The 72,089-nt window shown below is 45.8% G+C and overlaps 1 protein-coding gene across 4 annotated transcripts; it reads right to left on the bottom strand.

Moving 5' to 3' along the window:
• Positions 1–32,684: 32,684 nt before the first annotated feature.
• On the bottom strand, positions 32,685–56,302 carry LOC142589051 (uncharacterized). 4 transcript variants are annotated; one of them, XM_075700839.1, is made up of 5 exons: positions 56,069–56,158; positions 55,880–55,926; positions 53,954–54,047; positions 39,023–39,372; positions 32,685–33,078 (listed from the first exon to the last, which is right to left on the bottom strand). In XM_075700839.1, exons 3-5 carry the CDS (start codon positions 54,033–54,035, stop codon positions 32,833–32,835), a joined length of 678 nt encoding a protein of 225 aa, XP_075556954.1. In that variant the 5' UTR covers positions 54,036–54,047; positions 55,880–55,926; positions 56,069–56,158; the 3' UTR covers positions 32,685–32,832. The 4 variants fall into 4 exon arrangements, with proteins under 4 accessions (XP_075556954.1, XP_075556955.1, XP_075556952.1 ...); XM_075700840.1 differs by having other exon boundaries at positions 55,880–55,923; XM_075700837.1 differs by lacking the exon at positions 55,880–55,926 and having other exon boundaries at positions 56,069–56,302.
• Between the last annotated feature and the right edge of the window lie 15,787 nt (positions 56,303–72,089).

Here is a 72,089-nt window from a genome sequence, read left to right as displayed (position 1 = left end):
GATGTACATGGTGAGGATGGAGAGGGCGCTATATAGAAGTAATATCGGGTTTAATCTCTCATACAACCAGGCAGGTACAGTAATAGAGCAGCAACTTCCAGGTTTATTTGATGCGGACGACATTGTGTTGCTCGCTAAGAAGCAAAGTGATTTGCAACGTCTGGCTAATATCTGTGGACAGGAAGGCAACAATTTAGGTTTGAAATTTAGTGTTAGAAAATCAGGTGTTATGATATTCAATGAACACAGTGCACAGACAGTGGAGATACAGGGCCAAGAAATACCTCGGGTAACAGAATATAAATACCTTGGTATATGGATAAACGAAGGAAATGGATATATGGAAACACAGGAAAAAAACCATAAAAGTCAAGGGGAAGAGAAATGCCTCCATAATGAAGCACAGAGCGCTTTTGAGATACAATAGGTACGAGGTCCTCCGAGGTATGTGGAAAGGGGTAATGGGTCCAGGACTTACTTTTGGAAATGCGGTTGTTTTCTTTAAATCAAAGGTACAATCAGGACTCGACGGGAACCAAAGGTCAGTGGGTCGCCTCGCATTGGGCGCTCACGGGAAGACTACAAATGAAGCTGTGCAGGGTGATATTGGCTGGACTAGTTTTGAAGTGAGGGAAGCTCGCAGTAAAATTGAGTATGAAGAACGGCTGTGGAATATGGAAGAATGTAAATGGGCTGGGAGAGTGTTCAGGTATCTGTACAGACAAAACATTTATTCACAGTGGAGGAAAAGAACTAGGAAGCTTACCAGCAAGTATGCGGCCTGTGGGGTGGGCAACACAGCAACAAAGAAGGTCAAGCGGAAAGTCAGAGAGGCTGAAATAATCTCATGGGTGGCGGCAATGGAAAAGAAACCTGCCATGAGTAACTAGTTAAGAGGAAAAAACGAAATCAGGAAAGAAACCATTTATGATAACTCAAAGGGAAGCTCATTACTTTTCGAAGCGAGATCGGGATGCCTTAGAATACGCACCTATAAAGCGAGATATAAGAAGGAAGAAGAAGCATGTGCTTGCTGCGGTAAAGCTAGGGAAACGACGGAGCATATTTTATTAGAATGTGAAGACGTCTACCCAGCGGTCGATTTAGGCACCACTGGCCTCCTTGAAGCCCTTGGGTTCAAAGGGAGCAGTGGTAAAGCAAACAGGTCCGCAATATACATTAGTAAGAGGCGATTGGAGGATTGGTGGAAGAAAAGTAGGGAAACAACAAAAGACGGAGACGTACAAAAGCACAGTTCGCAATAGGGGATCAGAAAATTTGGACGTGGTAGTTCATAGTGTTTTTTTTTCTTCTTTCATTGGTTAACCTAGGTAGGATATTAGGCAGCATAGTAGCAAGAGCTTGGTAGCGCAATCCACCACCCCGTTCCAAAGGAGACGCTCATAACATCCATCCATCCATCCATCCGTTTATGCCCGGTCAAATTACTGGATGATATATTGAGCTGGGCCACGTTGTGTTGGTGTAAGCGTTGAGAGTGCTCGTTGCAGTTAGACGGTAATTAAATCGTATTTTAGAAGTGCATCAACGAAATGTGATCAATATCGTGTGCATTAACCATCAGGAAACCTCTGGACTCGTGTAACGCTGTTAGTTCGCCTTATGTTTCCTGTGATAAGCCAGTGTCTTCCGTGTACTACAGCACCCGTACGAGCTGCATTGTTTCTCGCCTGTCCGCGTTCGCTCGTGAAATACCCGGTACTGTGGCTTCGAATTATGGTGCGTGGAAGAATTTGTTGTAAGTTGTGCTTTCGTGCGCTGGTGTTCATCGGCAACTCGACAGTGTTTGCGCCGGAAAGAGCGTCGTCGCGTGGTGCCTGCTAGACGAAGGAGCCTTCGCTGACCACACGTTGAAGGTAAGCAAGTCTGACTCTGGCGCGCATTCTCGCAGCTTATGGTTCATGTAGTAAGCTTTGTGCACTGACAACAGAGCACTTTCGGAGCGTATGTTCTCCATGTTGATGCGCACATTTAGCAAGCCGTTTCACGATGGGAGTTTCCGTGAAATGTATTATTTCTGACCGCTTACTTGCTTTCTGCAGTGTAGTGCTACCACCGCTGATTGTTGGGACTGGATGGGCAAACATTTACGTAAATGCTAAGAGCTACTGTTTCCCCGGTAGTTTCCCGGCAAGAAATTTTTCCGTGAATATGCATTTCCGCAAGTTACATGTGCAATGTATGTCGATGTGTCGTGGGCATCGCGAGTTGGCACACGACTGCGGTGTTTGACACTTGAACAGATATCAGCTTGTGTGAAGATTATTTTATTGATAGTGTTCTGTTTGAAGTCCCGCTTCGCGAGAACTTGTCTGCATTGTTTGTGTTCTTCGAAGTGCTCGCGTATTTGTCTTTTATATTGTAGGGCAAATATAAACCGACATTACAACAGCAAAATTTCTTTTTAATTGAGGCATGTCAATCAGACGCTCGTTTTCATTGATATTTTCATCCGAAGAACAGGATGTCAGTACCTGCGATTTTTAAAGACGGTGGCTTGTTGCACTGCCTAATAAGGGCTGCGATTTTCTTGCGATGCTTTCCGATTGATGTTTGCCACTCTTATGACCCACTTTCCACGGCTGGCTGTTCTAGTTAATGACGATAGCGGAATGTCGGTCAGATCAATGAGGAAAAGGAGTAGCATCGGAAAAGGGATCGCTACAACATCGCGACCTAGGTTTTAGACCGTTCATAATCGATTGTTCGTTTGATTTACTAGATATTTTAGTTTTGGTGATAATTTCCCAGGTAGTCTGATGTTTGCTGCTGGTTTTATTCCCGCCTGAATTTTACCATAGAACAGTGTAACCACTTGAGATATAACTACGAGACATCTGTACAAGCAGGCACACAAAGGTAGCACACAAAAATTTATTGGCCAGTTGCCCACTCCTAAAGGTCATATATTACTTGGCAGCTGCCGCAATAGTGTTTAAACGAATTTGTGAGCAGTTTAATACCTGAGTGGACTGGCAGCTCAGTCTGTTTCAAACAACAATTGGTTAAAAGCTTCTGTGTTGCCCTGACGTTTTTGTGAGCTATTTTTGACTGCTCCGCGTTTTGTTAGCTGTGTGCATACAGGCCAAGCTGTTCTTGCTTATATGAATATTTTCGAATAGGTGAAAAAGATTGGCTTATGTTTTGTTTTTCAGGTGCCTTGTGAGCTCTCACCCAAGCACCACATTCCAGAGGTCTGCTGTGAGCAGACGTGGCAAATTGAAGTAACATCCAGATAGTCCAATAAACTATTCGTAGTTTCAGACAAACCTTTTGCAAAGCATAGTCAAAACTTTCTTTTAAAAGTGCAAGCACTGACCCAACCTGGTTTTTCCATCGAAACAGTACATTTTATATTAGTAACAAAGACATAACTAGAACAACAGCAGCACTGCAGTGTGGAACGTACAATGGTACTCCAAGTGTTATACTGAAATAATATATGAAGTCCAATTAGTTTGTAATTTTAGAACAAACTGGAATGAATTTCTGTGCCATAGCAGAATTCCAATCCGTATGCTGCTCATGTAGGGAGCAGTAACCTCACACGGAAAACCAATGCAAAGCTTTTAAACTCAGGAAAAGTTTATAAATATAAAATGTGTACACAGAACTATTCATCTATGCATGTCTACGTAAAATACAAGATTTAATCGCTGCGGCTACATAAAGGATGCATAGAGGTAGGACACACGAAGGAAACATAAAAGCAGTGGCCAAATTTCAACATGGAGGAAACATGAAGTACGGTAACGTTAGTGATACATAAAGGGAGGACACATGAAGGAAACATAAAAGCAGTGGCCAAATTTCAACATGGAGGAAACATAAAAGACATTTCCTCATGTGAACTGCGGGAAACATACAGTAAACATAAAGGGCATAACCATTTTCATAAGGGATGTTTAAGAAAATTAAAGTGTCAAAAAAAGCAAGAAAACCGTGGATCACGTCTGCGCATGTTAAACTGATTACACAGGAGAACAAGGTCTATGGCAATTTTATACGCACGAAAACACCAAAAGCGCTGAAAACGTTAAAAAAAACGCAAGAAACAGATTGAATTCCGAACTGAGAACTGCTGTGATAACGTATCACCAACATACATTCTCTGAATATATAAGAAACCACCCACGTACTACTTGTAAACTAATATATTATTACGATATCATCGAGCGATGCTCAAGAAACGAGCCGCCGCGAGAATGACGATGAAGTTGGTCGGGGCGCTTGGCGCGAGTAAGTGTCGGCCTGGCTGCCTGGCTCCAGTGTAAATAGCCTGTAAATAGCCTCTTCTTTCTGTGTCTTTCCACACGCAACAATATTATACTATAGGCTGAGGCAGGCAAAAGTAGTTGGCGGAAAAGAAATACACAACTGTGAACTGTCTGGATAAGCGCTCGCTGGACATATTGATATGTATTCTGCGAACACAGAGGTACCTATAGATTAATCACCACATGCGGAAGTGGTTCAGGAAGTGCTTGTGTAGAATGTATTGCCTTTGAACATACCGATGAACTTGAACTGTCCCGAACATTCATGTTTTTTAGCATTAGCAGAGCTTTAGGCATCGAGCGTGCACAGGCCAAGCCAGTAAAACACCTTTAATTTATAGCTGTTGTGCTCAGTCACTCTGTTAATCTGATTCTTGAAATTGGTGCGTTCTATGAAAAAAATTAGAAGATGTAGTGTGAGCGTTACTTTTAAGGACGGTAAAAGGAATGGGAAAGCAAACTACAGACCCATATCTGCTATTCCACTATTATTCGAAAGACCGGAAAAGTAATTTTTGGTCGTGTCTCTTCTTGGCTTTTATAATTTTTTGTGCGAGAAATGCTGTGTATAATGATCAAATTGGATTTACGTAACGTCCCTATGCCCGCAAGCAGCCCTACATTTACTAACAGAAGTTATGCTCCAGAATACTGAAGATAATTATTTAAGGTTTTCTTATTGATTTCATTAAGGCTTTTGACAGCTTGAACCCTGATATGTATTACCTAAAAAGTAATATGCCTACGGAATTCGCAGCAAGCCTCCAGAATAGTTTAAATCTTACCTAAGCAACCCTAAAGAATAAGTATCCATATACAACGGACTATCGCGTTTTTTCCCGTACTAAATGGGGTGTATCGACGGAGTGTAGGGAGTCCATTGCATTGTAGTGTTTATTTAAGTGACATTATTGACAGTGACCCTACCGCAAAGTTAATATATATGCGGATGCAGTGCGCCAATGTCTGGCCCAAATGTGAATGAATGAGAAATAATTTGGAATAATGTTCCTGGCAGACTGGTCCAAATCAAACCGCATAAAAATCAATTCAGAGAAAACAAAAGGAATTAGATTTCGAGCTAACAGCAAGACAATTAAGCTGCAAACCTTATCAAAACGTGGCGAGCAAACCATTGACACTTTCATCATCAGCCCATTTTTTGTCACTGCAGGACGAAGACCTCTCCCTGCGATCTCCAATTACCCCTGTCCTGCGCCAACCGATTCCAACTAGCGCCCGCGAATTTCCCAATTTCATCGCTGTGGGAATGAGCACAAAATTATTGGTTTCTTTTTTTTGACTTCGCAGCAAAGTTGGCACACGCTTGTCAAAATGCACGCAAGAAACTTTCAGTGGTAACTGGCGAGCTTTGGCACAGTACGTCGACCACCTTCTTCCGGTAAAAGGCAAGGTTCAGATTTACTATGCTCTATTTGCCTCCCACCTTAATTACTGCAATTAGTACGCGCAACCACAATTATAAGAAAAAATACGAAAATGTTACTGCTTAAAATAACAGTTCATATATCATCTATTGACAACTACACCTCAACGCAGAATGCATTTCTGAATTTCGTTATTACAAGGGTAGATAACCTGTATTATTGTCTACTCCGCTCTTCTTACCTCTTCTCTGATACCTAAAAATATTTTATTATTACTTTACTTCTAACGAACTAACCAAACACATGTACTCGTACTTCTGTGTCTCGGACTTCGTCAAGATTTAGAAATAATCAAAGAAAGCGTGCATATCTCACTCTTCCTTGAGGGAAAACGCACTCAGAAAGAGCCATTTCGCTTCGTATTATCTCTTCAATACTATTAGAAAAAATGACAAGATCAAGTGTCATAGAGTTTGTTTCATCTAATGGTGCCGTATTAGTCTGCGAAGCCGAAGTGCTCCACGCACAACACATCGACTGTGACTTCAATAAAACGTGAAGACCATCACCGGATGTTTTCGTGGCGTGTTTACAGCGAAGGTCAAACGAGACCTAATTCACTAATGGCTCCTGTCAGTCCTGTTTACTGCACTTGGCAAACACGTCCCTGTACACTGGACAATCGAATCCACTAGGGCCACGATTCCAATCCCTCTAGATCATCTGTCAGACGGCGTGGGAGCCTGAACGATGCCACTACCATAAACAAGATTGTGAGCAGATTGCAGCGACAGCCTTCAGCCTTCAGTTTATTTTTTCCTACCCGGCAGTCCCGTGATTTGTCCACAGAGGAAAGCAAGGAAAGATATCTATAGCGCAAGACATTATTCGCGCACAATCATTCGAAGCTGCGGCTTACTACAAGCTCTGGTTATAATTCGGCTTGTAAAATCAGAAGAAAAAAAATCTTCCACTACGCTCTCTCAAATAACCATTCTTGTGATATTTTTACGAAGCACATATTCTACGACTGATTGGCTTTAGCTGCAAAGTATTTATTTATTTATTTATTTATTTATTTATTCAAAAGACACTCACAGGCCCTATGGCAGGGCATAAAGCAGGGAGGGGTGGGGTGGGGGATTTCAAACGCTACAGACATAAAAAGTGAAAATTTTCAACAAGAATAGTGCTATAAAAACATTGACGTATTATGCAATAATCGAAGCACAGGGAATACAAAGCTATATTTGAAGGCCAAGGAACACTTGTTACTATTAACAGAGCAAAAGGAATACTGTTTATGAAAATAATATACAGCATTGCAAAAATGCTCGATAAAATGCACTAGACTGGACATATTTGAGCGGCATTATATGGGTAATGCGCGAGTGAAAGCTACGTAAGTTTGTGATGATATAAAGACACTTCGCAATAGATATTTATATTTTTTTGGCTCTGCAAAAGTCTTCAGAATTCAGTAAAGGGTTTTTCTGTGAGTGACAGTGAGCTAAGAGACCACCGGCGATATTTGAAGCCGTAGTTAAAAACTGTGTATTACTCTGACCACCTAGTGGCGCGCCAAAATATCTGAAGGGAGAATCGGACAGTGACGGCTCTTAAAGTATAATCGTGTCGCCTGTTCTATTAGAGTCGTATCTCGTATTATGTCTCAATAAGGCTTTATATCGTTTGTCGCAGTTATCACTAGGTTATAACAGAAGTATTCGGAATAGCGAAGTCTCTTTGTAGCCATCCACTATTCCATCCTAACCATTAAGGGCTACAGCGTTAGCCATAAACCCGTCGCAGTCGCTTAGCGGCTATGGTGTCGCGCTGCCAAGCGCGAGGTTGTGGGTTCAAATCCCGGCCGCGGTCCCCGCATTTCGATGGAGGCGAAATGCATGAACGCCTGGGCCCCGGGCACGTTAAAGATCCCCTGGTTGCTAAAAGTATACCGGAGACACTTATACCGGTGCCAATGGCATGTAGCCACACGGGAAGCCTTTGCGACACTCACTGCAGAGCGCACTCGTCGGCGAGTGTGTTCAACGAGCGCACTTTGCCGCGGCGAAGAGTGCAGCCTCCTTAACACGATTGAGTGAGTGAAAACTTTGTTCCACATGGCCGGCGATTTGGGCGGGGTGGGGCCATAAGCACCCCAGTCTAGCTGACGGCGTCAAGTCCTTGAACTCGGGCGGCTTCCTCGGCATGCCGGACGGCCCACAGTTGATCAGCGAGGTCGTGGCTGAGATGTGTAAAAATAGTTAAAGTAATATTGAAAGTAGAGTTAGGAGTAACTTTTAATGACATTTTTTAATTACTAACGTTACGAGATAATATGATGTGCCACACTGAAAAAAAAAGCAACAAGTACTCTCGCTCTCGAGCGGTTTAAGGCCGCTTCAATTAATCGCCGCGCATTCCTTTGGGGGAAAGGGCCCTTTGTACTGGTGCTGGTTGAGTACTGTTATCTTGTCTTGGCTCGTGATGATTAGTCGTGTTATCGAGGTTGCAATGAATTACTTCACTAGCGCTTGTGTTGATTGTAAATGCTGCTCCAAACAATAACAAACTGTGTTTGCGCGCGCGTTTTCAAGTTTCCAAGTAGGTCGTCAAGCTCCGGACGAAAACCGGTTAAGAACAAATTTTCACAGACATCCGCAAGTGTGGTTAAGGGAGCAACCATAAAAGCGCGACTATGTGAGGCGGGAATAAACATTGCGAAAGGAAAATGCGCTTTCAATGAAAGCAAGACGCAGTTAGATTATTTAGAGGCAAATAAAATTCCCACTCAATTTTTAATGCGCGTGAGAAGAAAAGAAACGACTGCTCTACTTCATTATTATCATTATTATCAATAAATGCCCTTTTTTGACACCAGTATCAATTACAATGCATCTCTTGAAGAGCGCCCGTTGTCCAGCGCTGTTACTCGTTTTCTCCAAGAATATTCTGTGCAGGGATACCATTTCTACACCCGCACGGCTGACCTCTTACTGCATCGATTTCCGCGCTGAAAGCTCGGGACGCCCATCAAATGGAATGTCGGGCAATTGACGGCCGTAATGACGGCCGCCAAAGCAAATTGTACACTCTAAGAACAAATTGACGTCGACTCTGTCTTTTACGGATTTGGCGTCACATTATCTTTTTTCTTCTACCGCAGGAAGTATTCCCTCCTCACACTGATGGCGCTAAGCCCAATGAACCGCCGATGATCCCCCATGTTTCGAACGCATGGACTTCTATGCAACCCTCACTACCAGGCATACTTATTGTGACTTCTCTCTCTCGTTTACCAGCGCACCACCAAAATGATACCCAGCGCGCTGATGCAACCTCCTGAAGACGAATACTAGTTTCGGTTTCGAGGAACATGCGCGCTCCTGCCGGTTGCCGGACATCCTAAGATATCGTGGAAAGAAATAAAGGAAATGTGGATGTTCAGATGTCATTCAGCCGTTTCTAGAAATAACGAAATTATTGTGAACAGCAAGCAGCTCTTGCCGTTTAGTTACTTTGTTGTTTCTCTTTTTGAGCATTTTAGACCGGGCGAAGAGCGAGAAGTGGTTGACTTCGTGTGTCCGTTCAGCTTCCCTCCACCCCCTCTTGCCACTCGCTCAGCGATATTACAAGATCGAACGCGCTTGGTCCTCTGCTTCGGTTGTCGCCTCAAGTACGAAGTTGAGAAAGATAAGACAGAGCAGCTTGAGCAGACGTGCAACGAACGGAAGCGCAGGAAACCAGATCAACCAAGCATTAGACGAAGATGGCTAAATCTGGGCATCACATGTCTTGTGCGGCTCGATTGTGTTCTAACACCAGGATTTCCAGTTCTGAGTTTTCCAGGTTTCCTGATGACAGCACGTAAGCACAAGTATTTCACTATATTTTCTGAGCAGGTACTAATTTTGCATTAGTAAACCAGTTCTCTGCAAGCCTGAGTGAACTGACATAGGAGCAGTGCTGACTCATTTGTCATGACGGCAGCCCATCTTCTGCCGGTGAAATATTTGTACTGTCGGGCTTGAGTGCGTTTTTATTGGGCTGTACGGCTTCTTCACTACTTACTTTGTCGACTTGAACAGCCTAGGCTAAAGGCAAGAAACACACAGCCGTCATGTCTAATCACTTTTCAAGAGCAATGACGACGAAACGATGCCCGCACGTAATTTCTTATTGCGTTTTCATGCCCCTCTAATGTTACCAAAGAAGGTTTAGGCTGCGTATTTTCTCTGCATTTTTCTGCACATTGACAATTTCGCACCGCGTGGAGGTCAGTCTTTTTCCAGTACGAAGTGTGTGAATTAATGAATAAAGCCTTTATTATAAGGAAGGGGATGGCTCTAGGCTGCTATTGGGGATTAGGACGGAAAGGAATGTGGGGTCCTGGAATGGTTGGCTGAAGCGCATCTTCATCTCAGTCTTTGCTCGTCCACTTTATGCAAACTCAGGTGCATGTTCAGTTGCGCCGCTCTCGCATGGGCTGGTCGACCCCTTCTGCACTACTAGAAACAAGCGACTTTGTCTGCCATATGTCGCAATTGCTTTCTGTGTTTCAGGGTTAGTTCGCAATCCAATTCTTAGTGTTCTAATGTCTCCGTGTAGTAAATGTTGAATGCTGGATCTCTTTTGTGAAAAAGCCGCACAGCTCCGAATGAGGTGTTGCAAGTCTGTTCTGCATGACTCCTGGCATTATGTGCATCGGGTATAAGTGTTGGCAATCGTATCTTGTCTGGGTTGGTGCAATTTCTCAAGTATGTGTGGTGTGTATGCAGCGTTGGCCATAACCTCACTAAAAAAACCCTCTTCCGTGCGAGTAAGCCCGCCTTTGTCGTCAAACACATGTACTGGTGTAGCTTCTGATAGTCTCCGTGTACTGTCTGCTTTTATTTTAGTGTGAATGTAATGCATCAGTGCTCTGCTGGGAGAGCCTTCGGCCAATATCTTTAGGTATGGATTTTGGTCCGCGGGGTTTGGCGAGGAAATGGAGTGTGTGCGTGTTATCAAGCCCACCCGCTTGCGAGGCAGCTGCGTGAGCGGCTGCGTTTCCCCCATCCCTGCCGGTGTGCCCCGGTGTCCATAGGATTTGAAGATTTGTGCCATTGTCCTGTATTCTTTTTAGCTTTTTTCTGGTGTCGTTGGCCACAGCATCATCTCTCGTATGGACCGTTAATTCGTTCACCGCTTCGTAAGAGTCAGTAAGGATCCGATAATTATTTCGCACACTCTGCTCTACAATGTCTCCCATGTCAACGGGAATGGTGTTGACCGCTCCCTATATAGCTAAGAGTTCAGCGTGCAAGGCTGCACCTCCGGGAAGCTGACATGTGTGATAGCCATTGTGTTGTGGTGCAGATGTGCTAACCCAGGCCATGCTTGCCATGTCGTTTGTGATTGCCGCGCCCGTGCAGATGTCAATGGTGTGCTGCGACGTTCTTAGTTCCAGTATCTTTTCAAGTATTTTTCTAGCTTCCGCGTTTAGTCTGGCGATAGAGCGTTGTTGCCTCCGTATGCCCAGTAGTGCATCCCATGGTGGCATTATGGTCACTTCCACGGGCTCTGGCATCGCATGGACTTGCTTATCCCATGCCATGATCTGTTTTCCTTGAGTCGTGTTTTCCAACAGGGATCGCATTCGAATTCGTGCTTCATTGATTATGTCCTGTATGGGTGGAATCGTTACGAGCTTGAGCAGGTCCTCGTTTCTCGTGTGCTTCGGTAGTCCAGTGATCCTACGGAGGGTGGCCCTGTGTAACTTTTCGATGTCGCCGAGGTCTCGTTCAAAACGTGAATGAAAACAAAAACGTTCAGCTTTTACTTGTGTTGACTTTTGGCTGACTGAGAAATAGGTCAACCTTATTTTATCCACTTCACAACGCACGAACAACATTAACCAATGTTGGTGCCAGGAAGTTCTTTCTTAGAGCTAGCCCTCAATATATCTGCGGAATAGTTGAACTGTAGTCCTAAACTTAACCGCAAGTTAGGAATTTCAAAGCGACTAGTTTCCCGAAAAGATTAAATGACGAAATGTCACCTTTTAACAGTGAATATTGGTAGGTAACGATAGTTTCCTATACAAATATTTCTGATTGTAATTGTTAGGTGCTGGCGTGTCCGACCGATGTCTAGATGCTTAAAAAATCCGACATAAGCTTGCAAGGTAAACACCACAGAAAACGATCGCTTCGTAAAGACGGCACACTTCATTCAGCTGGTCGTCTTCCACGATTTGGCCAATGTCACTGTGTGGCCAGCAGACCTGCAGGAGAGCACGGACATATTCCGCTTGCATGCGAAGTGGGAAAGCAGGGATTCCGCGGTAATTATGGACGGACCGACGGACGGACGGACGGACGGACGGACGTACAGACGTTATGAGCGCCCCCTTTGGAAGAGACGGTGTGTTGCGCGACAAAGTTCTTGCTATTATACTACCTAATGTCCTACATTTAAGGCAGAAAGCAGAGCTAGTTGGTGTTTTTATAATGGGACATCGCACTAGCACGTAAAAAAATGTCGGCGTGTCTTTTTTTTTTTTGTCCTTGTCTACGCGCTAGTACGATGTCCCCTTTTACTAATGTCCTACCTAGGTTAAAAAAGAAAAACAACGCACTATGAATTCCCATAACCGAATTTTCTAACGCCCTATTCTGAACTTCGTTTTTGTAAGTCTCCGATTTTTGTCGTTTCCTTACTTTTCTCCCACGAATCTATCAATCGCCCCTTATAATCGCTGTTGTGGATATGTTTGCTTTCCCTGCTCTCGCTGACTCCAAGGGATTCAAAGAATCCAGTGGTGCCTAAATTGACCGCTGGGTAGACTTCTCCACATTCTAATGAAACATGCTCCATCAGTTCCCTAGCTTTACCGGAGCAGGCATATGCTCGTTCTTCCTTCTTAATCGTGCTTTATAGGTGCGTCTTAGAAGGTATCCTGATCACGCTTCGAAAAGTAATGAGCTTCCCTTTGAGTTATCATAAATTGTTTCTTTGCTGGTTTCGTTTTTTGTTCTAAAGTAGTTAGTCATGGCAGGTTTCTTTTCCGTTGCCGGCACCCAGGAGATTATTTCAGCCTCTCTGACTTTCCGCTTGACATTCTTTGTTGCAGCGTTGCTCACCTCCTCCAGGCTGCGCGCCCTTTATCTATACCTTCTGACCTGAACTCGTGACGTCATGAAGGCAGTGTTTTGTTTGTGAATTATATCCAGTTGGATATCCAACAGCCGCCAGTGGAGGAAGTGGTGATGCCGCCGTGTATCGGCATGCGGATGAGGGTATCAAGGGAAGTATAGGGAGTTTCCGCATCTTGGCTGAACTGCGGTTGCTCAAAGTGTACTCTAGTTTGCCCGTGTGGCTGGGGTATAACTCTCTATCGGGCGAACCTGTGCCCCTAAAATCAAGCGAGATTCGGAGCCCAACGGTGGCAGCGAATACAGTCGGAAATCATCGAGAATCGGGTCAAACATGTCAGTTTTGACACGTGACTCGTCGAAGGTTCTAGTGCAAGCGTGATCGGTGGCGCCCGAGTATCTTCCAGAATGTACTATACAATACGAGTCGCGCATGCAATCACAATACACAAGGTTCGGCGACGACAGACGAGTTGAACCACCGATAAGATTCGAGAAACTTCCGAGACATGCAGGCGCGTCCTGCGCCGAGGGATAACATTTAACATTTGTTAGCCGGTGAAAACCGGTCACTGGAGAAAAGCAAGTACATGTGTCAGTACTATTGAAGGCTCCTCGCAGTGCTGCAAACGTGCAATAGGATGCTTGGTGTTACAATGAGGGAACCGTCGTAAGTTGGGCGAATCCGTGAGATTGCATGTTTGCATATACCGGCGCGTAGTAATCGCAATTCAGTATGCAAGAAACTCAATGCCACGAACTGGTGATTTTGTGATATTCTTTCTAATTAGCACTCCACTCAACAACAACAAATAATCACATTTCTTTCTCCTTTTTTTAGAGCGCAGCATCGGCGTAGCCGAGTGAACGACCCCTAACGGCGAAGGGTGAAAGAACGAACGCGCAGCTGCATATATGAAAGGAGAGGCCCCCTGAGTGACGTTTGCGCGGGAAACTGCATGGTTCATGCGCACCCAGCCAACCGCTCGAAGCGTACTCGTATCTGGCCACTGCCGCACCGATAGTTTCGTCCTATCGTCTGCACGCGTCAGCTCTCACTCACGCTTGTTTAGTTTGCTTCGTTTGGTCTCGTTTGCGCTTGTTTCGATTGTGGTTTGAAATTGTTTCTTACAATGATGCGTCTAAACCGAGACGTCCTCACAAAAGGTGTTTTGGAGACAGTGCGCCGTATGTGATTCAGTACGACAAGACAGACTCTGAATACAAAGACACGGAGGTGACACCCAGTACCTAATTCTCCTCGACTTTGGAACGCGGCGTCACTGCAACAGAAGAGAGCACACCAATATGATTATGGTCAGTGGCAACGACGCCGTCATCTTCATTAGACATGACTCGCGTTAAAAGCGAAAGGCGCAGAACGTAAACACAATGCCGACCTGCCAGCACACGAAGGAAAGAGCAAGTGAAATCTCGCAGCTACAGAGAGGAGGCGAGATTTTCGTGCTGTAACGTGACTGCCACAGCAGCTCCCCGCCACTTGGTGGGGCCGCTCTGCTGCAACTGCGTTTAACGCCGGGACGCACCGCGCGCACTTTGCCACTAGTGTTTATGGGGATTTCTGCAGCGACGATCGCTTCGAAATAGCGCTAAAGTGACGCCATCGATAAAGCCTGTTTCACATGCAAGCGAAAATGCTCGCGATTCCTGCCGCCGCGACCCAGAAACTCGCTTCGAGCGTGGGCGGCGGCGGTGGCACTAGCGGCAGGAGCGGCGAGGTTCGGGCAAGTTGGAATTTCATCGCGGCGGCAGCGCGCCAGCACCGCTCCGAACCAATGACGGCCCGCCTCACCACGTGATCAGTGGAGGACTAGTGAGGAAAAGCCTGCGCATAGAACGATGTTTATTTACTTGCTACTTGCTAATATCACCTGTGGAGATTCCCACTTTGAATGCCAGGGCGACATCCTGAATTTGCCTCCCCGATGCCATGTACCTGGAAGGAAGCGCAGAAGTAAAGCTGGCGTAGTCGTATCAGCGATTTGCAAGTCTTGCGCGTGATGGTATGGGTTCCCGCACAACAAAAGGCTTCGTGAGCGGCCCTTCAACTTGGGAATGGAGCGCGTCAAACTTTTCTGCAAACATATTATAATACTTCTGAAAACATTCGGTGTCGGCGTTCATGAGCAGCAGCATCTGTACAAAAATATTGCAAAGTACTATTTCTGTGCAAACGCGACCCACCGTGGTGTGGAACTCGGATTCCTCCTTCCGATTGTCCCAGATAGGTCTCACTCACCAGCTCCGTGGAACCTGGAGTTCGAGCAAAGCCTTCTTTTCTTTTTTAAAGCGAGATAAAGGAGATGCGTGTATGTATCATCATGGATGGATGGATGGAATAACTTTAATGAAATGTGCGCCACATGTATCATCATCTGCCGCACGTAAATCCATCTCCGTTGACACCATGGTTTACTCGCTAGCGTCCGTTATGGCAGTGTACCGAACCGCTCGCGAGTTTGTGCGCGGCATATGCGCATTTTTTTACAAAACACAAAAGCTAAAAAGTAAGCATGATTTAGATACTTATAACCCAGGATATGCATCTATAAAATAAACATTTGAGAAGCAGGGACAAAACAAGGCTTATGTTCGTAGTCGCAAACTGCCGAAACTGGCTGAAAGTCCTGCGTTTTTTTGTGAACAACACTGATATTCGCAGCGGCGGAAAACGCGCGGCGGCAATGCATGTGATACGAAAGCTCGCGAAAAGCTTCGCAGCGCCGCGCCGCTGTTCGGTCCATTCGCTCAATCGCTTGCATGTGAAACAGGCTTAAGGCTTGCCGCGAGCGCGTCAAAACGAAGCGCCGCATGACAGCAGGTCTGTCTGCGGCGGCTACTTTGAATCACGCCCACGCTTCACCCGTGGGCTGCCTCTCGCGACCTCCCATTAGCTAGGCAGTCGCGCGACACTTCGCTCGTTTGCAACGGGCCACACGAGATAGAGTGTGCGCGCCAGCCAATATATTGTCAAATGAAATCAAGTATAGATCTATGCTCAAATTTTGCATTAGGACATGTCGTAATTGTGGTTGAAGGTTTTATTCGTTTTTTTTAGTCAAAATAGCCAACGCTAATCTGCCCTTAAGCGCAATTTGGCACAGTACAGCGAATCTTGGCACATAGTCCCGGTTTCAATAATTATCTCACTTTGACCACATTAAATTTATGTAAGGAATTGCTTTTCCATTCAAAATATTCGTCTTTTTCAAGCGAATCGTGTATTGTCTCACTCGTGTCGGCGTCGGTGTTGCCGTACGAAGAAACTTGAGCCACGTGAAAATAAAAATTGCTTGTGGGGCTGCGGATTTGAACCATCGACGTCCGGGTTGCGAAACCATCACGCTAACCGATTCAGCCACTGTTGCCTTCTTTTTCTTTATTACCTTCATCGCAACACCATGTCAACGCGTACAAAGCAGGTCACTTGGTGCTGAAAAATAATGTTACACCATTTGGGTGGACTTTAATTCAAAGGCCTTCAAAGAAGATATCGGAGGCACCAAACTGTCAAGCTCCTGAAATCACTCTGGCGCTCCAGTCATGTGCTTGAGGGCATCACTGGTGCACCTAAGACTTTCATTTAGGTGTTGCCTCGCAGACCTCTTATCTACGCTGGCATTCCTGACATCCAAGCATGTTTTCCACACGCTGCTCATACACGAAAGCATAATCAAGTCAGCCGGCACTCCCGCTGTGTCCGCACATGGTAAGAACCGAATACCGAGAGGACTTAATGGCAGTTCTTTCTTCAGAGTTCGTTTGAGAACAACCCACAAGAAAACGGAGTCATGGCACTCCAAGAAGATATACGCGATAGTTTCCGGTTCCTTGCATATGATGCAGATAGCCGACCATGGAACAAAGGAGCCCCTGCTTTGCAGCCATCGCTTCACAAGGAGAGTGCCAAAATGCAATTGAAAAAAAAGGTTTTCCCTGAAGATCTAACCGGCATTTTTTTAACACGTTTCAGCACACTGCGTTCCGGTTCTAGGTTATACATCGTGCGGTATATAGGTTGCGGCCAGAAAATATCAACCAGATCCCAATAAAGTTTCTTACGCGTCACAGAAGACCAAAAATTCATTCGAAAAACTTTCAATAAACAAAAGGGCATAGCAACTTCCCTCAAAAAACGAATTGGTGTTTAAATTCGTTCACTTGTTGATGAGAAAACCCACTCAGGCAAGGAAAAACTTAACCTCATTTGAATAACACTCCGCAGAAATACATCACTTTGGCCCCTTCAGAAAAAGAACCTAGGGCGCCCTAACATAAAACTATTCCTAACTTTTCTATTCCAATTCTGCAATCAGCCCTCCACGATTGGTCAAAAACTCTTTTGGACCCCCCCCCCCCATTCACCTTTATGTCACGCGATGTCACGAAAACCGCGATAGCTCCCCATCTGATATGAGGTGTGCACACGGATTATGCATGAGTTTACCCAACAAAAGAAAAATAGTTATTTCTGATTCGACTGCCTTTTCGCCATTAGCCCTAGGCTATTGGTCAAAAGTTTTCGGGCTGCACCTACTTCACCTTGCCTGTCACGCGACGTCAAAAAACCACAAAAACTCACCGCGTCAAAGTGACGTGTACGCGTTAAAGATGCATTACTATGCTGAACAAAACTGACTTTCCTTCTGAATAGCCGCAGACTGTCCCATTCCGAAAGAAATAAAAGATGGCTGCCGCCGATCGCTCAGGCACTGGCTACTCGCACCTGCCGGAGAGCATGGGGTTATTTACGTGCAATGAGTGAGTGAGTGAAGAAACTTTGTTGTGAATGCCTGCAGAACGGTTAGCCTTCCCCTGTTAGGGAGGCGTTACCGTGACGCGGCCATGACGTCTTGGCGGCGTGTGGCGCCTCTACTTCGGCCGCGGCTGCACTATTCCTTTTGGTCGACCGCGCCTGCCCCTCTTTTGGAGTGGCAGCCTCCCTCCGGTTTCGCTCGGTCGTTGCTTTTAGAGCGCCGCCGAGATCTGCTGGAGGGCCTGGGTTTGGACATCTTGGCCATAGCACCTCGCTGCGACCTCGAGCCGCGGCGGGATTGTTGTCATCGTTGCAGCTTCGTGCGGATTCTTGGTACAGTCCCAAAGGATGTGAGCTGCAGTGGCTCTTTCCTTTCGGCACACACAACACAGATCACTTTCATAAACACTTGGACACACGTGCCTCATCAGCACCGGGGTGAACAACGGCCCCGTTTGAAGTCGTCGATATAAAACCGCCTCGTTACGGGTCAAGCCGGGAAGAGGTGGCGGCATAGTCCTTCGCTCTAGTCGGTACCATTTCACAATTTCGTTGTAGGAAGTCTTTTTGCGTGACCGAGTAACGTTTTCTAACACTTTCGGCACGTTTACGACCTCGTTCTGCCAACTCTTCTTTGCTGAGGATCTGTTTTAGCGTCATTTTTAAGCTTCCGCGACATACCGCCACGATTCTCGACAAACCACCGTAAGCTAAATAAGCGAAAGCGGACCAATCACAGACGCCGGCACCACCCTCTTCATCCGGTTATAGATTTTCAGTGCAGTGGCTCGGCCCCATGGAATCCCTCTCCACTTGAACGTGCTCCTCGCCTCTTGCGAGCCAATTAGATAAAGCAAGCTGTTCAGTGTAGGCAATGTTATTCGTTTTTCAAGCAAAAAAAAAGTGACCTCCTATGAACGAGGAGAGCGTTTAATTGGTCTGTTGAGGCAACCCTATGGGTGACCCACTGATGCTTGCGTCGGCGGTTACGCAAATTTGACGTAAGGAGATTGGAATTAAAACATGTTGGAATAGTTTTACGTTATAGCGCCCCTATAACAATCTCTTTAAGAAAAAAATGTGTTCGCCCTAATCCCCCATTCTTCACCGAATTAAACAAGTTCCACTGGCTAGTATTTTCCCAAGTGGATCCCCATATACATACCGCAAACACTTGAAGTTTCTGCACCGAAATTCTGGCAGTGCATAACACTTCTAGATTATAGTACACTTTTGTAGCTAAAAACAAATTGCAAGCACTAGCTCTTGCAAACATACAAAAATTATGCCGCTCCACTTTGCTGTTTGTTCTTTAACTCTTTTTATTTCTTCGATCCAATACGCTGCACGGTCACGATATTGTTGCGATGGCAAGCCAAGATATTTAAATTAAAATTTAGTTATGGGGTTTTACGTGCCAAAACAACTTTCTGATTATGAGGCACGCTGTAGTGGAGGACTCAGGAAATTTCGACCACCTGGGGTTCTTTAACGTGCACCTAAATCTAAGTACACGGGTGTTTTCGCATTTCGCCCCCATCGAAATGCGTCCGCCATGGCCCGGATTCGATCCCGCGACCTTGTGATCAGCGGCACAACGCCACAGCCACTGACCAACCGCGGCAGTTCCCAAGATATTTGCCAGGTGCAACGCTCCAGTTCATGTTGGCAAAATACTCGGGTACCTGGGGCCCAGCTGCCGTCCTAGGCACTTAGTCCAGCTGCCAACAGTTCCAGTGGCGGACAAATAACCTCTTTCATAGTTTTATCCACACTCTCTGTGTCACAGCTAAAAATTTCGACGTCATCCGCATAATCCAAAACTCTAGTCTCAATTCCTGCATACATGGACCCACGAATAGATTAGCTTTTAATTATTTTCAAACAAAACACCTCTAAATACAGGCAAATAAAAGAGGCGACAAAGAGCATCCTTGTTTTACTCATGACTTCAATTTTATACTGGCGCTTAATTTCCTGTTAATTACTAACTTTGCAACGCCATTCTTACTCAATCTATTATCAGTGTTCCTGCTTTAACTTGTTCTAAAAGCAAGAATATGACATCATGAACGACTCTATCAAAATACGTTTCCAAGTCAATTTGTACCATAGCGAACCGGTAATCCGTTTCATCACAACATACCAGTATGGCCTTTGCAGTATGTATATTCGCAAAGATTGACCTGCTTTCGATACTGCATGTCTGATGTGGGCCCACAATTTCTCTTGTAACAGTCTGCAATCGTCGCACCAGTACCTTGGTGTAAACTTTATAGTCCGTATTTGTCAAGCTTATTGGTCTAGGGGCTTCAGCAGCCAAAAGCCTCGCATGATCGTTCGCTTTAAGAACTAAAACAATCTGTGATGTCTGGAAAGGAGGAGCTGCTTCCTTTTTTCGTACATCTCCCTTATCAAGCGGTTGAATGCTGCAGTTATTTCACTCTTAAAGCTTTCAAGAAAGTCCCTCCAAGACCTATCAGGCACAGGCGACTTGCCCGTACTAAGTTCGTCGATCGCAACCTCAGCTTCCGAAAGGCTTATTGGTCCGGCAAGCGCTTTCGGACCTCGTTTGTTATTATTGGCATTAATGGCAAGAAGTCAGTTTTAAACTTCCCCTTTTCCCCATTTTCCCCCATGAAACATTTATAGTAAGACTCAAATGCGTGCTCTATCATTGCAACATCATTAGTACCTTCCCCTTGATACCTTATTTCTGTTATTTCTTTGGAAACCGTGTGTTTCTTCTCGTCGCCTATTGCTAGCTTGGTAGACGTCTCTACCAACCATAATCTCTTGGCCCGTGCCCTTAATACCACACCCCTGTACTTCATCCATGACTTCAAGCTCAAACATAACTTCTTTGTTTTCTTTCGAAAATAATCCAGGCGAAGAGCTGTCTGGCGCAGAGCATGTATTTTAACCTAAAATGCAATTCCTTTTAATGCTCTTTTTCTCAATGCTGAACTACGCATGCCATTTCAATTGCGGTGAATTTAACGTCTCTTTTGAATAGCTCCCATTCTACAATGAAGAAGTCAATATTGTTGTCAACAAGAATACGGTTAACTTGGCATAGGCTTCTACACCCGCTTAGTCCACGCACGTTCAACGTAGGGACACGAAGACTACTAGAAAGGTTAGCAGTCATTTAAAGAAGAGATGATGTAAAACAGTTACCGCACATCGTCCGTCTCACATCTGCTTCGATAGCTCGGTGGTCTAGTCAGGCGGACCATAGTTCTCTGGACTTTTAAGCACAGTGTCAACGGCCGACGCACATCCTGCCAACAAACGCCAGTCGCCAGGCCTCAACAACACTTTTTTTTCTCCTAGGAACCCCTCTGCGTCAGCTAGCAGTGGCGTCCGGATTGTAATGCGGCGTTCGGATGGAACGCAAGGCTTGGGCTTGAACGCCGATCGGCGTCCCGCGTTCGGTGGAGGCACCTCCCTGCCTCTTGATCCTTTTCGTCTTGCTCATCCGTCTCTTCGTGAAGCCTCTTAGCAAGCGCACTACTTGACGTTGGCATCACGGTGTCGCCACAGTCGTCACATCTGTTCACGTGCAAGTTTCCTGGGCCTCTCTTACCTTGACCTCTATCGAGTTATTTGGTTCTGCCGTGTCATCCCACGGGTCCTTCAAGCCAACTAATGACTTGTCTTCATCAACAGGTGATGCCTTCTTCATGGGTGTTAGCAATGAGGATTAGGCATCTTTCGACCCTTCACCAGGAGCTTCCACTGCGTCTGCCACGTCCATCAAGTGATCTGTCGCATCTTTCAATTCCGGTCTCGTTGGGGCCGAAACGACGACAAAGCACACAACGTGGTACGCGGAATCCAGAATACACGTGCAGCACCTCGAGCGGCCACTCGAGCGGCCACTCGAGCGGCAATTGTGTGTGCATTTCCGTGCTTCTTTCACGCTCGGAAAAACACTTTTATGTAACGCGTATTAAGCAACAAAAGCTGTATCGGAAGTTTTTTCATCTTGCTCTACAATTTTCTCATCGGCAAGTTGCATCGAAGTATAATAATCGAGAAGTTTATTAATTAATTAAGATTATTTGTCTAATTAGGCGGAATGAAATATATCGTTAGAGTATCTCCAAGCAACGCCAAAAAACATTACCTGGATTCTGTCCAGCTACGTGGCATTCGCATACTTCTTAAGAGGAAGCTTTAGCTCAAGTGCTTCTATCTAAATACATGTAAAAGGAGAATTCGTTTTTCTCGGCAACCACTGCACCAAATTTGACGAGGTTTGTTGCATTTAAAAGACAAACGTAAAATCTAGTGACTGTTGGTTTCGAATTTTTGAGTTAGATCGTCAATTTTTTATTAAGAATTGGCAAAATCGAAAATTTTCAAAAAACGAAACTATCAAGTTTACAACTCTGTAACTTAACCACTAAAATTATAATACAATTCTGTGAATTGCATCTAATAGTACATCTAAAGCGCACAAAATTGATATGTTACACATGAATATAAAAAAAAATTAATCATAGAGAAATACAACTTTTGCAAAACCGTTGTAACCAACGTAAAAAATTCACGTAAGATGTAAAATGACATATTGAATTTGTCCGCTTTGAATGATCTAATGGATGCCGTTTACAGAACCGCGATATCGGTTCTTGATGCAGAGCTATGAATTTATAAACTTTGTGCTTCTATTTTTTTCAAACGGTCAAATATTTGAAAATCGTTTTAAGAAAATTCAAGCCCTAAATCGAAATTCCGCTTCCAACAGTCACTAGAATTTAACTTTCTCTTTCAAATGCGGCAAATTTCATCAAAATCGGTCCAGGGGTTATCTCATCAAAACGTTTTTGCGTTTTACATGTATTTGAATAGGCCGCGTCGGAGTTGGGCCCGAGCTAAAGCTTCCTCTTAAGCTCTGGCTTAAGTTAGCTGGGACATCTTGTATATTCTTTGAAAGCTTGTATGCTTCGACATGCTGGTGATCCATAGTAACAGCTTTTTTTTCACACAAAAAATTTATCAACCCTTCCACTATGTGAAGAAGGACGAGCAGCGAAGCTGTTGTGGGCTTTACCTCAGTCGACGCATCTATGTACATAGAGGTATTACTATTATTGATAATAATCCCTCCACTCAAGACTGCTGTATTTAACATACCTCACTACTTACATGAGTCGAACTGTGTTTCTTGTAAATGTACACCTGTTCCATACGTGCATTTGGTGAAATATCACGGAATATCTTTCTATAGTAACTTATCGTGGCAACATCACATCACTTATTTGTTCTAAACTGAGGTCAGTCGCTTGGCTGTTGTTTAATACCAAACTTTTTGCACCCTTGTCTGTAAAAAATATCATTGTACATGCACTGTGTTACAGCGTGTTGAGATATGGCATTAGTCTTCGGCTTCTGTTCGGATTGTTGGAGATGCAGGGTAGACAGGAATATAAAACATATGCTTAAGAATATTGCCTACAATTCCCCAATAGTAACAGCCGCAATTATCTTCCATGAACTTGGTCTACCGAATTTTCAATCACTGTTATAGAAACGGTCGTCCTCTAAAATTTTTGGAATTCCGCATTCAAACAAAAAAATGCCGCCAAAAGAGAACTTAGACAACACGTCCGTTGTGTAGTTCCTCAGCCACAAGGTACGGTGCGGCCAGATGCTGTGCATATGTGATGGATATCTTTAACAAGTTACCAGATGAAATCTTCAACACAATATTGAGAAGTACGCTGAAAAAATTATTAAAGGAGCTATGGTAAAATTAACCTCCACAACATCTTTGCAACATATTTATTTCTTCAATTTCCTTCATTTTAAGTGCAATGATCAAATGCTATCTTGTGCTTTTCCATTTTTGTCATTCATTTTATTTTTGGTTATTCTACATGTCCTATCAATTTATGTATAGCTTTTTGCCTTGTCTATCATATTTACAGGCACGGTCCTACAAGCCAACTGAGGCTTAGACCGGCCTGTTTGTACTGTTTTGTACGTTATTATTATTATTATTATTATTATTATTATTATTATTATTATTATTATTATTATTATTATTATTATTATTATTATTATTATTATTATTATTATTATTATTATTATTAATCAGCGGCTAGTGACTTTGGACGCTGCTATCACCTTCATCAGGGCCGACCATTCTGCTGACTTTGGCGACAAGGGTACAACTTGTCTGAAAATCAGGATTCACCAGCAGGCAACTTAACCCAGCGGACAGCAGGGATTCTTTGCAGTTAGGGGCGAGTGCGTTGTCGAAGCTAACACGTTGTACTCCAACAATCAGCGTGAAATTTGGCTCATAATTGTCGACTTTGAATTTGCCGCTGACTGTACACTGTGTACGCCTTACCTGCATGACTATGACAAAGTGTATTACCTGACACAAAGCACCGCCCGATGATGGCAAATTCATGACCTGCGCGAGTTGCAAATTTTTTTGTCGTTTGGGTCAAAACTGTTTTGAAATTCCGTGACACACCTTTAAGACAATGCGTACAGCAAGAACAGACTGTGGGCATGGAAGATATGCAGAACGTCAGAAAAAACGTACAGATGGTTCCAGCTCTCAGTCTGATGCTGCTGAGGTCGATCAAAGTACCGGCGTGGAAGCGGCATTGCTTTAGGAACTGCAAAATATAAAAAATATCTAAGTACTTACCGGAGCTCCATATTAAGGCTGATAGCTGCTCCTTTTGAGAACAGAAGTGACCACATTCACCACAACAGTTCAAGCAGTGGAGAGCGCGGCGCTTTATATGTCTCAACAGTGCGGTTCTATTCTCGAAGAACTAAAAGCAGCCAAGGAACAAGCGTCTTCTCGAGATGCAGAATGTATCCGCCCTCAGAGAAGCTGTCCAGAAGCAATCCGAACAGCTAGAACGGATACAATTCGAACTAAATCACAGTTAACAATACTGCCATGACGTGAACATGGAAATACATGATCTCAAAGAAGAAACGAACGAAAACCTCAAGGAAGTCTTATGTGATATTGCCGGAAAGATAAAAGTGCAAAATTTTTCCCTGTCGGAAGCAGAATCAATCCATCGGCTACCGGGCAGACGTGGCGCTATTCCTAGAATTCTTGTGCGCTTGACTTTCATTTCATCCAGAAAAAAGTTGTTTGAAGCCCGCAGGAAGCTTAAATATCTTTGCGAACCGGTAAAACGCCAAACGATATTTTTCAACGACAACTTAACAAGATTGAAGCGAGATTTATTCTGGCGTTCAAGGACCAGGGCCATATTTAATGAACGCAGGTTTGCTTGGATTAAGCATGGCACGGTTTATGTGAAAAAGGCCGAAACCTCGGCCTTACTTCGAATAACTAAACCAGCAGACTTGGATGAAATTACGTAATAACTATGAATAACACCTGCAGCCGCATCCGAAACCTTGAGTCTTTTAAGGGCACATTTCGTCACATCTCAAATAATGATTTTACTGTCGTAAACACCAATATCAGAAGCCTTCGAAAATACTGGGAAGAATCTATGCTAGTTACCACCTCGGGAATTGTATTTCTGGACGTATTCTTCCTGACAGAAATCAATGCTTCAGGTGCTTGCATTCATTCCTTTTCAGTGCCAGGCTATCAATGCCTTTCTTTTGACGCGACCTAACCGATGAGGGGGCGGGACGGTATTTTTGTTAGAGATGCGTTCGACGTTGCGTCCATTGATGGGAACTTCGTTCATGCCGAATGCGTAGCGCTGACGATATCTTGCGCTACTCGGCTTTCAGATTGCTAACTCTGTATCGGCCACGTTGCAATAGTGTTACCTGTTTTCTTCTACAACTCGAAGAAATGTTAATGTCATTTTATTCAGTGGAGGAATTATGTTTAGTGACGACATAAATATAAATATCTTGTAATCCCGAGTAGGCTCTGTATCCGATTACTTGTCCCTCTTGGCCTCGTGCGATATGGCTAATACTATAACCGCTCCCTTACAGACAACCCCCTTAACAGTTTAATTCGATGAATATACCTGATTCAATTTCACCAGAGAAGGTGTATAGTATCTTTTGCGACAGAATAAAAACGTTCCAAACATTTCTAAACCCGTCGTAATACAGAAACCTAGAAAAGATAATAATTAGTTGACCGCCGACATAATGCGTGCCATTTCTTACAGAGACACGCTCTGGAAACGGTGTGAACATGCCTCAAAAAATAAAAACCTACCTTTCGACTACAAAGCCGCCAGAAATAGGCTGGTTGCTTTGCTAAGATACACAAAGCGCTAGTAGTTTTTTCAAAAACTCTCAGCAATCATTGAGAAATGCCGCAAAAACATGGTGACTGATAAATTATCTTCCAGGGAAGAAAGCTGCAAACATGTGTCCATATAATTTTTTTCCAGGTAAATCGCTTGACGTCGTAGATAAATTCAACTATTTGCGCTCACTTCTGAGAACGCATGTTCAGGTCAGGCCGTTCAATACACGCTTAAGAAATCTCATTCAGCGTCCAAATTTCTGCCTGGAATTTCATAAACTCCACGAAATAATTTTAAGCTTTAAGCGCAGTAAGCTTTCCGGTATCGACGGTTTATCAGTGAATCTGCAACAAAGAAACTTTATAGCCCTATCCTAGATTCTATTGTTCAGGTTGAACAATTTTCTTGATACTGCGGTTATCATGAAAGAGCTTTAAGACCGCAATTATTAAACCGCTTTTTAAAGGAGGGAAAAGGGGTGACATGAAAAACTATGGACCTATTTGTATACTATCTATATTTTCTTACATTACTGAAAAATTTCTTTTAAAATCCATGTCATCTTTCGTTGAAAAATTTTCCGTTTTGTGGACACGACAGTTTGGTTCTGTTACCGGTCGTGACACGGTATCCCTTCAGGAGTTCAGGAGAAGTTCTAATATGAACTGTTTTCAGCTCTTGATAAAAATATCATTAGCGTTGCTTTATTTTCGGATATATCTAAAGGTTTCAATACAGTTTATCACGTGATTTTATCACAAAATTATGTTCCGGTGGTTTTAGGGCCCATTTTGCGATAGCCCCAAAAACTCTCTCGCAGAACGGTCACAAGTGGTCGTCTTAGATGAAACGATAAATACAAGTGGTAAGCTACCACTGAAGGCCAGAGTTCCTCGAGGTTGCATTCTATCAGCTATGCTTCTCAATATATTCATAATAATTTATGTCGGGTTGTTTCAAAATGTTTGATATTTCAATACGCTGACGACACTGTGCTGCTGTCAAAACATTTTTCCTACAACATGGCAATTTCGGATCTTCAGAATAATGCAGACAAGACAATGACTTGATTCGGTGACAGCTGGCTAGAGGTTAACGTCTGAAAAACCCAACTCGTTTGCTTCGGATTCCTTTTAAAACGAGCAGTAATAGACGCACCAATTTTCCTACACAGTCACAACTGCCATTCCTGTCGCTGCATGCCGGTTAACTTTGTGAACTCGGTAAAATACCCGAGAGTATTATTCGACAGCCGTTTGTCGTGGCATAGCTAACTATCACACATTTGCGATAAACGTGGGAGCGCTGCGTGGTTATTCTTTCATATTAACTCTATCGTTACGTTCCAAGTCAAAATAAACTATTGCGCATGCATTGGTCTAAAGCACTCTTCAATATCGGATGACCGTTTTTGCTTTCAGCCCCACCCGAAGGCAAAACCGTCAATCACAAATGGTAACGTCTCAGCGCTTGGCCTTCCATGCTTCTTGACTCTCTTTGTGCAATGTGTGGTGCTACGTAATTTCTGATTCAGTGATTTTAAAGTATGTTTACAGCCCCCCGAAGCCTTCGTAGTAATGTTCGCTTTGTAGTTCTGCGATCCTGAACGAGATATGGTGAAGCTAGGCGTTGTGTTTATGCGCCGAAAATTCCGAGCAATTTGCCAAATCAGGCATTCTCCTTTACATCAAAAAAGGCATTGAAAAACATGATTTGTTCACTGTAACACGGTTGCTTTAACATTTTAAGATATACTGGACATCGTTCCTAAAACATGTACATCTCACCGTCTTGATCTCGATTGGTGATTCTTGCTCCATGATCTGCTCCTTGTTCGTGTTAAGCTTCGTAACTGTTAGTCCTCCTGCATTATCTTCCTATATGTCGATGCTAACATAAATATTGCAAGCTCGTTCGCTAATTTTGCCGATTAAGGCCCTCAAGCCATTGGTGGCTTTGACAGGCCCATTTCTTGTACTCTGTAATTCTTTGTGCAATAAATTATTATTATTTATGATGATAATGATTATTGGTTATTTACTATTATTCTTATTTATTATTTTTTATTATTGAAGGACACAGAGAATGAATACAACTTCACTGTGAAATACGTAATTGTGTGAAGTATATGAAGCTCGGCGTAATGAGAGTCTTCTTAGCGGCTACATGCCATGTAATTTGTTTCGGGATAGTTTTGATAAAACAAGACGTAAGTCAGTTTTCTGTACCACACTGCCGCCGTAGGCGGCCATAGCAGACGCAATTCTGTAACGTTTACAACGTGCCTGCGAACTAATTATGACAAGAGAATGGAACTCGGTGTAAAGATAAAGTCGTCAAAGCAGCCAATTTTAGTATAATTTTTTCCAAGGTACCAACATTAGATCGAGAGCTATGGGGCATTCGGGAGCAACTGGGGACGAAAACGCAGGTGGCGTCTGACGCGGATGTCTGTGGAGAAAGCTCGAGTTTTGTGCCGACACACGGACACGAACCTGGCGGAGATAGCCTTTAGCATATTCGCTGTAAAAAAGAACACAGGACGGATATCAACGGCGCGGACATAGCGCTAACCTCCAAACGGTGGTGTATTTACCGAAGCGATACACGCACACACAGAACACAGATAGCAACACGCTCAGGAGCATTGGTACAAGTTTTGTAGTTTAAAAACACCATGGTGCATGTCGGAAAGTAATACAAGATGAAGATGAAATATTGTAGTCCATATATCACTACCTTCACTTTATTTTAACTGCCGACACACATGAATCCTTGCTGTTTTCAATACACAAAAATTTTGCAAATGGACTTCCGTGTGCTGCTGCCTGTTTTTTGTATTTATATGTAGCACTCTGAAAAGTGAACCAAACGTTACAAGTTAGTGCTGTATCCGCGTCGTTCTGTGTTCACTCTAGTGCGCTAAAAAAAATTACCGACGATTACGTTACTTCCTAATGCGAAATTTGAGCGCAGCAAATAAGCTGTTTCACCTTTTCGATAGATTGAGGCAAAGAAATCGAGCAACACATGTATGCGCTATCACAGAATTTTTTTTTATTTTTCACACGTATTCCTTTAACAAAGACTCCACTAACAGTTCTTGACAGTCATGAAGGAAGCTTTGTGGTCGGAGAAATAGACTGATATATGTTCGACTTGGTACACCAATGCTTGATTCTCAAAGACGAGATCTATACAAGTGCCTCGCGAGGTTGTCACAGCCGTGGGACGCGTTACGAGCGAGAGGAACGGGATGTTCTCCCGCATAAGTGTTAGGAAATTGCTGTTTGTCTTTATGTCAAGCCGCCACCGATCTGGCTCTCTGATTGCCACCGCACAGGGCGAACGGCAGCGGCAATTTCGGCTCGGGCGGGGCACATATACAGATCCGCCGCCACCGATCTGGCTCTCTGATTGCCACCGCACAGGGGTTGCATTGGAGGAGGAGCGAAGAAAGGAATTAAGTTCGAGCCGGCGCTTTGACAACCGGAGACTCGCAGGAAGAGGGGGGAGGGGGGCGGCGTGTACACCCAGCGGCAAACGATGGGGGCAGAAGCGCGCGCAGCAAGCGGACAACACGATAAAGGGAGGAGGGAAGAGATAGCAGCGACTGACTGATGCCGCTGACGCCGATAGTGAGTCAACCCCAGCTGCGCAGTTGGTTTCAGGGACAACGCCGCCGATGCCGACACAAACAACATGATACCCTCGCTTCCGCAGCGCTAAGAACCAGGTCTAGCTGTGGGAAGGTGGTCACGTATTCGTCGACGTGCCGGGGCCTACGTGAAATAAACGGCGCGTCGGCAACTGACGAGCACCCTATCCGCCACACAAGAACAGGGGGGGGGACCCTTTCCTCCTCTTTCTGCATGGCGGCGACGGTGTTCTATGCAGTCACGTTATCTTGACTCTCTAGCGGCGTCAGCGGCATCCAGCGGTATCAGTCGGTCGCTGCTAGCGCTGGGGGGATGAAAGGGGGGCGGAGCTGGTTACGAGGCCGACGACAACGCCGACGACGACGCGAAACCCAGGAACGGACGCCAAAGAGCTGCGCTCTAAAATGCACCAACGATGACGATACTCTCTAACGTGCAATTAGAGCGCAGCTGTATATGTGTATTCACTTCGCGTGTCAATATCTTGCATTAAGAATACATATGTACACGGATTATATTAGGAAAAGAACGCTGAGAGTAGGGAAGTTGGCGTGGAATCTGTCTCGTGTGGCACATTAGTCTCGGTTTGGCGCGGCTGCCTTGCTAATCGGGAGATCGCGAAAAGCCCCGCGTGAGTAAGCGACGCGATTCACAACAGCCCGCGCGTACAGACCTCCGCTGATGCAGCGCTTTGTTTCCATATGGACGAAGCGCGCTACTCTGGCGCCGTATCGTAGCCATCGTCGCTGCAGAGCCCGTCTGGGTGACACTAAACTTCTCGCGCTTTCGTTGCTCCAACGACAAGAGCGGCGCTTCGTCGCAGGGAAGTCGGGTGTCAGTGGTGACAGCACCTGAAGGAGCGTCACATCGAGCCTTACCCTTAGGCGCTCGCCATCACCTCGTGTACGAGTAACAATGCCTGCCACACACGCTGGAACCGCGGACTGCCCTCAGCCGCAGACGCCGCGGAGGGGCGTAGCCTTCCCCACCTCACGTTATCCTGCCCCCCTCCTATTCCCCCTCGGAAGCGCAGGCCACCTGGCTGCGGAGGCCGTGGCCGTCGGCAACGCGGCACAAGCGCAGGCCGTTTCCGCTCTGTTTTTCACTTCATGCTTTGATTGTAGCCTCCTTCACCGCTTTCCTCCTCACGATGCCTTCGCTCTCGCCCCCAAGAGCGAAGAGTGCTTTCGCGGGGTCGAGAGATTACTTTTTCACCTAACTCTGCGCTCCGCGTTCACTCTTATCCTTCGCTGTGCTCGTTCGCTCGGTTACGCCGCCGACACCGAGGCCCGCCGACACTCAACGCAGAACGGGCGCCTAAGAGCTGCGCCATCAAAAGTCGTTACTGTACATTTTTCCCCTCTATCAGCCTATTGATTAGGTGAAGTTGTTTTTGCCTACTTTCCCGGATTTGGCATGGCTGCCTGGCTGCTGGCAGTTGGAGCTATTTTGCGGATATATTTCTCAATGTGTGCACACCGCTCATGTTGGTAAAGCACGCCCGAAGTGGCTTATTTAACCCTTGTATGCTGAGTAAGTATGCGCCGCTCTTTTCTGTCAAACAACAATTAACGGCTTACACAGAACATGAACACATAATCGCCTCGCATGCATCCCTGAAGAAAACCGACCTCTTCATCGAATGGTGTATGGCAGATAGGAGGTTATCTTGTTCGCTTTAATATCTCTGACTTGAGAAATCTGTTAAAACTACGGTGTGTGTGTCCTTTCTTGTCCAATCGCCAATAACAGGCATGTACCACTAAAATTACTGCATAAAATCTTGAAATACAAAGGTTGCTCCTAAATACCTCTAAAGCACACGGATCTGCCATTCTAATGGCGACCTATATTTAATAAATTATTTGATTAACATTGTTTTCTTTGACATGATTATTGGGAATGTCCCACTGAGGGCCTCCCGATCTTGGCCTATCCTCGGGAGTGAATATGTCCTGCTGCGGCAGAACAGGTAAAGAATCCCTAAATATTGATTCTTGCGGGTCGTACTAGTGTGTGCACACGCCAGCCAGCGGTATTATTCCCTCAACAAGTATGACACATTGCTTGTGTGCTTGTGACGTCACTGCGTATGCGTCTCGTGCTATGCATCCGCCTTTTTTGAAACTTGCATTTCGGCATATCTTGGGAAAGTTACAGTGCTTAAACATAAGCATTATATGGCAATAACGTTGCGATCTTTGAGGCTGATAAAGATAACCATTCCCTGAGACTACACGTAGTGCATGACGAAAGTAAACAGAATTATACACAATTATGCACACGTGAGTTGAAAAGCATTTGATTACCCGCTTTACTTAAGTTTGACTTAACATGGACCCCCAGCGTGTCCGTTCGATCTACATATATTTGATTTATTTTTTGATCTCGTAGGAAACAGGGTGCTGTAGAATTGCTGAGGGCACTGTCAGAAATTACCGATGTCAGATGTGAATTAGTACCTCCTCTCCTTTCATGTAATCGCCCTAAGATATCCAAACGCCTTTTTATTGCCTGCATCCGCACGTTCAAGAAAATAAAGACCATCCGTGTGATATACTCGGAATAATGCAGGACATAAGGCCGGCCTGATCGATCAGGCCTATTGAAAACCTGGAATTTTGTCCTTACGTTACTGGAGCTAAGGCGAACGTTATTGTAGTCTCTTTCATACCTAAGTGAGATAGTGTGCGGTTAGAAGGTGCAATTGGCTGTGCCTTCTAATATTTTCATGTGTATTATTTTTTGTATGGGTTAACTGTTGCTTATTTCGGCACAGCAATTTGTTCATTGTATGTGGCAAACAGTTCCTTTCAATTTTGCCCTGTTCCGGGAACGTATTCAGAAGAAAGTCCGTAGGCTAGAACTGTTGGTGAGAGATAATTTCGGCGGCTCCTCATTCTAGACATATCACTAGTTAAGGCCGTAGGCCAATGACAAAGTCCAATTACCAACAAAAGGCACAGTGAATTTGGCCAACTGCTTCTTTCCCTCTCACCTGTCCTACTACGCCATGCATGCAACCCTACAACTTTTGCTAACTCTATGTTCTCGTAAGCTTCGTGGCTGTGTTTTCATAGATACTTTTATCTGAGCATAGACCGGTGCCCCTCTTTTTCTTTCATGTATATTAATAATCCATAAACGAGAATAACATAAAATACAACGCAATAAAACAAGTCATCAGGTTAGTGGTTTATTGCGTTATTCCGAAAGTATACACAAAAATTCAGGGTGTACTTTGTGATTACCAATACAAGCACCATCACCAAATAATAGGGAGCGCAACGCTAAATGTCGCTGCGCATTGTCATCTGGCATGTCCATGACTTTAAGCGCGGTTCGAGGCTTCCTTGAGAATGTCTCTGAGAGTGTAACTGACTGTATCGTTCCAAAACTCCTTTGGAAGTTGCGGGAACAGCTTGGTCAGGACAGCCACAGCGATTCCCAAGAATTCTCCGGCGCCATTCAGGGACACAAAGGCATCGTCCAGGTGCACCGGAATCGGGCCACTGTGGTGCGCAAGCCTCGCTGCTCCGCCGTTAGATTTTGCTTCCTCGCCATGGGGATCCACGACCTATGGGAGGAGCCAAAGCGCAGAATGCATTAGCATGTTTGTGTCGTTTTGTTTACGGCAACCCTATTGAAATAGTTACTGTTACTATACTACCTCTACTGATAATTAATAAACTAACGATAATGATACTGATAATGTTACTTGATTTTCCATCATTATAACGCATGACGTTTGGAATAAAAGTACTAGTCATCAAGCAGCTCTACAGAAGCTCGCAAACCATTCTGTCCTGACATATCCAAACCATTGATTGAAAATGGTGAGAAAAAGAAGCACTACACTAGCAAAAACAAAATCCAACAGTGGCTATTAAACTTAAATCTATGCAACCTGCATGCTTGTCGTTTCCTTTTTATCACATATTTGTAGTTATCTCTGGCACACATTTCATTACCGACACCCCAGCTTTTGCAATGGTCCGCCGGCATGCAAAAATGAGGCTGTGGTAGAGAAAAGCTTGAGAGATAGGCTTTAACTGCGGCATAACGGGGAGGTACCGCGGGTGGCCGCAATACTTCATCAAGTTAACTAAACATATTAGTAAGATCGCATTAATCAGCAGCCTACAACACAATCAGCAGTTTAGGTATAGAGGGCGAACCGCCCAAGTGTTGCAGCATCATTTCTCATTTCAAAAACTTGCATGTTGAATTTCGATGAATGGAGTCATGTTTCTATGCTACATTTACACTCGCTTTAAAGAATTGTCAGAGCCACTGCCTGCCTATCCTACCTCCGTACATCTAACCGCTACAATGGTAAACAAAAGCCAAAGATGTCATCATACGAATGTGGACATGTAATATTTGAAATATAAATCACCCAGATGAAGTTGCTGAAGTGCGCCGAGACTCTTAGGGCCGCGTGCCATCGGATACATATAGCGACAGACAATATAATAGTGCGGAATGCCCCCGGACACAATGACTGTACTTCCTGCGAAAGCGTCTTATGATTAGACTGGGACGTGCGCAACGACAGGACGTGGAAGCGTCACCTTTGAGTGTTGCGTCAACGCGTTCAGACTCGGCGACAAGTTGAACGCCTGGAATAGTGGAAAGAAGCCCAGCGTACCACAGCCATTATTTTAAAATTTTGATAGGAAAACGGGACAGTAGCCTGCGATGGATCACATAAAAATGTTTCATGTTTACGGACGAGGGCGTTGAGTAGATTGGTCAACCAACTACGAGTCGAGTTACACAAACTCATGCAAACTAGTACAAGCCGGGATTTTAAATCGGCCTATGCAAGTCTCAACGGGAGTGAATGCGTGAGTGAGTCCGAGCGTTAGCGGGTGTGTGTCTGAGTCCGAGCCAGTCTGAGGGAATCGCAGCACGCGTGTGGTCAGAATGAGTCTATGTATAGGTCGGAATACACCATGGCTTCAATTACGAGGTGGTATCAAAAACTTTCCAGCCTACTTCCGCTTTCAGAAATGCAAGATGTTTATGTTCAATGTCACTGCAGATAGTCCGCATTATCAGCAACAAAACACTTTCACTCTTTTTTGCCAGTTTGCTAATATTGTAATCGAAGTCGTGTTTTTATGTAAAAGTCGATAGCTTTCTGCGATTGCCACTTGATTTAAAGAATCGTGCAAGAACGGCGACCTATGAGCTATGTTCGCAATATTCTGCTGGCAGCAGAATCAGTGGGTGCCAAATCTAGCGAATAAGCCGTCTTTCACGTCGATGAACATTACGGGGGATGGAACGTGGGCGTGTGGGCGTGCGGGCGTGGCTTTAAGATGAAGCAACAATCTCAACAGTGAAAAAACCCCACACCTCTACGACCGAATAAATGCTTGGCAAGTCTGCAGTTAAGACAAGTGTCAAGCTCATTAGTCCTTTTTTTTCGACACCCGAAGCTTTGCGCATAGGAAATTTGTCTTGGAGAGACAGACCTTCAAGTGCGAGTGTTACAACCACGTTTTGACGTGTCTGATGGAGGTCGCTCAGCGCCAGAACAACACAATATATGGCGCAGGATAATCTTGACGGTGCACAACGACAATTCACCTCGTCACAGAGCTTTCAACGCAAGCGATTTTCTCTCAGCAAACGACGTGGTCTCTCTTGCGCACGCCTCAACCTGCGCGGATTTGTCTCCCACTGACATCATTCTTTTCTCAAAATTGGAGACTCTGCTCAAAGGACGCTGTTTTGAAACAATTGTTCAAAAAGCAAGCACTCATCCCATAAATAGGTCGCCTCACACAGAAAAAGCCTTCCAGGAAATATTCGCTAAGTGGCAAAAACACTGCAAGCGCTGTACTTCGCAGTTGACAGTGTTTTAATGTACACAAATAAAATGGCTTCTTCAATATATTTTAGAACTTCGTACTTTTGTGTTCAGAACTCATGTCAGCCGCATTACACGTGAATACAGGTCAACCTAACTATAGTTGCCCACGGGCGACGTAGGCTGGAACCTACATGCAGGTTAACTACTTGCTCAAGTTACATCATTGCGACCGCGCAGCGAAAGTCTCATGTTCACGCCGAGTATAAAACAATAATGTCAGTGTCATTAACTTTGCCTCAGTAGGCTACCGCCCATGCCTAATGAAATAGTCTTAGAAATTTTGTTGTTACTAAAAACTTGCTAGTATAATTTCATGAAATTAGTTTTAGTACGGAGAATAAGAGTGAACAACTGAATAGCCAGAACAAACGATTACTTGCGTCCTTGCGAAGAATTCATATTTTTGTCTCAATTATGGACAGCGCTCGGGTAGGTTCTTCAATTTACCCTAAGGCCCATCGGGATCGCATATGGTGGGAGGGGGAGTCTTTACGGTACAACGAACACCGAAAAAAAGTACGCAAAAAAGCTTATAGGTGCCTAAAGTTTTGCTCTACACTCCTAGGACACATATAAGAACACCTGCATGCAGCACAGGCTCACGTCCTTACTTACAGAGCAAGAAATTTACAAGAAAACGTTCGCATTTAAAAATGCCCTAGAGGAAGAAAAAGCAAATACAGACGTGTAAAACCATTGCTTAAAGATAACAAGAGAAGAAGCACAGAGCTACATAATGTTGGTTGTACATTACATGCCAATTTACTGAGTTGAAAACAATCACGAAAATGTTTGCGTTTGTCTTAGCGGTGTCTTGATCCGCCAAAGAATTTGGTTCCGTGCCTATGACAGTTAATCTTCATTTACTACGTCAGCTGCTGATCTGGGCAACTTATCCCACTCCAGAAATGCAAAGTGAATGAACTAAAATCAAAGTAGGTGAGTGCAGGCTGCTTGCTTTATTATTCCTGTAGTGTGAGAGTAGGATTCGGATGTGTCTTAGGAAATAATGTTATTCGGCAAGCCTTGAGGCTTCCTTCTAATTATACGAAGTCAAAGTAGTTTTTAATTTTGGATATATACTTGAACAAAATGCGTGATCAGGTTTTGTTTTGTAATGATTATAATCTCTCCATGTGATTAGTGGGCCCCAATACGTTATCTATGCATATGCATTTCAGCATATGCATAGTTTTGCTTCCCTTCGATTATGCGCCGCAGTGCTCTGTTTGCAAAATGATCATGCCTCACCTGGAATGTCCGAGTGGGAAAGTTGTGTATTCTAAATATGACTACATGCCTTCGGGCTTCTTTCGCAATTTTAACTCGTTATACGCCCTGGTTGTTCACACTACTATGTTTAACCATGTGACCTGCAATTTCGATAACAATTCGAATTTGATGTGACTGCCCATTCACCCGTCAAAAACTTCAAACTTCCATAGGTGCTCCTGTGCATATACTGCTGCCAGGGTCAGGTAGCCTTTTCAATAAAAGACATATTGCCGGATAAAAGGTGCTCACTAGTGTTAGCAAACCTGCAGCCTCCTCTCGTTATGTCACTGTTTCACAAAGGTTTCGTCAACATACATGCCGCGAAATTTTGTACATTGCCCCTTCGGCATTCTGCTTAACTTCAGCATAGCACTCTAGCTAGAATGATTGGGCATAACTTACAAAAAAAAACATTTTAAAAGATTCGTGCGGTTTCAAGAAGTTTCAAATAGGAACTCGGAGAGCGCGATCCCTTTTATTGCATGCGGTCATCAGTAAGCGATAGGGTAGGAAAAGGAACAAACCAATTGTCTATGTCCTGCAAAGGATTTCGTTCGGGTGAAGTGATAATATATGAAGCGGTGACAGCCTGGGTGTGTCAATAATGCGCTGGTTATCGCTTGGTTGTTCGCTTTCGCGCACAACAGCAGATTTACTTGAGGGAGCACAAAGTAAAAAATCATGGGCTTTATTCACTTTACATTCACGCTATTGTCCAGTGAATTTGGCGAATGAACTTGAAGCCTTTAAAAGAACGGGCATCCAGTTCGCTCTCGGGAGATCTCCCCTTGTCAAACATTTCGCCTATATGGCTTAAGGAATTTGCATATATCGGCCCGGCGGCGCGACAATAACTGGTTTGGAGAATTTACATTGATTAAGGTAAAGCAATTGGGAATGCCGGCTCAACAACGCATAATGTGTACTAGAAATATAATTCACGCCTTTTCACGCTTCATTTCTTAAGAGGAAGCTTTAGCTAGAGCCCAACTCCGGCGCGGCCTGTTCAATATGTAAAACGCCAAAAAAAAAGCCATTTTACTGAGGTAACCCTTGGACCGATTTTAATGAAACTTCTTGCCTTTGAGAGAGAAAGATAAATTCTAGTGTCTGTTGGAACTGGAATTTTTGATTTAGGGCCTGTATACGTTAAAAAAGATTTTGAAACATTCGAAAGTTTGAAAAAGATAGAAGCACCAATTTTACAACTTAATAGCTCTGGAATAAGAACAGATATCGCGGTTCTGTAAACGGCGTTCAATAGATATTTCAAAGCGGACAAATTCGATATGTCAACTTATATCTTACGTGAATTCGTTGCGTTGTTTGCAAGGGTTCTTCAAAATCTGTATTTCCATATTGCTGAATTTTTTTTAGATTCATGTGTTACATATCAATTTTCTCCGCTTCAGATGTACTATCATATGCAAGTCAAAGAATTGTGATATGCTTTCTTTCTTTCTGAGTTACAGAGTTGTAAACTTGATTGTTCATTTTCAGCAAGTTTTCGATTTTTGCCACTTTTTAACACAGATTCACGACCTAAATTGAAAATTCGAAACCAACATTCACTAGATTTTAACTTTTTCTTTTAAATGCACCCAACCTCGCCAAATTTTGCGCGTATTGCCGAGAAAAACGAATTCTCCTTTTACATGTATTTAGATAGGAGCACCCTAAGCTAAAACTTGCTCTTAAGTACCCAGGGAGTGAACCGCGTGGATTTAGGCCTCACGAACTCCTGTGCGTTCATTTCCACCGTTTCCAATTCGTTACAACGGCGTTTCGCTCTTATGCTTCGATTAGAGTTTGTGCCACCTTCACCTATCAAATGCGTAGGGGCGTGATATCATCCTTGCCTGCCGCGTTACATTACGCGAGTACTGCACTTCTCACATTCAAATTATGTATTCAGGAAGCTTCCATCTTAATATGTCGGACTACACACGCACAAAAAATACACTGGCTCATAAACGCCAATTTTCTATGCCTTTATGGTGCTGCTAAAGATGACAATTTGGAACTTAGCCGATCCTATATCCAGTCCGTAACCAGTCCGTAACCCTTAATAACATATGGTCATTAGGGGTTACGGACTGGATTCCAAGAGAAGGGAAGCCTAACAGGAGGCGGCAGTAAGTTAGGTGGGCGGATCAGATTAATAAGTTTGCAGGGACAACATGGCCACAATTAGCACATGAACGGGGTAGTTGGAGAAGCATGGGAGAGGCCTTTGCCCTGCAGTGGACGTAACCAGGCTGCTGCTGCTGCTGATGATGATGATGATGACGATGATTACGATTATGATGATATTTGTACCTAATGCCTTTACGCTCGAAATGATCACACCGCACTCACGTACCGCAGGCTCACACGTTGTAATTACCTCGAAGATCACGGTAACTCTGGCTCCGCTGTACGTCTCGATGGTTCCCTTCTGTCCTCCGCATGTCTTCCATGGAACAGTGGCTTCGAGCACTCCGTCTGTGTTTGCGAGGTCCACCTGTACCAGTCTGGTACCGTTGCGGCAGTAGCCCAAAGCGGCACCGTACGGTCGCAGCATGTCCATGCCCTTGAAGACAACGGCGCCCAAGGAGAGCCCTGGGACAACGTCGCCTGAATTGGGGCTCTTGATCGAGTATTCCTTAGGCACCCTGCCAATGATGTCATTCACCATCGCGTCGAGGTCCAAGCCGGAGAAGTTGCAGTCACCTGCGGAATGCGAACAAAACCAGGTATTCTGCTTACCGAGTGGTGAAGATGACGCCCATCAATAACGGAGCAGGTAAGTTTAATTACTGGATGCGACATTGTACACTTAAATCTATGCATGAACTAGGGCTGCCGAACTAGGGATTCTGCTGTAGCTGACGTTTCTACAAAGGAGCCTGTCACGGTCCCTCACAAAAACAAGCCCCCAAGTCGAAACGTCAGCTACAGCGACATCCATTGTTCGGCCACTCTAAATATTGGTCTAATCAGTATTGAAACAACTAGTCGGATTATCCTCCAGGCTGTCAGACTGTACGCATTCAACATTCACCGGCCAAAAGTAAATCTGTCAGTAGTCACCACAGAGCCTAATCGGCAACTTTATGGGTTCGTTCTCTGATAATCCTCTATTGTGCTCACTCGTGCTACAGAGGCTCTAGGGCTGCCGTATGTAAAATAAATAAATAAACAAATAAATAAATAAATAAATGTGAATAAATAAGTTAACTCCGGGTTTAATATTGAACAATTTCATTCGCAAGCAGGTCTTAGAGATGTGGTGAGGTTTCACTTTTTCGGAGCACTCTAAAATCTGCATCTAATTTTACACAGCGACAAGAGATGACACTTTGCTGATACTGCCAACGATGCGACTCCGGAAGCCGTTTGGCGTGCTTCTAGTATGCCGCATTCATCATGAGTAAATACAACCCTAGTTACTATCTGCGGTATAAGCTGTAAGAGACAGCAGAGGAAATGTGGAAAAAAAAATTGATGGTGAAGACCAGTACGTAACACTTTGAGATTGGTGGCCTACACATTGATTGTAACACTGACGATAACAGTGCGGGCTAATAAATGTGAGCATTTATATTTCTATAACAACAGTAACTGAGCAACTTTGAAATGTAAACAAAATACGAAATTTTGAAGCTCGTACAGTCAACCTTGTTCCCTACGGATGCGCATCGGATGCCCTCGTATCCAAAATGATGTCGAGCTTTAAGAAGTTGTAAATAGAACTCTGAAGTTTTAGAACTGCCATGATGCCGCTCAGTAGTTGTTTATTTTCCTGCTTTTTTGGCATGAGTTGATTTTCAGAGTATTTTCATGTATTTTTGTTGTGAAGTTGATTTGCGTGCTTTACATTCAATGTATCTTTACAGAAAGTAAGGATTACATATCTCACACACAATTTCTTCGTTGCAATTTGCGCTACTACAGTCTATGGCAAGATTCGTGAGTCGGTGAGCTGCATCTAACTGGAATTCGAGCAATGAATTACAGAAACCATATCGTTAAATTTTCAACAAATTTTAAAAATGGTTGTAGGTGGTATTGTTGAAAAGATAGCCACTGGACAAACCACATTCGAATGACCACTTTCCTCTAACAATGACGACCATCTACCGCACACGCATTTAATTTTCTTAATGCGTCGCTCCCGGTTGTTTCTCTTCACGAACGACAAGCGCGTATCAGCGTCACATCACGTTCCTGTCTGAAAACTGTCTAAGAGTACGGAGTGGTTAAGGAAAAGAAAAGCACGCAAGAAATTTTATTACAAGCTTCAACGGGCGTAAGAATTTTCTGGTCTCAAGACGCAAAGTGAAAAGAATTATCTTTGTAAATATGATAGATTTGTAAATATTTATTATCTTTCTAAATATATAATATCTTTGTAAATATTTTAAGACTCCAAGATGGCGCAAGAGAGAAGGTATTCATTTACCAAGTTTTAGATATGACATGGTGCAGGCTTGTAAAACTGTCGCGTTGTCTCAGTATATCAGGGAGCTTGGCGCAATAGCCTGCAAGAATATGTTGAGCTTGTTTCGCCGCGCGCGGCAAGTTGAACATACAGCTAGATTGGCTGCGAAATTAGGTTTACTGCTGGTTCTGCTGCGTTGGCATTTATGCCTTTTTGGTTACGTGTAATAACAGCGTGTAAATGTTGAGTCATAGTAATGAGTAACAATAACTCTAATCAGGGGTGGTCAGTCCTGAGTGCGGACGAGAAAAGAGTGGCTCACTTCGATGTGGAACTTCCGGTGCACATGTAATTTGCTATTATGCGTATCTCGTATGCGCCGTAAGCTTCGGAAAATAATGGAGGCAACACGCAACATGGGTAAGTGAAGCTCGACAGTGTCAATCAGTCACTTCCATTTTTCCTCTAAAAAACGCTCGTGATAGACATGCAGTGGCATTCTCAGGATAACATAATTTCACTTGGGCCATACACAATAATTCTGAGAAGCAGCCAGCTTCGTAAAGACAAACAAGAACGCCAGAAATATGCACACCCCACAATAAGCAATATTTTTAAAACAGATCTACACGGTTTCCCACCTAACGTTGACGGAACTGTTACAAAAGATAATACAATATACAATTACCAAACAGGCGATGCTCGCTCACCAGTCCTCTGGAGCCAGTGGGATAGCCAATGTGCCACTAGCTGCACTACCAATTCGACAACAAGAAAGTACCCAAATTTGTATCTTTGAATTAAGGGTGGAAGTTCTGGTGGGAAGCTGTCATTGTAAGCTGAAACTGTTCATTAAGACGGTGTTATTGCGACATAGCCTGCGTAATTACATTTTTTTCTGCGCTGCTGTCTTATCGCAGGACATGCGTAAACTGCCGCGTCATTGCACACCCGCGCGCAGCACCAGCGTACCGGCTCTTACAGTGAGTGAGCTCAAGGCACTACCTCCGCATATTGCTGGACGCAGCACAAGTGTTGATAACGTAAAAAAAAATATCCAGGTTGTGGCTCGCAAAACTTCATTTTTTAGTGCAAATGTAGCTGAGTGATGATAAGGACTTCCTGGGATTAGGTATTTTAATTTAAAATTGTTCTACTGCGTTTTTTTAGGTATATGAAGAAGACGAAGAAGCCGACTAGTGCGGATGCGATGATTTCGGCTTCTGCTTTTTCAATGATTTCGGTTGGTTTCCTTCCTCGAAACCGAGTAAATTATGCGTTAATCCACGCAGCAAGTTGTGAGGACTTCACCGGCTCCGGACGTTTCACGGTGGGGGACTTTTTTGACGTTTTACGAGTGTGTGAAGTTCCGACTACGCCGCGGCACAGCCAACCCTAGCGCGGTAGCTAGGCCTAACCTCAGCGGGGCAGTGCGGGCAGGCCTGGGCCTGGCCCTGTGACCACGGGCGAAAATGGAGCGCAGGATGGAGATCGTGGAGGGTGAAGACATCTCTCAAGAAGAAGCAAGCAGCCCCGGCTGGATGACGGCATATGGCCGCAAGAACGGCAAGGGGATGAGAGCGGCGACCACCACCCGCGAAGGCAACTCAAGACGTGGCGAACGAAAGCACGGAGGCCGCACTGCCGCTCCGCGGAGCGCGTACCAGCGCATCGTCACCACTTCAAGGCTCCCTCGACTGCCGAGGGACACGTATCGCATCATCGTCAGGCCTAAGGACGGCCTGAACGTGACCAAGGTTAGCCAAATACGTTTCGAGCAAGCCCTAGCCATGGCGGCGGCCCTGGCTCCGGCCGAAATCGAAGAGGACACCATTTGCCCCAACGGTACTCAAAACATCTACGTGGTGTGTACCCCTTACGAGAAAAATGCGTGCGCCTACGTAAAGGCACAGCAAGTCCGACTAGGCGAAAGCACGTACCGGATCTCTGTGCACCCGGCTCCCCCCGACGACACGTGTCTTTAAAGGAGTAATACGGCGTGTCGACGTGGATGTTAGCGAGGCTCAACTCCGAGCAAGAATCGTGAACCGCCGCAACCGAGGAGCCATCGAGGCCAAAAGAATCAAGAACACCACGGCTGTGGTAGTATTGTTTAGGGGTATGAAGGTGCCCAGTTATGTGTCTTGCGGCGCGAGCATGTTTCACTGCACACTATACAGGAGACACACGGTGGTTTGTTACGGCTGCGGAGGTTTAGGACATCGTGCCGACGTTTGCCCTAATCCAAACAGTAAGTGGTGCCACACGTGCGGACAGAAATCACCAGCGGAAGATCATGAGTGCGTTCCAAAGCGTTCGCTATGCGAAGGTCCACAACCCACTGCGGACAGAGTATGCAAACACAGGTTTCACGTCCCCTACATCGTCAGAAGGAGAAGACGCCCGCGCCACCGGCGTGCCGAGAACACGCAGGTGGCCCGAGGAATACAGTCACGCGACTCCAGCGTTTGTACCAGCGTCGCTAGCGCCCTCGGAAGAGGTCGCTCCAGGACGCCATGTACGCGGCGGCGCGACGCCAAGCGGAGCCGCTCCCGTTCCAGAGGGCGCTCCCGTTCCCGATCGAGATTTCAGGAGGAGCTCACCTGGGCGGATTGAGTGGCGAAGACGCCCAAACCCAGAAAGGTAACGCGGTTGGTATCGCCAGAGCATAGTGCAGAGCGGGAAATTCAACTACTACGTCAGGAGATTGCTAGTCTCAAAGAAGAGCTATGCAAGCAGAAAGTTGCGCAGGCCATTCAAAGCAGGGTCGAGGGTACGAAAGCGGCGGATAATGCCGTGCAGAAAAGCACGCAGGAACCCAAAGTCGAGGTCAGCAAAGCCAAACGTAAGGCCCCCCCTCCACTTAAGGACGACTCGGAGATGCGCGAGTCGGAGATGGCCGGGGCGGAAAGCTCGCAGAACAAAATGCTCCAACAGTTACTTAGGATTTCCAAAGAAATTCAGGCAAGCATTAACCAGCTCGCGCAGCGCATGGGAGCCCTTGAGAGTAAAGTAGGAGCTATAGAGAATAAAGCAGTAGCAGTTGAAAACAAGATGGCGATAAAGGCCAATTCAAAGGTTTGTAGGCAAGTTGCAGCTAATGACGGTACTGGGACGGCCCCGAAGGGTCATCAAAATACTAGGAAAATGTCGGGCACTCAAAAGGATCTAGTAATTTGGCAGTGGAATTGTGCTAGCTTTCAAAGGCGCAAGACTTCGCTGCAAAAGTACATTACAGCTGAGGCCAAAAGGCCGCAAGTAATTTTGCTACAGGAGACATTGTGTGTTACACCCACCCTCGCAGGCTACAAATCGGTGGCGGCAAGGGGGGAGTCCAAGAGATAGCTACGCTAGTAAGCAAAAAGCTCGCATACGTTGAACATGACATTCAGCCAGGTCGCGGAAGAATGGAGGCGCTTCTGGTTGAGGTTACCCCCAACAGCTGGCTTAAACAAAGCGTGTTCATCCTCAATGTTTACAGCCCACCATCCGATCAGAGATAGTCTTTCCACTCCCTGTTTATGAAGGGGGCTTCGCTCGCTAGAGAGTCACTGTTAGTAATCGCGGGAGACTTCAACGCCCCACACAACACATGGAGGTACATCAGGCAGACAGCTAAGGGCACAAATCTAGCGCGGGCCGTCGATGACCTAGCGCTAACAGTCATCACCTATCCCCGTTTCCCCACGAGACTGGGCACGTCGGTGGCTAGAGACACAACCCCCGATCTTGCCCTTATGAGAAATGTAGAGCAAACAAGATGGGATAACAAGTAAGAAAATCTGGGCAGCGATCACTTCATCATCAGTGTTACCCTTCAGGTCAGAGCTTCCCAGGCCAGGGAATTTAAAGTGACGGTCTGGGATGCTTTCCGTAAGCTCACAAAGGAGGACACTGGCGAATACGCCAGCTTCAGCGAACTCGTCGAGACACTCAGAGCAGATGTTGAAAAGGCTACAAAAACTATTCAAACCGAGCTCGAGGTTTGCAGGATGGACCCGCACCTCGGACATCTCTTGGAAGCTAAAGCCTCTATTTTGAGGCGATGGAAAACACAAAGGCTTAACCGGAGGTTGTGAAAGAGGGTTGCCGCACTTAACAGGGAGATTGAACAGTACTGCACCGAGTTTGCTAGGCTACAATGGGATGAAATCTGTTCAGCATTCGATGGGCGCATGCGCACGGGCGGAAAATGGAATCTCCTTAAACACATGCTAGATGACACGCAAACCAAAAGCAATCAAAGACAGACATTGTGCCGCCTCATTCACAGGCAAACAAAAGAAGGGGGAACCGAACAAACGCTCTTAGACGAGGTAGGCAATAGATATCTCTCGCTAGGCGCAGCACACTCAGAGGAATATCCCAACATCGAATGTGACACGGTAAAGGAGCTCGATGACCCCTTCACGGAGTCCGAAATCAGAGCCGAACTTCACAACTTAAATAGCAGGTCGGCCTCAGGTCCGGACGGCATCTCAAACAGACTGCTAAGGAACCTGGATGATAGATCAATTGAGCTGCTAATGAAAGAGGTCAAGAAAACTTGGGAGAACGGGTGCGTCCCGGACGAGTGGAAAGCGGCCTCGGTTGTGCGTATACCGAAACCGGGTAAGCGCCTTAACCTTGAAAACCTAAGGCCGATATCGCTAACCTCTTGCGTAGTCAAGGTAGCGGTGCATGCGATCCTGCACAGGATATCGGATTACATAGAACGCAACGAACTGTTCCCGCACAACATGGTCGGCTTCAGGCCCGGCCTTTCCACACAGGATGTAATGCTACTCCTTAAGAAGCACATTTTCGATAACAGCACTAGGGATGTTAGGGGCATCTTAGCCCTTGACCTGACCAAGGCCTTTGACACTGTAGCTAATTGATTTGTCCTGCAGGCCGCGGCCAGCCTAGGTCTGGGAGCAAGGTTTCAGGCTTTTGTTAGATCATTCCTCATGAACAGAACAGCCACCATCAGTATTGCACAACTCAAGTCAGATGAGTTCGCACAAGGGGCCAGAGGCACTCCCCAAGGAGCAGTCATCTCCCCCTTACTGTTCAACATAGTCATGAAGGGCTTGTCGGAAAGGCCCAGATCCCTTCCTAATATAAGCCACTCGCTACACGCAGACGATATCACGATTTGGTGCCTCGGAGGATCACTCGCAGAGGTAGAGCACTCGCTACAATCAGCCCTAGACGCAACGGAGTCCCACCTGGAATACACAGGCCTCCAACTATCCCCAAACAAATCTGAATTGTTACTTTACAGGCCGGCCAGGCAAGTTGTTAGGGGGGCTCACTCCCATAAACGAACTTGCCATATTCCTGTTTGCAAGAAACGGGCAGCCCATTCGTCAAGTCGAATCTATCCGAATCCTAGGATTACTGATTGACGCGCGTGCATGTAATGCCAAAACGCTCACGCGCATCACGGCGAAGACCGAGAGCATGCTGAGACTAGTTGCTAGAGTATCCGGACGAAAGAAGGGACTAGGTGAAGACAACCTCCTCAGGATCCTTCACGCTTTCCTAATGAGCCACATCAACTATGTAGCCTCGGCCCTTAACTGGACCAAAACCGAAAAGAATAAGCTTAACATTCTCATGCGCAAGAGCATCAAAAAGGTACTGGGGTTACCTGGAACCACTTGCTCGGACAGGTTAAGCAAACTCGGTATGCACAACGACATTGATGAAGTGATCGAAGCCCAGGTCACCGCTCAGGTAGTCAGGCTCTCGTCAACCAGGGCAGGGAGACGCATCCTAGACGAGGCCAGCATGGCTCCAAGAATACTCAATGAACGGAAAATCACCTCATCCAGGGAGGCACGGGCAACCTTTGTGGTCAGCCCATTCCCTCGGAATATGCACCCGCAATACAATGTAGGGAGGCGAAAGCCCGAGCACGGGCGATATTACAGAAGGCCAGCGAGAATCAAGATTCGACTGTCTTTGTCGACGCGGCTCAGTACGGCAACTCTAGCACGTTCGCGTTGGCTAATCATTTACGGCAAAGGGGAATTACGCTCCTCGGCCTCTGTTAGCTTTGCTTCGAGTGGAGTCGCGGAACAGGTCGCCATAGCCCTGGCTATGACCGAACCCTCGCGCACTAACGTTTTCACCGACCCACGAGCGGCCATCAAAGCTTTCGAACCGGGTAACCTAGCCCAAGAGGCTGCCTCCATTCTGGAAAAGAGGACAAACCCTGGCACTCACTTCATCTCTTGGCTTCCCGCCCATATGGGTGCGGACGTTCATCAGAAGATACCTAACCTCAAAGTGCTTGCCCATGACCGTGCGCGAGATCTAACGCGCCGCGGCGGCATGGAGGCCTTATGGGAACAGGATGAAATCCAGCAGAACGATCCGCTCCTTACTTTTCACGAGATAACATCTCACTATCGGCTCAGCAGAAGGGCCTATCCTCTTCCTCACCCGAAGTTAGACAGGTCTCAGTCAGTTTCACTTAGAATGCTCCAGACTAGTTCATTCCCCTCGCTGGGCTTTCTCAGCCGTATCTACACAGATGTCGATTCGAGCTGTCCGGACTGTAATGAGATCTATTGTTCCTTAGCGCACATGCTCTGGCAATGCCCTGCGTTACGTAACGGCCCTCTATCCAGCGAAGCCGACTGGGAAGAGGCACTCTGGAGCCCATCGCTCCAGACACAACCAGAAGCAATCCAGAGGGCCCGAGAAAAAGCGGAACATCAAGGTATTCCTGCCCCGACTTGGACGCGGCCAGCGGCTTCCGCCGGTCCCCGATAGGGGCCTCCGCTGAAGCTCCTCAGGATCAAATAAAGTTTATTGCCTGTCTGTCTGTCTGTCTGTCTGTCTGTCTGTCTGTCTGTCTGTCTGTCTGTCTGTCTGTCTGTCTGTTTGTCTGTCTGCATTTGTTTAAACTCTAGCTTTTGTTACCAACTGCGACGGTGGGACAACGGTGAAAAGGAAACAACCCCTCAATTTTCTGAAATGTTATCAGATTTCAAGGTGACAGCTCTGCTTAGTAGAGAAACAGCTTGGACGCCATTCAGAGAGGTCGCTAATAAGCTCTGCGTACATGTTTATAAAATCACTCTAAACAACGTTTATGTATTTTGTGGCTTCTCTTTGTCACATAATAATAATGCATTAGCTTTATTTCGTACGTTTTCTTTCAAAGTTTTGAAACCTGCACTAATGGGTCACGAGCGACATGCACATTATCAGTGTGACATTGCATTCTCGACAGGAAATCAGCGAAAAGACTTTTGCAGAAAGGAAACGCAAGCAATTTATTTGAAGATTATTGGGAGGGACAAAGATACGTCCCAGAGTATGCAAAATTATCGGAAGAAGCACATTTTATGCGATGTATACCAGGTTAAAATGGGGGTGGCACATTCTACTTACACAGTGCCCCTTGAAGAATTTTGACAGTATATACACGTCTCCGCCCTTAAACTGGCTCTCTTAACTACTACACGCAGAGACAAAGAAACAGCACGCGCATGAGATCGCATAGATGAGATGAATACATTTATATAGAAAAGCATCAGTCATAGCTCTCGAAGTATAATATAATATAATATAGAATAGCTCTCGAAGATAGCTATTCCGGCGGCTAGCTTCCCACGCTATGCGTGCCGTCCTCGCACCTGTTAAAGCTTTTCCTAGACGCTAGAGCTATACTATTCCTGCGCAACCTTGAGCGATCGGAAAGCGCGTTTTCCACGCCTGGCCGGCGGAGAGGGGAGGTTTCGTTCCGGCCGCGAAGCTCTCCACATCCCCGTAAGGAGCCTGGTGGTGGTCTCGTGCTGACGATGCCCTCTCGGTGAGCGCATATTTCCCCCCTCATCTTTTAAGAGATTCAATACGTACAAGCATTTGTCTCGCAAACCAGATTTATTTCAAGGGAATTTTCCACGTCTCTATTATTTCTCTCGTCGTATTCGAGTGCTGATTGCCGTGTTATAGTTTGTTAACGAAGCTTCCCCTCAAGTCTAAATATTGTAAGGCAGTTTGTCGTGTGCGTATCACGGCCACGCATGCTTATATCGCCTTTCCGTTTCTCTACCACGGTTGCGCTTTAAAACCACGGCGCTGCAAGTTTGCTTTCCTTTCCTTCCCTCTTCTCCGCCCTTAAACTGGCTCTCTTAACAACTACACGCAGAGGCAAGAAACAGCGCGCGCTTTAGATCCTATAGATGAGATGAATATTTACAATTATTAGGGTTATAATTATATTCGAGTGCTGATTGCCATGTTATAGTTTGTTAACGAAACTACCCCTCAAGTCTAATTATTGTAAGGCAGTTTTCCTAGTCTCTAAAGCCGCTCGAGTTCACGCTGCTCCTCTGGCGGCCATTTTTCCAAGAAATTATGCCTTCCAACCACTCAAAATCGACTGTCGCGGACTGTCGAAATCGACTCAAAAATCGACACCAGCCCCTTTCCACATAAGTATGAGGCTCGGAGCAGGAGCTATGGCGCTTGAAAGTAACCGCTGGCTTGACGAACCAACCGACTGAGCTACCTTTCCGGGCAACATTGAAGGATCACGAGTTCAAATCACAAGTTATGTTCCTTTATTTTCCCCTTTTTTTTCTTTTTTTAATGTCTTTTCCTTCATTTTATCACTGTACGGAAACCCTCCTAAAAGAAAAAATTATATATCCTCAATTATGTGTGGCCAAACATGTGCAGGTCATAAATACCAGGTTCTCTAGCCGAGTGCCATCCATGCGGTATAACGGAGCTCAGATTGGCCCACCTTGACTGATCAAATTGGGCACCACTGTAGGTTAAATGAGGCGTACAACTCCTGCGGGACCCGCCGTGGTTGCTCAGTGGTCATGGTGTTAGACTGCTGAGCACGAGGTCGCGGGATCGGACCCCGGCCACGGCGGCCGCATTTCGATGGGGGCGAAATGCGAAAACACCCGTGTACTTAGAATTTGGTGCACGTTAAAGAACCCCAGGTGGTCGAAATTTTCGGAGTCCTCCACTAAGGCGTGCATAATCAGAAAGTGGTTTTGTCACGCAAAACCCCGTTCTCCAATTTTTAATTTAACTCCTGCGGGGACGGTAGAGTATCCGTCTCCAGTGCAAAAGGACCGTGATTCAAATCCCGGTGCAGCGCAATTCTCCACCGGAAAATACAAAAAAAACGTGCGTTGAGAAAATTGCACAAACAGGCCTGGAGTGCGGCCTGATCCCGGTGACCAGAACCGGTAACACACTCTCTCACCAGAGCAGGATTGGCCACCCTGGTGCAGTACTGGGCCACAACCTCCTATATGAATACAACAATCAAACCCCGGCCCTCAGTCCCCAGCAGCCGCGAAGCAACTGACCACGGCGGTGGTCAGATCTGTGACGCTGCAGAGGGTGCTAAGAATACCTGGCTCCGGACAGGCCGCCATTGGAATCTGAACCTGGCAACGTTTAACGTTAGAACGCTATCTAGCGAGGCGAGTCAATCAGTGTTATTGGAGGAATTAGAGGGTAGTAAATGGGATATAATAGGGCTCAGTGAGGTTAGGAGGACAAAAGAAGCATATACAGTGCTAAAAAGCGGGCATGTACTGTGTTACCGGGGCTTAGCAGAGAGACGAGAACTAGGAGTCGGATTCCTGATTAATGAGGAAATAGCTGGTAACATACAGGAATTCTATAGCATTAACGAGAGGGTGGCAGGTCTTGGTGTGAAGCTTAATAAGAGGTACAAATTGAAGGTGGTACAAGTCTATGCCCCTACATGCAGTCATGATGACCAGGAAGTCGAAAGCTTTTATGAAGACGTGGAATCGGCGATGGGTAAAGTCAAAACAAAATACACTATACTGATGGGCGACTTCAATGCCAGAGTAGGCAAGCAGCAGGCTGGAGACAAGTCAGTGGGGGAATATGGCATAGGCTCTAGGAATAGCAGAGGAGAATTATTAGTAGAGTTTGCAGAACAGAATAATACGCGGATAATGAACACCTTTTTCCGCAAGCGGGTTAGTCGAAAGTGGACGTGGAGGAGCCCGAATGGTGAGACTAGAAATGAAATCGACTTCATACTCTGCGCGAACCCTGGCATCACACAAGATGTAGACGTGCTCGGCAAGGTACGCTGCAGTGACCATAGAATGGTAAGAACTCGAATTAGCCTAGACTTGAGGAGGGAACGGAAGAAAATAGTACACAAGAAGCCAATCAATGAGTTAGCGGTAACAGGGAAACTAGAGGAATTCCGGATCAAGCTACAGAACAGGTACTCGGCTTTAACTCAGGAAGAGGACCTTAGTGTTGCAGCAATGCACGACAATCTCATGGGCATCATTAAGGAGTGCGCAATAGAAGTCGTTGGTAACGCCGTTATACAGGAAACCAGTAAGCTATCGCAGGAGACGAAAGATCTGATCAAGAAACGCCAATGTATGAAAGCCTCTAACCCTACAGCCAGAAAAGAACTGGCAGAACTTTCTAAGTTAATCAACAAGCGTAAGACAGCGGACATAAGAAACTATAATATGGATAGAATTGAACAGGCTCTCAGGAACGGAGGAAGCCTAAAAACAGTGAAGAAGAAACTAGGAATAGGCAAGAATCAGGCGTGTGCGTTAAGAGACAAAGCCGGCAATATCGTTACCAATATGGATGAGATAGTTCAAGTGGCTGAGGAGTTCTATAGAGATTTATACAGTACCAGTGGTACCCACGACGATGGTGGAAGAGAGAATAGCCTAGAGGAATTCGAAATATCACAGGTAACGCCAGAAGAAGTAAAGAAAGCCTTAGGAGCTATGCAAAGGGGGAAGGCAGCTGGGGAGGATCAGGTAACAGCAGATTTGTTGAAGGATGGTGGTCAGATCGTTCTAGAGAAACTGGCCACCCTGTATACGCAATGCCTCATAACCTCGAGCGTACCGGAATCTTGGAAGAACGCTAACATAATCTTAATCGATAAGAAAGGGGACGCCAAAGACTTGAAAAATTATAGACCGATCAGCTTACTGTCCGTTGCCTACAAAGTATTTACTAAGGTAATCGCAAATAGAATCAGGAACACCTTAGACTTCTGCCAACCAAAGGACCAGGCAGGATTCCGTAAAGGCTACTCAACAATAGACCATATTCACACTGTCAATCAAGTGATAGAGAAATGTGCAGAATATAACCAACCCTTATATATAGCTTTCATTGATTACGAGAAAGCGTTTGATTCAGTCGAAACCTCAGCAGTCATGGAGGCATTACGGAATCAGGGTGTAGATGAGCCATATGTAAAAATACTGGAAGATATCTATAGCGGCTCCACAGCCACCGTAGTCCTCCACAAAGAAAGTAACAAAATCCCTATAAAGAAAGGCGTCAGACAGGGAGATACGATATCTCCAATGCTATTCACAGCATGTTTACAAGAGGTATTCAGAGGCCTGGAGTGGGAAGAATTGGGGATAAAAGTTGATGGAGAATACCTTAGCAACTTGCGATTCGCTGATGATATTGCCTTGCTTAGTAACTCAGGAGACCAATTGCAATGCATGCTCACTGACCTGGAGAGGCAAAGCAGAAGGGTGGGTCTGAAAATTAATTTGCAGAAAACTAAAGTATTGTTTAACAGTCTCGGAAGAGAACAGCAGTTTACGATAGGTAGCGAAGCACTGGAAGTGGTTAGGGAATACATCTACTTAGGGCAGGTAGTGACCACGCATCCGGATCATGAGACTGAAATAACCAGAAGAATAAGAATGGGCTGGGGTGCGTTTGGCAGGCATTCTCAAATCATGAACAGCAGGTTGCCACTATCCCTCAAAAGGAAAGTGTATAACAGCTGTGTGTTACCAGTACTCACATATGGGGCAGAAACCTGGAGGCTTACGAAAAGGGTTCTGCTGAAATTGAGGACGACGCAACGAGCTATGGAAAGAAGAATGATGGGTGTAACGTTAAGGGATAAGAAAAGAGCAGATTGGGTGAGGCAACAAACGCGGGTAAACGACATCTTAGTTGAAATCAAGAAAAAGAAATGGGCATGGGCAGGACATGTAATGAGGAGGGAAGATAACCGATGGTCATTAAGGGTTACGGACTGGATTCCAAGGGAAGGGAAGCGTAGCAGGGGGCGGCAGAAAGTTAGGTGGGCGGATGAAATTAAGATGTTTGCAGGGACAACATGGCCACAATTAGTACATGACCGGGGTAGTTGGAGAAGTATGGGAGAGGCCTTTGCCCTGCAGTGGCCGTAACTAGGCTGATGATGATGATGATGATGATGATGATGATGATGATGATGATGATGACACGTCTTTAACATAGTCCCTTAGACTACAAGAGACAAAGTTGCCATTAAAGGGAATAAAACTCACAACAACTAAGGGCCTTTTAACTAAGTTGTAATTACTATTCGGACCAGCGTTCAGCAAGCTTCTAGTTATTACGGAGGCGGTGATCGTCACGCGGAACAAACAACTTGCTAGCAGTGGAAGGCAGCACAAATACCGACCCCCTGTAATTTTCAAGCGATTTGTGAGTTATTTCCAAGGCTACCTGATTTTCCTTCTCGCCTTTCCTCTTTGTTCGAGTTCGATTTAATATGCATCTCCCTGATATCGCAGTTCTAGAAGCATATATACATATACTGCGTCCTCCTATGTAATAGATTGACAAAACCTCGCGTGGGGAAAATAGCAGTTTTCCATAACTGGAAATTTTTTATAAAACTTTGACAAGAAAATAGTATGAGCTTCGCAATATAAATTTTAACTTTGACTACGTCATGCAACTTGCTCAAATTGAATTACAATAAATATCAGTTTTTTTTTGCTAGTATGTGACAGAGGTACATCACTGCTAGCGGCTGCACATAAATCAATGGTGCCCTGAGCCTTGCGGTCGGCCTACCTGTTTGCAGATACGGTGAGGGAACAGCGCGGGCCATGCCAACGCTCACCAACATCAGAGCAGTGATGAATGGCGTCCTCATCTTGCGGCAACGCTGTGAACAGGAAACAGCATTGAATTATGCAGAAAAACTACAAAATCGTACTGATGAATAAGGAAACTTCTCTTATCGGTCTTCACCAACAGATTTGCGTACGCCACTAACTAAACAGCTTAGCCGAAAATTTCAAACCTCTTCAGCAATGCATCAGCCATTCAAAGTGAAATAAATGAAAACGTTCGTGTGTAAATGCCTAAAATATCAGAGAACAGCGCCTTATAATGATAGTTGATATCGGTCTAAGAAGTACTGGCACCTTCGCAATACTGTTCCACTGTAAAACATTAAATGGCGAAAAATAGTATGTGTCTCCAAAGTCTACACATAGCTTACCCTAAAGAGTTTGGAAGCCGTACGCCTCCTGTCAGCTGATTTGAATTATATGAAAAACGTGTATTGGTTTTTAAAGAAAGAGAAGTAATTATAATAAAGAAACTAATAAAAGCTACATTTTATGCAAGCAAGAGCAAACAATAACACATACAGCTTTACAAAAACAAAGAAAGACGAAACACCAACATATAACGCGGGTCACTACAAAATCGTTAAGGTTGTTTTGAACACGCGTCTCTAACGTATTTCACTGCACTGAAAGGTGCTCCTTCAAGGCCACTAGCGGGCCATGGTCCAAGTATCGTTCCCACTGACATTGGATGACTGGCCGTACCCCTAAGTTTGTGTTGCCTCTGCTGAACATGTAAGCCGCAGCCCAGCAGTACTTGGACTATATCCACGTCTGGCGCTCAACACACGCACGACGAGAAATGTGCGCAATGTCTTTAGAGACAGAGTGTTTACTTTAGGCCGCACGAAGGTCATACCAATATACGCAGACTGTCATAATTTTATTTGAAGAGAATTAACCCATACTATTTTAGTCATAAACACGTATAATGATGGCCTGATTTATACTGCCCAAATGAACCTCAGTTTAGGTTTCCCTCCTACGTATTTACCCTAGCCTAGAAGGGAATACGTGATTCGGGAATAAGTGAAACATGAACCGGAATGTGTGACCTGCCCGGTGCATCAGTGCTCCTTCTACAAAGTGCTCTTAATTAATTTACTGAAAATTTAGAGATATGTCGACGCACTATAGGACGACCCCACCAATAAGATATTTTTGTGCACTCTTAATAAAGGCAAAATCAGACATCCACCCGTTCGTAGCGAAATGCCACAAAGGAAACCCATACGGGTTCCTCGAAAGAAAAGCCTCGCAGTTGAAGAAAAATTCGTCCTGTTCCGGGACTCGAACCCGGGACCACCGCCTTTCCGGGGCAGCCGCTCTACCATCTGAGCTAACCAGATTCGGTGGTCCTGGGTTCGAGTCCCGGACCAGGACGAATTTTTCTTCAACTGCGATGCTTCTCTTTCGAGAAACCCGTATGGGTTTCCTTTGTAGCATTTCGCTACGAACGGGTGGATATCTGATTTTCCCTTTATTAATTACTTCTCTCCAGCTTGCGCGTTTCCGCAGAACTATTACGTCATTTTGTGCACTATAAACAGCGAACCTTGGTATATTTTGTATTCTGCTCTACTGAATGAATCAATTCCCCATGTTTTAGACGCTGCGAAACATTCGCAATTACAAAAGAGTTCTACAGCACTCAAGAAAACATGCTTTCAGCCCTCCTACACTATCTACATGTTACGCAGCTCATTTTAACGCGCATAAAGAAAGCCAGCGGACTGTAAAAAAAGGTCTTCATAACCAGTTTTCGCAGTTCGGCTACTGTTCATATATATATATATATATATATATATATATATATAGAGAGAGAGAGAGAGAGAGAGAGAGAGAAAGAAATTCTTCAGGCTACCTTTCAGCCTGAACCCCTGATGAAGATATGTCCGCCGGTCGAAACTGCTGAAAAACATACTTGTTATATTGACGTCCATGTAGCATGGCTCAAGCTCATATATATATCTATATAATATATACATACATTATGGTTCCCTTCTGGCACAGTCAAATAAAATTCAAGTTTAAGGAGATCGTATGTTACTACCTTGTACCTGTCTGATGATACAGCTTCTATTCCTGGCTCTGTGGAAGGGTGCCGATATCCCCTTGCCTTGATTCTGTCCGATCGGGGTGCCGAAAAATGGCTTTTATAGAAAGTCCGCCGAGCCGTAACGCGAAAGACGCCGGCAACTTCGCCCATGCGGCTGCAATCGTAGGGGCAACATCTTCGGCTGCTTACGACAGTGGCTCACGTCCCAATTTGCGCATGTTGGCAGCGGTGAAAGTAGTAAGGTCGCCTAAGCGTGTACGCCACGTGGGAACGATGGCTTCTAAACAATTTCGCAACGCGACACCGGTAGGCGTTCCCTCCATTCTTCTTTCCGTATTTTCGTTTCGTCAAGGTCATCCCACCGAACCGACACAGCCGGTGCTACGACGCTCAACGGAGAGGGGTTACTTCGAACAACGCAGTCTGCATAGAGAGGCTGTGCGACCGCAGTTCCTGGCTGCGGTGCTACAGGATTAACGGCACAAATATTCAATAGATACAGTATCGTCGAACACGGAGAACTGTAAGGTTTGTGTTCGTGCCGCACTTGCTATACATTTTTGCCATTTGCTGTTATGTGTTTGTAAGGTGGTGCCCTAGTGAAACACTTGTGAGACATCGTCAAACACAAAACACCCCTCAACGCCGTGCTGTAGTTCAGTTGTGCAGACATCCTCTTTTTAACCAATCGAAATACACTTTAGAAAGCGGTAACCTAATTCGAAGGGGCCAGCTGCAGCCGTCTCTCCTGTCGCACGTTTGCACTGTTTCCCACACCTCGTTTCTTCATCGTAGGTACTGTTCCGCCTATATGCACAAAAAAGTACCGTGCTGAAACAGTCGTCACGCATGTGCAATGGTGCCCGCCTCTTGATCAAATGACTTAATAAGCATTATTATATAGCGTTAAAAATTAAATAAAGAAGGCAATCGATTTTGCGTGCCAGAACTACGATGTCATTATGAGGCTCATCGTGAGGGGGGTTGCGCATCAATTTTCATCACCAGGAGTTATTCATCATCATCATAATCATCGTCAACATCATCATCGTCAGCCTGGCTACGCCCGCTGCAGGGCAAAGGCCTCTCCCATACTTCTCCTACTACCCTGGTCATGTGCTAATTGTGGCCTTGTCCCTGCAAACTCATCCAAGTTCCTAATCTCATCTGTCCACCTAACTATTTGCCGCCGTCTGCTACGCTTCCTTTCTCTTGACCCGCCGTGGTTGCTCAGTGGCTATGGTGTTAGGCTGCTGAGCACGAGGTCGCGGGATCGAATCCCGGCCACGGCGGCCGCATTTCGATGGGGGCGAAATGCGAAAACACCCGTGTACTTAGATTTAGGTGCACGTTAAAGAACCCCAGGTGGTCAAAATTTCCGGAGTCCCCCACTACGGCGTGCCTCATAATCAGAAAGTGGTTTTGGCACGTAAAACCCCATATATTATTATTATTCCTTTCTCTTGGAATCCAGTCCGTAACGCTTCATGACCACCGGTTATCTTCCCTCCTCGTTACATGCCCTGCCCATGCCGATTTCTTTATCTTGATTTCAACTAAGATGTCATTAACTCTCGTTTATTCCCTCACCCAATGTGCTCTCTTCTTATCCTCCCCTTATCGTTACCCCCGTCATTCTTTCCATAGCTCGTTGCGTCGTCCTCGATTTAAGAACCCTTTTCGTTTGTGCCCCGTAGGTGAGTACTGGTAAGACACACCTGTTATACACTTTTCTTTTGAGGGATAATGGGCACCTGCTCTTCATGATTTGAGAATGCCTGCCAAACGCACCCCAGCCCATTCTTATTCTTCTGATTATTTCCGTATCACGTCCGGATCCGCGGTCACTACCTGCCCTAATTAGATGTGTTCCCTTGCCACTTCCAGTGCTTCGCTAACTATCGTGAGCTGCTGTTTTCTTCCGAGACTGTTAAACATTACTTTAGTTGTCTGCAGATTAATTTTTAGACCCACTCTTCTGCTTTGCCTGTCCATGTCAGTGAGCTTGCATTGCAATTCAACATGCACCAACATGGAGTTTTTCCACAGGCACCTAGATCTATGCGCACGACCGTTTCTGCATTTCGGTGCCGTCGAAATGCGGCCGGGGCTGCAAGAATCGCACCCACGACCTTCCAGCTCGGCAGCGCAACATTCAGCTTCCGTCTGTGGCGGCGAACGATGCCGCGACTGGCGTCCCGTATTTCCGAGTTGACCGATGGTACGGCCGTTCTACGTACATGCCGCTACTGGGGCCACGTCATCGAGTAATATCCGCATGTTGCCACCAGCTACGTGTCCAGCCTTTCTTATTCCGCTTCGTGTTGTGGTTGTTGTCGTTTCCGGTGCGTCACAAGTGCATCAGCACCCCTTGGCCGCGGCAGCTATACCAGCGGCTGACCCTGCATCACCTCAGCACCTACGCGCACAAACAAATAAATAAATAAAAACATGTTGAACTATACTGCAGCACATTTTTGAAGGATCAGACTAATTTTTGTACGCCCATCCCATTGAATCAAACGAGATGTGTTTTTGCCAGGGTATTTCGGCCCACACACGAGTAATTTAGTATACGCTTGCTTTTACAGCCCTCGCGCAATGAAATGCGAGCGGTAATTTATCTTTTCCGTGACGGGACCTGATGGGTATATGGGCTGTGGAAGCCATGATTGCGGATAATTTGAGAAAATGGGCCCTATAACGTAAAACTATTCCAATATGTCTTTATTCCATTCTCGTGAGGTCAAATTTGCGTAGCCGCCGACGCAAGCATCGGGCGGTCACTTGCGGGGTTGTCTGCACAGACCAATGAAACGCTCTCCTCCTTCACAGGAGGTCGGTTTGGTTTGCTTGAAAAACGAATAACATTGCCTGGGAGCGGCTTGTCTTATCTAATTGGCTGACAATAGGCGAGGAGCACGCTTAACTGGAGAGGGATTCGATGGGGCCGTGCCACTTCTCTGAAAGCAGAAAACCGGATGAAGAGGGTGGTGCCGGCGTCAGCGATTGGTCCCGTTTCCGTTACTTAGCTTGAATTGGCTGGTCGAAAATCGCGGCGGCATGCAACGGAAGCTTAAGAATGCCGCTAAAAAGGATCCTCAGGAAAGAAAAGTTGGATGAGCGAGGTCGTAAACGTGCCGAAAGTGTTCGATAACGTTACACGGCTACGCAAGAAGCTTTATTGTACACAAATAAACCCATGCTCTCTGGCAGCTGCGAGTAGCCAGTGCCTGAGCGATGGGCGGCAACCATCTTTTATTCCTTTCGGAACGGGGCAGCCTGCGGCTATTCAGAAGAAAATTCAGTTTTGTTCGGCATATTGATGAATCTTTAACGCGTACACGTCACTTTGACGTGGGGAGATTTCGCTGTTTTATTTTTTGACGTCGCGTGACAGGCAGATGAAGTGGGTGCGGCGCGATACCTTTGGACCAACAGGCGATGGATAATGGTGAAAAGGTGTCGAAAAGATGTGTGAAAAGGAATCAGAAATACTTATTTTTCTTTTGTTTGGTCAAATCATGCTTATTCAGTGTGTACACGTCATATCAGATGGGGCGCTATTACGGTTTTCGTGACGTCGCGTGACACACAGGTGAAATGTGGGTGGTCAAAAACTGAGTTTTTGACCAATCGCGGAGGGCTTATTGCAGAATTGAAATAGAAAAGTGTGGAATATTTTTACGTTATAGCGCCCATAACGCGCTTATTCAAGGCGGCATGCCAATCCGGTGGCTTTGATATCATTCGTAGGGATACTCCACTCCTCATTTTTTCGCTTTTTACACAAGGATACAAAACCCATCTCAAGAATGTCTGAATAGAAATACCAACGACGCTGTTTGCCTCTTCACAGTAAAATATTTAGCGCGCACAATCGACAAGGACACAGTGAAGGGGGACACACGAGTGCTCCTCCTTCACTGTGTCCTTGTCGATTGTGCGCGCTAAATATTTTACTATAAATTCCTACCAACTCGCCCAACTATCAGTTCTGCTGCAGTTGTTTGCCTCTTGGTTGAAATGTTACACCGTCGGTGTAATATTTTCTTCCTGCTTCTTTTTTAACGGTGTGACCTGTGAGGGCTCATTTATCGTTGTTCACTATGCTCTCTGGCCCCATTGCCCAAGTGCCTGGCAAATTTCGAGCGATAGACGAAGGTCGAAAAGGCCGGATATCGAACAGACTCCATGCAGCAGTTGGGCAGACTTTGAGCAGGAACAAGGCGAACACCGCAACTAAGTGGCAGCGTTCGTTCTATGTACTTCGGTTCGTGTTGCCACTCCTTCATAGGCAATTCAAGGCTGACATTCGTTGCAATTACCTAATTGTAATTATAAAACTTGCAATAATAATTACGCGATGGGTAGCCGTTGGTTGGCGTACTCACTCACTAGTACACTGACTCGCTCCACAGTGATTGAACAGGCCTGAAATGTGTGAGTGAAGAATGGTGTGAGTGGACAGGAGTGGGAACGAGGAGAAAGCGCCGGTGGAACGTGAGCACAGACAAAAAGTAGTGTCTGTTGGCGAGTGGAAGGGCACGACGAAAGTGGAAGGGCACAAAGTGGACGCGAGCATGAGCGTGTACGGGTGCCCGTCAGTGGCCACTGAAGTCACTATGACCGCGAGTGAATGCTGGCTCAATATGCCTGGCCGCTAGTTGGAACTTGGTAGTTTCTGCCAACGACTAGAAGCGCGCCTTAGTGTGAGGGATATGGTAGCCTGCTTATATATTGGTGAATGAATGTGCGCATCTGCGCATTCTGCCGACCTATGTGCGAAAAGCCTAAGCGCACATCGGCAAGGGAGACTAGCACACTAGCGCCGTTTCTTAGTCTTGCCGGTCGTCTTTCAACGTCTTTCGGGCCCTGTCGTCACTCTACCTCGCGCAATACCATACCAATAACCCGTGAATATTTCCTTGTGCAGCAGTTGTATCCGGCAGTACCTAGGTGTGGGGCAATCTTCAAATAGTCGACGTATTCAGACAGAAAAATTATCGACTTCCAGGTACCGAATACGCCTTTAGTCAACATTACGAAATACCGTAAATACAGCGCGGTAACATGCTACAACCAATTATTATTACCTAAATTTTGCACTGAAACTCATTGGAGGGCGTGAGCGCCTCGGTGAACCAGCGTAAAGCTCTTCCAATTATTCTAGCAGACTGTACAGAAACACCTCAAGTCTTGAGTGAACACCTTTAAACTGCCACATTAGAAAAGAGGGGCTAAGAGTTTTCCTACAGCATTATTTCTTGATGGTTGGGAAATGCTCACTAAATATTATATGCAAATACTCTTAAAAAACAGTAAGTAATATGCCGCAGGCGAACAAATGTTTTCTGACTTACCATTTAAAAGGCTGAAATTAAGTGTATGGTTCAAACAAAACTTATGCTACCACCGCGATTGGCGTTGTAACTCACGACACTGCTGTAATGTGCGCTTCCGAGCATGACCCCTAAACACTCCGCTAATGTGCAGCAATTTGTTCAAAGTGTCAGTCAAGGCTCACACAACCTGTCAGACTGGAGACGTTTTTGGAGGTATATCGGAGGCCATCACAGGTAATACTTCACCCAAAAAGACAGCTTTATGGGCGTTGTGCTAATATTGTTCTTCCGGTGGCAGCAATGTCAGCTGCGAGGTCCTGCTGCTGTCTCATTTATGTATTCGGTGCTGAAATATCGCTGAAGTACGTGTGCAGATGTTTCCTCGCAATTAGCATTCTTTGCCTACCGAGGCACTTTAGGTCTATCTATTTTACTCCTTACGGTGACCCTGTAACCCGAGTTTACTACATTGGACCACTAGGCTTGAGCTTGTGGTCGCGATGCCATCGTGATCGTCGTCATTTCAGTTTCGCAATCAGATTCTCGTGATGCCATAGTCGTCATACCATCGTGGTCATGCAGTCATCGTCATCGCATTATCATCATGCAATTGTCGTGATTAGTCGTCCTTGTACAGCCATTGTCATGCATCTGTTGTCGTGATGTCTTCGATTCATCTTCATTTAATTCCAGCTTCTTCAACCTTTTCCTATGATGCCGGCGTCGTAAGGCAGTGGTTGTCAACCATCGTCGTCATATGTCGTCATATCGTCATATGTCGTCACACCATTGTCTACATGCTATCGTCAACAGTCTGTCGTCCTTATACAATCGCCATTTTTTTTTAGAATCGTCATTCCATTGACATGAAGTCGTCGTCGTCATGCCACATTCGTCAGTCTACCAACATCATTCTTCCTCCGTCTTGGCATCGTCGTCACTACGTCGGTGTCATACAGTCTTCGTCATGCCGTCATGGTAATGACAAACTCTGGCGAGCAAGTGTCATAGAGAAGTTGGCTGATGCTGCACAGTGTGCATTGCATGTGGCCTAAGTAATGGATATCTAAGAATGACCGTTACATATGTTAGGTGAACATGTCTGAAGCAATATGGTGTGTCGCAACATTGCTCGAGTGCTAACATCTTTAAGATCGACCATCAATGGGTGATAGGTCCTGTCACAATTTTTTTTCTATAAGGCTTTATCGATTTCGTCATATACGACTTAGGCTATGTTCGACCGTCCCACTTTTCCTTAGGGTCTATTCGTTGGTCTCAAAACACATCAACGGGTATCAATTCACTTCAGACTTTCTCTGTAACACGAAGCGAGTGCAGTGCTAGATTTTCTAATGTTTACCTACTTTTGAAATTTTAGAACAGCGCACTCTGCTCAATTTCGATTAGTTAGCGAGCCCAATTTACCACTATTTCTTTCCCTGTAAGCATTATTTTCACTATGCATAAGCATACTGTAATAAGGGATGTTTAATGCAGATTTATATCTTCATTTATTCTACTTTAAAATCATTTTTATTCTTTGTAGTTCTTGGCATTCCAGCTCGCCATATAACGTTGTGATGACACGCATTATTACCCTTTTGTCGTGTTTAAAAGCACCGCTGAACAAGCTGGCGTGGCCTTTGCTTGTAATGCAGAGCCGGACCCTTCGCTTGTCCTTCACTGTTCAGTTGCCTTTATATCCATGCTCAACCGCGGCGCTGTCGTTCGGTCAGACTCGACAATGAAAGAGTAGATATTAATGAAAAGAAAAGGAGTATAGGTCAGCCTGGAGAGCATGTCTCTAGCCTGCTACTGCTCACCGGGGAAAGGTGACAAACACGACAAAATCCCCCTGTAACAACTCTGTCAGTTCTTGAATACAAAACGCCACCCTCTCTCAGAGCAGCCGTGCTGGGTACACACAGAGGAACTAAAGCATCAGCATGGTGAACTTCCTCCGTGAATGCCACCTATTTCATTAATGAGTTAACTACAGTTAGTATTCACAGTATGACGCTGAGGATCGTCTAACGTAAAATATTGACACAAATTACACGCGGCAGATAAGGGACGAATTGGGTGGTTGCTAGGATAAAAAAATACAAATCAAATTACAAGACAAATCAATTGTAGATCAAATATTGTAATAGGAAATAACCTTGTTTCCCATTATTTTATTTGTCAACCTTAAAGGGCCTCTGAAACGCTTAGGACACTTTTTGTAGACGCACAGGGTACAGATAAAGTTAAAAGAGAGCTAGGGACGATTACAAGTGACCTCCTCCATGGTCATGCATTTTCTCCTCAACTCTTTCGCCGAGTGATCGGGGCAAAGCTCCGCCTTCACTGGCTCTGCGTCATCGTGGCGCGTCGTGTGGTCGACTTCCGGTTCTCTAGGAGCGCGCACGCGTATCCTCTCCAAACTCTCCGCCAGCTGCTTGGCAGTCGACCCCGAGCGAGAGCAATCGAAGCAGCGTGCGTTGCGAGCATTTTGTCGCAGCGCCGAACGTGTCTAGTATTCTGGTAACCACAGGCTAGCCGGGCATTTAGACGGAACGGCGGAGGCATAAACTCAAGCTGATGAAGGAAGCTTAGCGTAGACGTGCGTGAGCTGCCTGGTCGGTTCTACGCTCCAGCCACCATTTGGTGCAGAGCTCAACCTGCCAAACAAAGAACTAATATTGCTCTGACCAAGTATAAAACATCTTAAACTTTTACAAAAACAACGCGTTAGCGATTACACTCCTGCGAAAAATTTACACCAGCGGCAAAGAAGAATACATTTTGTTACTGCGGCGTGTGGTTGAGCTCTGTGCCACCAGGAGGCTGCACCATGCAGACCATTCACGTTTGCGCTTCTGCTCATCCCGTTAAACGACACGCAAGGGGACACGGCCAGGCCCTGTTCGCTTGCGTTTACCCTTATACCTGACTCGCGAAACGCTATTGCGTTAGTAATCTTCCCGTGTAAAGTGACCGCCGCAAACGCGAAAATCCTGGCGCCGATCGAATAGTGGCAGTCCGATGCGTTGCAGCCAGTCCGCTCGTCTGCTGCCTTGCAGAGGTACACGATGTCGCAGCTTGACATATTGCCAGTCGCTACGTTTGCGGTCCACAACGCAAGTCGAATCATAGCGCTCGCGAAAAGACAGACCGACACTGACGGCGGAGCTCTCGTCACAAACGGAGCACGTTGTAACACAAGCAGATACCACTTGATGCGTGCCGGAAGTGCTTCAGTGTACTAAAAAATGTTCTTGTGCATTCCCTTTATGTTACTTTCTCTTTATGAAAACAAATGAACTAACATTCCAACGGTTACGAACATATCATTTGTTTGCCGTAAAGTTAAAAAAAATTAGCGATCACGCGCCCTGGTCAGCCAATCGGATAGCTCGCCCCACCGGCGTCATATGGGTGATTTGCGTCTTATGGGTAGGGGCGGCTTAAAATTCCGCCGCACAGTGTGCTGCGGTCGGTAGCGATGTGCGTTTTTAAAACCTTATAATAAATTGCATGCTATACGCAGAGCACTTAGATGCGTCAATTACTGATCAGAAGTTCCTACTCTAACGACTCAGTACGTTTGTAGAAAATCGTCAAAATTGTTTCAGGGTCCCTTTAAAACCACGCCTAATACAAAAAAAGAATATGCCCCACTATTGCATCACTCAATTTTCTAACAAATAATTCTTAGTCTTCGGTTTATAGGGGATCTGATTTCTAGTGTTAATTCAAACAGGAACTGAAATAAGGTCCGACTCACTACTTCCCATGATATATTTACTCTTCTTGCTTTCGTTCACTTATCATGAGCATTATGAGTTGGCTACAGGGGAAATTGATAGGATGATGATGATAATTTCCAAACGCAATATACTGGCCCTAATTTTCGTAGCACACAAGCCACCAAAGGAGTGGTTCCTACGGGAACAAAAATATAAAAAGCATACAAAAAATCGGTCGTCGTAAATCATATAAAGTAATGCATAGTAGAGTAGTCAGTCTTCAAACAGCAACAAAAACAAATTTGCTACGTGTATTAGCTCTTTCGCTCTGTCACAAATAAATCTTAAACTTTAAACTAACAAGGGCTAAGAAAAACAAAATAGAAGTCCCCCTTTGGAAAGGAGTTAAAACAGCCTTAAACCGGTCATCATGTACATCTACGCAGAGGATACTAAACATCGTCATTTCAAACACCCTAGAAAAGTTCATCGAAGCCACACAAGTCTCCCAGCAACAGAGACTAATGAGGAGCAGAGGCGGTCTGAGAATTCTAGAGAAACTAGGATACAAAACCCACAACAACGTAAGAAATACCGAAGCCATTCCATCACAAACCAGAGACAGGATACGCATACCACCACTCCTGAAGAACATGCATCCCAGCCACCACCAGGATAGGAGAAAAGACAGGGTTAAAACATTGCAAAAATCGCTAGATAAAAAGCAAGGGGTGTTCTACACGAACGCAGCATGCTGCGTATTGTGCACAATATCAAATCAGACCAGGCTTCGTCTCAGTGGTGACCCAGGCTAACAGTGAGAACTCAAAGAGCTGCAGTACCACGCAAAACAGAGTGGAGGTTGCAGAGTAGATGGCCATAACCCTCACTTTGACTCAAAAAGGGGTCAAAATCATAGTGTCAGATTTCAAAGCAGCCATCAAGAATTATACAGCCGCGAAAATCTCCAAAGGGGCACTCATCATATTGGAGAAAGGACCAATTCTAGAAGAATTAGTAAACCTTATATGGACTCCTGCCCACGAAGGCTTGCTTGCCCGGCAACGAGAAAGCGCACGCATTGGCCCGAGAGCTTATTTTCCGGTACACCAATGCAGCCTCTTCAGCCAGGGAGAGAGAGAGAGAGAAAACAAGGGTAGGAAAGTCGGGGAGGTCAACCAGAACAGCATCCGGTTTGCTACCGTACACTGGAGGTGGGGGAAAGGGGAATAGAAAGAGGAAGAAAGGGAGAGAGTAAGCACTGAGTACGTGTGGAAGGGACAGCGTACAGAAGGACACCATAAACGGTCTCTTAAGCCCGTGCACTTCAAGTACTGCATTAGTGCACGAATCGCTTTTCGAGCCAGTGACGGGTGTGGCCAGGGTCCGAGTATCTTTGACTCGGTGAACGGTCTCGAGTCCAGTCGGCGTAAAGTTGCCCGCAGAGAGAGGCGTTGGACATTGTAACGAGGGCAGGTACACAATAGGTGCTCGATGGTCTCCTCGCACCCACAGGAGTCGCACATCGGGCTCTCGGCCATTTCCATACGGTAGGAGTAAGCGTTCGTGAACGCCACTCCCAGCCACAAGCGACACAAGGCTGTTTCGCCGCGGGAAAGGCTAGAAGGCAGTTGTAGCCATAGCGTGGGATCCAGTTTACGTAATCTGCAATTGAAGGCACTTGAAAACCAGAGATCTTGTGACTTCTTGCGTGCAAGTCGGCGAAATTCTCTGGCAGCGTCCTACCTCGCCAAAGGTGTTGGACGCGTCTTAGTATCTTCGCCGGCACACCGGTCAGCCTTGTCAGCTAGGTTGTGGCCGACGATGCCACAGTGAGCAGGAATCCACTGGAATATAATGTGGTGTCCTCTTTCCAGAGCATGGTGGTGAAGTTCCCTGATGTCAGATGCCATCTGCTCGTAAGTTCTGTGACGTAATGCAAACTTGATGCTGTGGAAGGCTGCCTTAGAGTCACAAAATATGACCCATTTCTCTGTTGGCTCTTCGGTGATGTAGTACATCATAGCGGCATGGAGAGCTGCAAGTTTTGCCGATGTATATGTAGTCGTGTGCGACAATTTGAATTTAACTGTAACGTTGTTGGCTGGAACGACGAATGCGGCAGTTGAGCCGGTAGGTGAGGTCGAACCATCGGTACATATATGAATGTGGTCATGATACCTCTGGTGCAGTAATAGGAGCGTAAAAGTTACTTCAGAGCCGGAGCTGGATGATTGGACTTTTTGTAATTCCAGGAATAGCAAAATTCACTTGAGGCTGTCGGAGGCACCACAGGAGAGAGGAAGGCTTCGCCGCCGGTGTAAAAGATGCCGGCATGCACTCTTGATGAGCGCTAATCACTCGTGAAAAGGTTGCTTGAGGTCTCTCGGCTGGTAGGGAGGCCAAATGATGGTCGAGGATCCTTGACAGAGGGCGAATGTGCGCTCTGAGAGAGTCGACAGCTACATGTGTCTGGATTATATGGTCTCTCGCGATGGCGATTGGCGATTGGACGACGACGACGAAATGTCTTTTGATACAGTGCTGTTCTTTCTAGCTCCGGTTTATTTCTGTGAAAACCTAAGTTCATCCGCTGGTCCTCGCTCCCTGCTCGATCGTGATGGAAGTGGACGACCCCGCACGTCTGCCGGCGACGGTCGCGTCAGCGGCAGCCGCCTCCAGGAAGCGGATCGGTCAGCAGAGCGACACCGACAGCGAGGACACATATATCTACTCTCTCAGCAGTGAGGACGATTCCGATGACGACTTCCAGCTTGTGCAGAGCCGCAGAGCGAAGAGAAGGAACACCAGGACCTCCTCATCGTCAAGCACGCAAGCAGTGAGACAGACGCAGAGGCCGGACGCCATTACCATCATATTTGTGCCCCTGCTTCCCACCGTCAACATGAAGCTACTTAACAGGCAATCTGTGTCGATGTCACTGGAAGCTCTGGTGCCAAATGAAATATCGGACATTCGAGTGAACACCCACAAAAATCTACTGGTGGTTGATGTCCAGCATGCGGCTGCTTTGACCACTCTACGCAGCGTAACGGGCCTCGATGCCATTCAGGTGAGCTCTTACATCCCTTTGGGATCTGACGTAGTCACCGGCGTTATCTACGACGTAGACATCGCCATCCTTAATAATGATTTGCCGATCCTTATTAAGCCAGCCAATGATGAGGTCATCGTTGATATTAAGCGGCTACGCAGTTCACGCTGCGTGAAAATAGCATTCAACGGTAAATATATACCCTCGCATGTTAAGGTGGGAAACTTCAGACATGCAGTGCGGCCTTCCATTGCAAAACCTCTTCAGTGCCGCAAATGTATGAAACTGGGACACGTGAGCAGCGTCTGCGAAAATCAGGCAGCATGCCTCTGCTGCGGAGAGCCCCACGCTGCAAATAAATGTGGCGCGACTGTAATGAATTGTTCAAACTGCGAAGGATTACATGAAGCTTTATCGAAGAAATGCCCACATATTAAGAAGGAAATGGCCATCATGAAAGAGATGGCGAGAGATCATTCATCTCATCGCGAAGCCGCCGATAAAATCATGAAGCGACGTTCACGTTGCCGGCACTCCTCAAGCAAGGCGCATGTTACTTCCTACAACACCACCTACTCCTCCACCGCCCAGGCCAGACAATGTGGAAAGGACCGCGAAGAGCAAGTCCACTGAGAAGACCACATCTGCCGAATCTTGGCTGGCTCTACCGAAACGACAGCATTCAGCAAAAGAATCACAGCAAACTTTCGCTGGACAACCCCTGACGTCTACTGTCGGCGATATGCTGCAATCGCTAATTAATGCAATGCGCATTATACTGAACAAGTTGCAAACACCAGCAGCTCGAAGCCCTCTGCAAATACTGGATGCACTAAATCCAGTGCTTGCTACCATCGTTTAAACATCATGGCTCGCCCAATAGTCCCCTTCCGCACTGAACTTAAAAGTGCGTCGATCTTTCAGTGGAGTGTCAGGGGTCTAAGGACCCGTATATCAGACTTACGCCAATTCATTTTTTTACAAATCGCTTCCCCATACTGGCCATTTGCGAACCAAATACATCAACTCCACTGAGACTGTCCGATTATGAATCTTTCGTCTCGTCCACATGCGGTGCGAGCACGAAAGTGATCATCCACATCCGCACGGGCTTAACATATGTCGCTAACGCGATAGAGCCTCATGATTACAACCAATATGTCTGCCTAAATTTCCAAAAGAAGAATCTGTCATTTACACTAATTGGAGCCTACATATCCCCAGCGGGTCACTTTGATGGCGAACGACTTAAGAAAAAAAATTACCGACGATTACGTTACTTCCTAATGCGAAATGTGAGCGCAGCAAATAAGCTGTTTCACCTTTTGGATAGATTGAGGCAAAGAAATCGAGCAACACATGTATGCGCTATCACATAATTTTTTTTTATTTTTCACACGTATTCCTTTAACAAAGACTCCACTAACAGTTCTTGACAGTCATGAAGGAAGCTTTGTGGTCGGAGAAATAGACTGATATATGTTCGACTTGGTACACCAATGCTTGATTCTCAAAGACGAGATCTATACAAGTGCCTCGCGAGGTTGTCACAGCCGTGGGGGAAGCAGAGGCTAAGCGCCGCCGCCGAGAAGACCCTGCCGTTCGCGCCGCCGAAGCGGAGGCTCATCGCCGCCGTCGAGAGCAACCAGCAGTAAGCGAGGCTGAAGCAGAAGCTCATCGCCGCCGCCGAGAAGACCCTGCAGTTCGCGCCGCCGAAGCGGAGGCTCATCGCCGCCGTTGAGAGCAACCAGCAGTAAGCGGAAGCGGAGGGGGGCGGCGTGTACACCCAGCGGCAAACGATGGGGGCAGAAGCGCGCGCAGCAAGCGGACAACACGATAAAGGGAGGAGGGAAGAGATAGCAGCGACTGACTGATGCCGCTGACGGCGATAGTGAGTCAACCCCAGCTATCCGCCACACAAGAACAGGGGGGGGGGGACCCTTTCCTCCTCTTTCTGCATGGCGGCGACGGTGTTCTATGCAGTCACGTTATCTTGACTCTCTAGCGGCGTCAGCGGCATCCAGCGGTATCAGTCGGTCGCTGCTAGCGCTGGGGGGATGAAAGGGGGGCGGAGCTGGTTACGAGGCCGACGACGACGCCGACGACGACGCGAAACCCAGGAACGGACGCCAAAGAGCTGCGCTCTAAAACATTACTAATAAACAATGGCCCCTGGATTATCACAAGTGACTTCAACGCGCATCACCAGCTATGGGGAAGCACTAAAATTGACTCCGAAGGCAGGAGCCTTGCCTCCTATTGCTGCCGACCATGATTTGTGCTGTGTGAATGACGGCAGCCCTACATTCCTGCGAGGCACGACCTATAGTAGCTGGTTGGACTTAACTTTGGTGTCACGGCGTTTTGCCTCGAGCGTCCAATGGTTTGCAGACATAGAAACACATAGACGCGTCCATATTCCAACATACATAAAGATTAGAAAAGTTCAGCAACGCTCCTCTACTGTCTTGCGTACAGTTGATTGGTCAAAGTCTAAGAAGGACATGGATGACACATGTCGGGAAGGCCTATCACACTATATGGAAGAAGCAATCGCAGAGGCATTGAAAACATCCGTCTGCTCGCGCACAAGGTCAGCAAGGCGAACAGACTTGGACATTGAACTGGAGAGGCTTCGTGCGGCACGCCAACAGGTGGAGAGGAGGTATCGGCGCAGGAAGTCCGTCTTGGATCTGAGGGCTTCACGACGCATACAAAAGAAAGTCCAGCGTCGCATGGATAAATTGGAAGATAATCGATGGAAAACTTTCTGTCAGTCGCTTGATCCCCGAAAATCGCTCTCGCACATATGGAGAACGGTTAGGGGTCTTCGCTCATCTCCGCATCAGAGGAAGCCCTTCGCTGCCCTGGCCCTCTACCAACTCCGCTCGGAACTTCAAGTGGCTGAAGAGTTCTGTGCACGGGTTGCTTTGTCCGTGGTCATCATTACTGACGCAGCATTGAATGCGATCCCTGAGGCACGTGTACCAGAAAGGAACGTGCTATTTTCACTCGAAGAGCTCGATGCTGGGTTGGCGACCTGCAGGCGTTCTTCGTCAGCAGAACCTGATGGCATCACGTATGCTGTCCTATGCCACCTTGGACATTACGCACGTGATGAGCTGCTCAGCTACTACAATGAGCCTTGGCAGAACGGCGCCGCTCCTAAACAATGGAATTCGAGCCGCTTGATCCTCATTCTGAAACCTCGAAACTCTCCGCTTGAGATCTCATCATATCGTCCGATTGCGCTTTCGAGCTGCGTCGGCAAAGTGATGGTAATAATGATTCTTGCTCGCTTGGAATGGTACCTAGAACGATTAAACATCTATCCGGAAGCCATGACAGGCTTTATTCGAGGTCGCACGTCCATCGACAACGTCATTGACATCGTAACATGGGTCCAAAATCAAAAAAGCCTCAAGCGCCTATCTGCGGCACACTTTCTGGATATAAAAGGAGCATACGACAACGTCGCCCATGAGGCCATACTGAATTGGAGTTAGGTCCGTTGGAGTTAGTGGCCGGATATATAAATGGATTCGGGACTATTTGACTGAGAGGCGTTCTTTCTTACACACCGAAGACGGCCCAACTTCAGACCATTACATCTGCCGTGGTGTACCGCAGGGTGGAGTGTTGAGCCCTATTTTGTTCAACCTCGTCCTGGTAGGACTAGCGGATTACCTACCGCAGACAGTACATGTCTCAATATACGCCGACGACATTTGCATCTGGGCCTCTGCGGTGACTCACCCGCAGCTTAGAGCCAGGCTTCAGCGGGCTGCAACGATGACGGCGCCTTATCTCCGAGAACAAGGCCTCAGTGTGTCTACAGAAAAGTGCGCATTACTTGGTTTTAGGCGCAAAGAAATGTCGTA

The sequence above is a fragment of the Dermacentor variabilis genome, chromosome 7 (genome assembly GCF_050947875.1).
Source record: "Dermacentor variabilis isolate Ectoservices chromosome 7, ASM5094787v1, whole genome shotgun sequence".
Lineage (NCBI taxonomy): Eukaryota > Metazoa > Arthropoda > Arachnida > Ixodida > Ixodidae > Dermacentor > Dermacentor variabilis.
This window is presented reverse-complemented; position numbering and strand designations above follow the sequence as displayed.

What these genes read in the sequence shown, in the direction of transcription:
- LOC142589051 (XM_075700837.1), bottom strand. Translation starts at nt 56,224, where the DNA reads ATGGGCGAAGTTGCCGGCGTCTTTCGCGTTACGGCTCGGCGGACTTTC. An exon ending in TATCATCAGACAGGTACAAG is followed by an intron (nt 54,048 to 56,068) that starts GTAGTAACATAC and finishes TCCTGTTCACAG; the next exon opens with CGTTGCCGCAAGATGAGGAC. An exon ending in TTACAACGTGTGAGCCTGCG is followed by an intron (nt 33,079 to 39,022) that starts GTACGTGAGTGC and finishes CTCCTCCCATAG; the next exon opens with GTCGTGGATCCCCATGGCGA.